Genomic DNA, 57,370 nt, shown 5'->3' on the forward strand with positions numbered 1-57,370 from the left:
CAAATAAAACCCTAAGATTAGAAATACAATACTTACAACACATTTAAGATAGAGCCCAAAGATATGACAGGGTTTCTTGAACTTTTGCTTGAACCAGGGACTCCCAAATAGACACTGTGGGCCAGCAACTCCAATACAGGGGCTATATAAGATGTAGAATAGGTCAGGTGAGTTATTTATTAGGTTTGATAATTACTTTCTTAACTGTTTTATGTGTTACGGAACACAGATGGGACCCAAGCGCAGGACACAGGACAGGGTGGTGTTGGTAAGAAAAAGGTTTATTGTAAGGAAGGAGCGGGTGGTGATCCTGGGACACAAGAAAGGCTGGTTAACAACAGGGAACACGAAGAAAGAGAAAGAAAGTCACTAGAGCGTAACTACCACTGTGGTTGAAACAACAATCTGGCGAAGAATGGTTGAAGAGCCGGGGTAGATAGACTGCAGGCAGATGAGCTGATGAGAGGCAGGTGAGCAGACTGGGAGAGGTGATGAGCCGATGGCAGACAGGTGTGCAGGATGAGCAGAGCCAGGAGCCAGGAGAACGAGGAAGGGAGCCCACGCCCACGCCAATAATACACACACAAACAAGACATAGGGTGCATCCCGAGTCTCTGAAATTGCATCCACGTTTCCCTCACTTGCGTCTTTTCCTTGCGTCTTAGTCCCTCCCACCGAGGATGCACGCGAGGAAACGAGGAAATATGTTTTTAGTGAAATGAGACGTCCTTTCCTCTGAAGCGTCATGTGAAGCGACGTCCGTTTCTGCATGACAAAACTGGTTGTTGAAATAAACGTAATTCAGGTTCTCCATGTTCTTGCATTAACGTTATATATATCAAAAAGCATAAAATAACGGGCACTTACACTTGTGAACTGTTTCTCTGCCATCTCGTTCAAATTTGCCAGATGTAGAGTCATTGACTTCATGGCGTTCAGCTGAAAGTCTTCCGGGAATGCTGCTCTCATGTCTCCCTCCTCGCTCCTCGCTCCTCACTCGGAGGACCAGAACGACTTCCGGTTCAAGCGAGGATCGAGGAGCGAGGAAATATCAAATAAGAGACTTTGGGATGCAGCCATAGACAGAGAGAGAGACAGACAGGGGAGCACTGGGAACACAGGGAAGGGGAAACACAAGGAAACACTATGGAATCTTCTGGGGGTACAGCCACGGCCGTAACATTATGGTTGTTAGTTTGTCTAGTAAAGTATAGACAGTGGTGGAAGAAGTATTCAGATCTTTTACTTAAGTAAAAGTAGAAATACCACAATATAAAAATACTCTGTTACAAGTGAAAGTCCTGCATTCAAAATGTTACTTAAGTAAAAGTACAAAAGTATTAGCATCAAAATGTACTTAAAGCAACAAAAGTACTCATTATGCAGAATAGCCCATTTCAGTACATATTATATTATTGAATTATAATTATTGATGCATTAATGTGTAAGCATCACTTTAATGTTGCAGCTGGAAAAGGTGGGGCTGATTTCCACTATTTTATATACTGCTGGGTAGCTTACAGTAATCTATAATAATACATCACAATTTATTAGTTGATTATATTTTGTATTAATAATCTGAATCTGCAAAGTAACAAGTAACTTAAGTTATCAAATAAAGGTAGTGGAGTAAAAAGTACAATATTTCCCTCTGAAATGTAGTGGAGTAGAAGTATAAAGTAGCATAAAATGGAAATACTCAAGTAAAATACAAGTACTTCAAAATTGTACTTAAGTACAGTATTCGAGTAAATGTACTTAGTTACTTTCCACCTCTGAGTATACATAATGACTAAATTTACACATTAACAAACAAACATTATGTGTTATATGGGGTGATAACGATGGGGAGAGTGAATGCTATAATCAAAATTGGCATTCTCTCAAGAAGGATACCAACTTACAAATAGAAAAAATAGTTAAATTAAACTAATCTTTATTTTGGGATCACTGCCAAGACCCCCGTGATCAGTGGCTCCCACTTAAAAAACACTTTACACAACCTTAAAGGATAAGTTCATTGATTTTGGACCTATATATAATTTGTCTCTTACATACCTGTAGTAGTTGGACCCACAGAGAATATTGTCTCCTGATTTTGATATTTTGATAAAGCCTATTTGGACTCATTGTTAGCAGCAAGAGGCAACGAAGCTCATTGCTTCCAACCGACAACTGACTCTCTGTGGGTCCAAGCCCTACAGTTATGTAAGAGACAAATTATATATAGGTCCAAAATTGCTGAGCTTATCCTTTAAAGCAGTGGTTCTCAACGTGGGGTCCGTGAACCACCAGGGGTCCTTGAGGGGGTTCCAGGGGGTCCCCAGCAAATTGATGAATTGTTAAACTTCAGCATTATTTCATTTACAAGAAGTTAACACAACTAGAGAATGTAGAGGAATGACTATTTTGATCATAGTTTCTCTGTTATCTCTCTACCTACAATACAGACAGTCATGGAATTCTGGACAAAATCATATCAGGTTTAGGTCCAAGAGACAAAATCTCATCAAATGGGGGTCCGTGGCCCTAATGTGGACTAAATTAGGGGTTCTTGATATGGAAAAGATTGAGAATCACTGCTTTAAAGTGCACCATCTGCCCTTTAAAACTATACATTTCTAACTGATATACCTCAGCTGCATAAGCTGAATGCAGCAATTCATTTCACATTGCCTCTTTTCAACATTAAATCCTCCCTTTACCATAGAAGACGGCATCTAACGTAACAACAATAAAGTTACATTCCCAAAGTCACTAACTCCATTAACCTTTGCTTAGTTTAAACTCAAATAATGGCAAATTTGACTGGTTCCACTCTGTGGGGTCCAGGCCTGTTGGCACCACTTCCCCACCTTTAGCCTCAGATCAATCCCAGCACATCCTGCCGGCTGTGTTTGCACAGCTTGCCGCCCAACACTCATACTAATACAATACATTACCTCAAAGCAGAGCAAACTATCACAACCTGTCCATGATGTGGAATGGGTGCAGCCGGGTCGCCCTATAGGTGAACCTGCAAAGGCTTTCATGATGCTCAGGACTGGGTTTGAACTGGTGGCTGACACTGGAGACCTAGTAGTGATTTGATTATTATTTAAATATTAGCATTATAAAGATGCAATTGGATTCGATCAATATGGGTTTTTGAAGGGCGATACGGATATTTTTGGATTGAAGCTGCCAATAGCCAAAATTTTGTGCTGATATCTTTAAATTTGACTATTTTCATGCCCCAAAAATTACAAATATTCAGTGTTTTGCCCAGAATTGTATTCTTCACAGGGTGGAAAAAGCCCCTGAAACAGCATTTAGACCATCATGTGAGTATAAAACTGAAAACCATGCAGTACAAGTGAAATTCTGAAAGGATGATCCACCACAATAGGTAGGGAAACTCCAATATACATTACTTCTTTTACATGAAGAATTATTTGACAAACTCTTAAATGAATAAATGAAATGAGCAACGAAAAGGAAGAAACCTCCATTATATCCGAGCTGGATGAATGACTAATATCTGGTCAATATTGACCAAAACGGATATATTAGTTTAAGTCTACATCAATGTTATAATAAATGTTGCTTTACTACATTGGCAATTTAATCTCAGAAGTTCACAATACATTATAATAACACTATTATGCACATAAGTCATGCAGGCAGGTGTGCCTTTATGCCTGTTAATGTTACAAAGTCACTGATTCTTACCTTTTTTACAGTCTGTTAACAGCATGGACAGGCAGATATGTAAAAAATTAACATTATGACAGACTGAGAAAAACACAAAATATATGCTTAGATTTGGTTCACCAACAATCTAATAATTGATTTGGATATGGATATGAATCTACAAGCGGGGGAATGAGTCAATACCCTAGTAGTGTGTTTTTCCCGCCCAGCCGAGCTCCTTTGTGCACATCTAAATGCGTAATTACATGTTATGAAATTGCAGTTTTACGCTTACAATGTATGTAATCTCAGCCGTGAGTGACACACCATTAACCCCCTAGTCTCTGAGGTCAAGGCCCTGTGCTACATGTTGGAATAATTCAAAAACAAATACGACCAGGTGAGCGAGATAAGCCAGTGCTAACAACTCTGTAACTGTGACAGGCGTTAAAAGTGGGGGAAAAAAAAAAAGCAATTTCATACGCATTCATTTCGGTAATCGCCGTGGTGTTGCGGAATGTTTCCACTAATGCATCACTTGCAGGTAACTGACAAAAATAGATTTTTAATCTCATTATCTCCAAAACAGCTATGCAGGAAGATAGAGAGAGAGAGACAGGAAGATAGAGAGAGAGAGATAGAGCCGAGTGTGTGAGAAAAGCGAGAGTGAGCGTGGATGTGTCCGTGTGTGTGTGTGTGTGTGTGAGAGAGAGAGAGAGAGAAAGAGAGGAGGGGGGGAGGGAGCGCGGCTGTATGGATATGCACCCTCGCTTCCTCCCACCCGCGGGCGCTCTAATTGAGTGGCGGCTTTTGTTACATAAACAAGAGGTACACCTCAAGTTGAGAATTGAATATTCTGGAGAGCGGGCGGCATGCTTGTGCGAGTGAAATATATATTCCGGTGGGTGCACGGCGGTGTCAGAGGGGTGCCGGTGAAGAGGTGGTTATTGGCATGGAGAGCCCCGCTCTCTTCCGCCAGAGAGTCAATTCTCGCCTCGCCTCTCCTTCACCACGATGAACACGACAGCCTCTAAAGCTCTATTTCTGTACGCCCGGATCGGATCACGTTGCTGCTGATTGTTAGCCTCCGCCAAGGAGGTTATGCTTTCGGTGCTTGTTTGTTTGTCTGTTTGTTTGTCTGTTAGCGGGATTACGGAAAAAACTACCGGCCCGATTTTCATGAAACTTCGTAGAAGGGTGTGGCACGGGCCAAGGAAGAACCCGTTCAATTTTGGAGCGGATCCGGATCCGACTCACGAATAGGGCTGGGTATCGTTTAGAAAATGACGATACCAGTACCAATACCAGTACCCTTAAAGTGATACCGATACCAATAGAGTACTTCATTCGCTACCTTTTTTTTTTACTTCACCACCACAGACTGTATGGGTTGTAGCTGCTGCGGTAGTGGGCCAATCACACGTCGCATTAAATCGAAGAACGCTGGCGGTGATTGGCTGCGAGCAAAACCATATTTTTTTCTAGATCTGTGTCCAAAAAGTATCGAATGCAGGTATGGTTTGACTGGAGAAGTTTCGATACTACTTGGTACCGGGTTCTTTCGGTCGATACCTCGATAGGTATCGAGTATGCGGCTAGCGCTGCTCATGCTAATTCTGTGTTCCAGACGTGTCGGAAAAGTCAGAAATTCCGACTTCCTACGAGGAAAAATGGAACGCAACGGAATTCCAAGTAGGAAACTACAACCGAGTTTTCTTAACCCCGAGGTTTCTAAGATGCGGTTATGTGACGTCATGTAAACACGGCAGAATACATCGTAAACGCTACATAGCGAGTTAGCCTCCGTAGCTCCATCTCAGCCTTGTAACAACCTACTGAAATTCATTTTTACAGCTAAAAAAAAGCATTAAATGTCCATCAAATTTCTCTAAACAGCTCATGCAGCATAATTCAAAATGTTTTGTAGTCCAAAAATCTAATTTACCCCATTATCTCCTATAGTGTCCTCACTGACAATGCTCTTGCTTACATGACCAGCTTTACTTAACCTTAAACATATCAAAACACCTGAGTGGTAAATGGTTAAACATATACTTTTGAAATGTAAAGTTGCACTTATATTTGCTAATGTTCTATGCTAACTTGCCGCTAATGTTAGCTACCAAATATCACTGACATTAGCTGTTGCCTGGGGAACTATGGAAGAGTATTAGGGCCATTGTAGGTGATTTTCTTTTCTTTTCTTTTTTACCGCCGCTGGGGGAGGGGGGTAATATCATGAGAAAATAGTCTGAATTTCTGAGATTAAAGTCAGAAATTTGAAAGAAAAAAACACTGGAGGAAAGAAACCCAGGAGAACATGAGGAGAACGTGCAAACTCCACACAGCAAGGACCGGGAATTGAACATTTTGCATTTTAGGCCTTTCTCTTATCCAGAGACACTTGCGATAGTAGAATACATTTCATTTCTTAGATCAACATTACAAGCAATCAAAATGAAAGAGGTCAAAGGTCAAGGTTTTAGCGCCCTTACAATAATACCTGTAACCATACGACGATCGTGGAAAAGAAGTAGAACAACAGCTACGGAGAGAGATAAACAGATCATCTAATTGGAGACATTTGAAAGTAGAACAGGTTTAATTCGATAAGCAGACACACTCCATCGGGCGGGCACTGTGCTCGACGTTTCCTTCTCTCTGCATTGATCAACCCCACGTGAAGAAGAAGAAGAAGAAGAAAAAAAAAGTGTGCTTTTACATCCGTGGAACAGAATAATACCACTTAACAATAACCGCCTCTGCAGATACAGCCGCTATCTGGAAAAAAAAAGCCGGTGAGTGAGAGGGGGGCAAAATGGGCGCCGGAGAGGCTGGCGCGAATCGATAAAAGCCATCAAACGCCTGAGGGGTCCCCCAATTTTCCCCACAAACCACTCCACCCCCTGGGCAGTGGGGGGGGGGGGGACAATGGCGGGGGCATCAATACCTGCAATTGGGTAGAAGGTGGGGGCGGCAGGCGAGCGGGTCACCTCCCCTACCAGACGGCCCAAAAAAACGGGGGGGCCCCCGGCGATCGTTTGCATCAATTCAAGTCCAGTGGGAGACCGGAGGACGGGACGGGGTAAGGGGTGCCATTAGGAGTGTATTGGTATAGAAGGTGGGGCGCCGGGAGGGGGTGGGGGGGGGTGGGGGAGGAAGAAGAAGAAGGGGTGTGGAGGTTTTTAAGCCAGGTAGAGACGGAGACACAGGGGGATATAGGTGTTTTCAATTACCCCCTCGAATTCAGAGCAATTTCCTCCCCTTTCTGACCAGCCCCCCCCCCCCCACCACCACCCGCTGCGAGGCTGATGGGAGCCGCGAACAAAGAGGCGGGGAGAGAGAGATCGCCGATTGTTTGACTGCGGGGTTTGGAGGTGGGGGGGAGGTCGGGTTTTTTTTTTTTTACATCCGTCTGCCGCGTTCAACCTTTCTCTGTCACCTTGTGGCTTTTTTTTTGTAGGAGCTTTTTTGTGTGTGTGTGTGTGTGTGTGTGTGTGTGTGTGTGTGTGTGCTTTTCTATTGGGTAAGAAACTTCAAAAGTGCGCTTCCAACTTCTGCGCAGATGTTGATAAGCGACTTTCCCGAGAGCGAGAGATACTCTTAATGCCGCTTGTAGATAGCAGGCAGACAAGACAGAGCGCATTGTTCCATTCAGCGGAACAAGGCCGTGTTGTTTCTGCTTTTCGCGAAAAAGGGGAGGGGGGGGGGGTTGAATTTCACCTTAGGTTTAAAAAAAAACAACTCCCATGCAACTCTTGCTGTGTTCTTTTTGCGTTCCTCTTATTAGCGGGGTTTTTTTTTTGTGGTTTTTTTGTAATATCTCGGATTGGATCGGTGGTTCTCAACGTGGGGTCCGGGGACCACCTGGGGGTCCTTGAGAGAGTTCCAAGGGGGGGGGTCCGCGAGCAAATACACTTCACCGTTATTTCATTTACAAGAAGTTAACACAATTGGAGCAGTGGTTCTCAAACTTTTTCACGTCAAGGACCCCCTAAACTGACACAAATTAGACCATGGACCCCCATCTGATAAGATTTTTGCTTTTAGATGTTTTATTACAGAAAGTGTATGAAACCCATGACCAAAATAGTCATACATTTTGTCATTGTGTTACTTATGGATGGACTCATAGTGAAAATAAATGATTCCCCTTTTTGCTGGGGACCCCCTGGAACCCCCTCAAGGACCCCTGGGGGTCCCCGGACCCCACTTTGAGAGAATCTAGAAGAACGACTGTTTTGATCATATATTCTCTGTTATCTCTCTAGCTACAATGCAGATAGTCATGGAATTCTGGACAAAATCATATCTAGCAATAAAAAATATTCTCAGATTTGGGTCAGAGAGACAAAATCTTATCAAATGGGGGTCTGTGGCTCTAATGTGGACTAGATTAGGGGTCCTTGATATGAAAATGGTTGAGAATAAATGTATTACATTATAGCAGCTAATTTGTGTATGTGTGTCTTGGCCTTATCAAACCTGACCCAACGTTAAGGCTTTGCTGTTTTGTGTTTAGAAGCAATATTTCTTGCTTTAAAATTAACTCTCGTTTCCATGTAAACGAATCACAATGAGGAAAAAGTAGATATTTTTATGAGGGATTAGGTTTGAAAATGCAACAAATCATCTCCCTTCTTCGGTTTCATAAGGAAACATTTCGCCCTCTAGATCCCAACGCAGGCTTTTTTTGTAGGGAAACGCTCACTGGGACACAGCGGCTCACCGCCTAATCTAGCACCTTCCTCCCCCCCCCCTGCAACCGCCTGCACTTCAAAAACCTCCCCACTGGAGACAGGAAGTTTCCCCCGCTCGCAGATGTTGCCACATGAACATATGAGAGGCCTGATAGGAGCCTCTATCAACCCTGTCACTTCCCCTGTTCCTTGGCTCAGCAATGAGGAAGAACAAGGTAGCCATTTTACACGCACAGACACACTGTGATAGTGCATCTAAAGGGGGCGGTGTGTGTGTGTGTGTGTGTGTGTATGTGTGTGTGTGTGTTGGTAGTGGTGGGGGGATAGGGTCCTTTCTGGATGGTTAGCCTTATCTTCCCTCCCATGCACATTCACAATGTATGCGCCAGATGGCCAGAGAACACACAGAGCCGCTAATGGTGCCACTTGATCATGTCTTCGCTCTGCTATAAATCAGTGTATTAACAACAGGCATAAATGCCATACAGAGAGCGTTTGATTGATCCCCATGTGACGCATAAAGCCATTTCATAAAAGGAGAGGAAACACTTAAAGGACAATGTAGATTTAGCCATGCGTGCCTGAGTGCGACTCAATCTCGCAGTGTGGCGTGCAGCATGGAGAAAACACTTCACTGAGCAGTTATGACGGCAGGCGTTATCCATAATGTAAACGCATTTAGCCGGATCCAATTTGAATGACTCTTTACATATGGATATACATAGATTTTTTTTTCAAATTGCCATTGTAGGTATGACTCAGTGCGAATAGGGCTTTTATTTTGAAGTTCCATTTGAAACAAGTGGTTGGAAGTTTGAATCCAAAGGGAGAGCTCTCGAATGCCGTGAACCTGAGCCTACCATAGCCATCAACCCCCCCCCCATACACACACACACACACACACACACACACACATGCACACACACCCCTCTCAACTGAATGGTACATGACAAGCAGTCTGTCTCTCCAGCAAAGCACCACTGCTCCCTTGTGGCGAAATACGGGCCTGACAGCACTTTAACACTCCATATGTATTGCAAGTAGGGTGACAGGCTCCTTTTGCACGATACAAATGATTTTGAGTGGAAAATCATCATTTAGTATGCAGCTGCTGGCTATGTTCCGCTACAACAGCACTGCCAAATCTGCAGTGTAAGATGAGAAAATATGGTGTGTATGTAGAGTTCGGTTAAATGAAAGAAAAATTGCTTTAAAGGGAAAAGTCACGGATTGATGGTCTGGGTCCATTACTAGAAAAAGGCCTTGTGTGAATGCTGGTGTTGGATCCATTATTGATTGTATCTCTTAATTGTATCTCTGTTTTTTTTTTTGTACTTGTTTATCTCTTGTATTACCCTTTATTCCTTTTATTTTTTATTTTTTAAAAATCGGCACACTCTTTTATGTAAAGTTCGATCTGTTTTTAATCGTATCTCTGTTTGTTTGTGTGTTTTTAGTTGTACCTGTTTACCTCATATATTACCTTTTATTCCTATTTTCTATTATATATATTTTTGAAATTTATTTTGATGTTTCTATCATTCATTGTGGTAGTTTCACGTCACTGCTTTTGGGTTTTATTGTATGTAAAGCACTTTGTAAACATTGCTATACAAATAAAGTTATCATTATTATTATTATTCTTCCTGTACAGCATTGGTAGCAAGAGGAAATGTTCTTGATATCTTTTGGAATAATATGTTTTGTCATATGTTTTGCCACTTAATGACACAATTCTTTTAGGTCTCGGTATGTACCTATGTCACTGCATGTCTGCACCGATACCACCAGGACAAATTCCAAATTGCGGGCCCCCGGTCTCGGCTGATCTGCAGGGACTCAAACCGCACTCCTGCTGTAACGCTAACCTGTTCCTCCTCGGGCCTGCGGGTCCGCCGCGGTCTTTATTTAGCCCTGCTTGTGTTGGAATGGGGATGTGTGTCAGGAGGGCTGATGATTGTGCATATGAGGCGGGAGATGGGTGTCCGTTTCCAACAAGGGCTCTATATTTAGCCTGAGGGGGTGGGGGGGGGAAGCAGGCTGGGGGGGGGGACTGGGTGACCTAGTCCCAGTCCCAACACAGACACACTCCCTTGGACCCCGCCGCTCTTTCACCTGCTAGCTTGTTGTCCTTTTGGCGTGGGCGTGCGTGCGTCTTGGCGCCACGTGTTTTTAAAGAGGAGGTGAGTTGTGAATGCGTTCTTTTCAGATCGGAAAAAAGTGGAATGACGCCGCGGTTTGCATGCATATTTTACCCATTTTATGATTTTTCGCATAACAGTTGTCCCCGAGCCACCGTGAGAGATTGATGTGACTGAGAGATATGGCCGCTTGGCAAGGGGATCGTCATCTGCGAGCTAATGAGAATACAGCTTGGTGATTAGTGAAGTGGGACTTCGAGGGGACCATGTGTCAGTCTGACGTCCCAGAGGCCACGCTCGGCCTGAACCATCCTGACCCACTGGTGAGAGAGGCCCATCTGATGGCCCACGACTACATCGACTACGTGACCACGGGGGGTCCGGACGGCTCCATGGGCCCGCCCCCCACGGCCTGCGCGGCGGCCCTGCGCCACGCCGGCGACGAGCTCCTCCTCCGCTTCCCCATCTTCTTCCGGCGCTGGCCCCGCGTCTTCCAGGACGTGACGGAGAACACGGCCTGCCCCATGCTCCTGTCCATCCTGGACGAGCACTTCGCGCCCGCCGCCCCCGGGGGCCGCCGCAGGGAGCTGGCCTGGAGCGCCGTGCTGTCGGTGTACGTGCTGGCCGGGCAGATGGCCCTGCAGTGCCGCGAGAGGGGCATGGAGGCCGTCCTGCCCCGGCTGAAGGAGTGCGTGGGCGCCTACGTGGAGAGGGTCATCTGCCCCGAGATTCGGGACAAGGGAGGATGGGTAAGTGGTCCGCACCGACAGGCAGGTTGACATCTAGAGTCACAATGAAATGAAGCTAATTCTCCATATCATAACACCTATTTGACAGTAAGTGCCGACAATTTTGTTATTTTCTCGTATTTCTATATCAAAATACCATTCCTTCCTGGAAAATGCCAGGTATTTGAGACAGCGTACAAATTCCAACCAATATAGGCCTAATACCATCACAAATTTACTACTTCTACTCCTCCCATCATATAAAATCTGCAACTACGCAACTTTCAAAGTGACAGATCAACATGACACAATGTTTGTGTCCCACTGGCTGAATTTATTCATTTAGAAGAATCTGGAATTTGTGAAGCTCAAGCATTTCACTTTCCATGTTGGTTCTGGTCCAACCCATTTTGAACAGTCCCTCCTTGCATTATGGCCGGCCCCACCCGGAAATACACTGAATTATGGAAGCAAGACACCATTAAAATGCCATTTCCTTGTGACTTTAATATGCACCCTTTTGGATAGCCGCCCTTATTACAACCATTACCACTGTATATTGTACAGAATGATATAATGTGAAGCTCTATTCTGCTTTTTCTGTTGTTGGCAGAGTGGTTTTGTGTCACGCTTTGGACAGAAGCAAGACTTGGAGGGCCAGGTGAAGAAACTGTGTTATTGGACACTTCTGTTGCTGGCCATAAGCATCCTCACTTACTTCTTATGGAAAAGAATGGCTTAACCAACACTGCCACCTAGTGACCAGAACTGGAAAAACTCCAAGCATGTGCTGGACTCAATATTGAATATCACCAGTGTCTAGAAAGGCACTACAATGTATATGTCAATTCAATACAAACTTGCAAAACACAATACATCATGTATGTATTTTACTGCATACCTCATATTTTGGTGAAAATGTTAAACTTGCAGTGAGCTGAGGTGCGATAAATACTTCAGGTATTGCAATAGTCACATGCTGGACAAGGAAATGTTTGTCAGATGATAGCATTGTTTGTGTAGCAGTATACGGACTTTGGTCTGGTAATTATGAATTGATCTGGTCTGAGCTCCGCATCAGCTGTGCACAAAGCTTACAATGCGGTAATGACTACACTGAGCACAGATTAGCCAGGCTGGTTGTCAGAGGAAAGTAATATTTATTTTCTGATGTATTGATACTTGGTATGACACAAGTCCCAAGCCTTTGACATCTGCCAGCTGTGTTTTATTACCAGTTCAGCTAAAATAATGTATTGACTGGTTCATGAACTACCCTGTACCATAATTAACTCCAGCTTTTAAAACTTTGTAATCTTACAGAATGTACTGCAGTTAAAATCACTAATCTCATTTCAGAGGTATTGCAAGTATTTTAGTTGTTTCAGACAAGCAGCACCTGACTGGAATAAATACTGCCGTTTCCTCACCCTTATGTATGCAAGCAAGCTCTTTCCAATGAAAAGACCAGTAAAGCAAATACTACACCTTATGTACAGTGTAGCATGTTTCTACAAAGAACGATCTCATTCAGAGAAACTTTCTACTCTACAGTTAAATTACTCCAACCAATTAAGATTTGAAAAACACCAACTCATTAAAACCAGGGAGGCAAGACTTAAATGCAAAAGAGGTTTTATTGACATGTAGTTCTGTACAGACAAGAAAAAAAAATACACCAACAACGGCAAAAGCTGACAAACATTGAGGATAATGGAGCATTGGAAAGATCTGACATGTCAGTAAATTATACAGCTTGGTAAAATGTTACATTTAGGCCAGCTCATCGTCGCCCTCCTCCTCAAACTCGCCCTCCTCCTCGGCGGTGGCGTCCTGGTACTGCTGGTACTCGGACACCAGGTCGTTCATGTTGCTCTCGGCCTCGGTGAACTCCATCTCATCCATGCCCTCGCCGGTGTACCAGTGGAGGAAAGCCTTGCGCCTGAACATGGCGGTGAACTGCTCGGAGATGCGCTTGAACAGCTCCTGGATGGCGGTGCTGTTGCCGATGAAGGTGGCGGCCATCTTGAGCCCGCGGGGAGGAATGTCGCAGACGGCGGTCTTCACGTTGTTGGGGATCCACTCGACGAAGTAGCTGCTGTTCTTGTTCTGCACGTTCAGCATCTGCTCGTCCACCTCCTTCATGGACATGCGCCCGCGGAAGATGGCGGCCACGGTCAGGTAGCGGCCGTGGCGCGGGTCGCAGGCGGCCATCATGTTCTTGGCGTCGAACATCTGTTGGGTGAGCTCTGGCACGGTGAGGGATCTGTACTGCTGGCTGCCTCTGCTAGTGAGGGGGGCGAAGCCGGGCATGAAGAAGTGCAGACGGGGGAACGGCACCATGTTGACGGCCAGCTTGCGCAGGTCGGCGTTGAGCTGTCCGGGGAACCTGAGGCAGGTGGTGACGCCGCTCATGGTGGCGGAGACCAAGTGGTTGAGGTCGCCGTACGAGGGGGTTGTGAGTTTGAGCGTGCGGAAGCAGATGTCGTACAGGGCCTCGTTGTCGATGCAGTAGGTCTCGTCTGTGTTTTCTACCAGCTGGTGGACCGACAGCGTGGCGTTGTAGGGCTCGACGACTGTGTCCGATACTTTGGGGGACGGCACCACGCTGAAGGTGTTCATGATGCGGTCGGGGTACTCCTCGCGGATCTTGCTGATGAGCAGGGTGCCCATGCCGGAGCCGGTGCCGCCGCCCAGGGAGTGTGTGAGCTGGAAGCCCTGGAGGCAGTCGCAGCTCTCAGCCTCCTTCCTCACCACGTCCAGGACCGAGTCCACCAGCTCGGCTCCCTCTGTGTAGTGACCCTTAGCCCAGTTGTTACCAGCACCGCTCTGGCCTGTAGGACAAATCAATACATCAGTTTATGGCATTCGGGTGACATTGGCAGTATTGACTGAATTTCTGGATAATCCTGGCACATGGCAACAACCTACCGAAAACAAAGTTGTCTGGCCTGAAGACCTGGCCGAAGGGTCCGGACCTCACAGAGTCCATAGTGCCTGGCTCCAGATCAACCAGCACAGCGCGGGGAACATATTTACCACCTGGAAAAGCAGAGCAATATAGGTGAGGGAAAAAATTAAATCATGCAATCTGAATAATTTATTAAATTGATTCATGGCATATTGAGACTTACCAGAGGCTTCATTGTAGTAGACATTGATCCTGTCCAGCTGCAGGTCACTGTCACCGTGGTATGTGCCAGTTGGGTCAATACCGTGCTCATCACTGATCACCTCCCAAAACTGTCAAAAAAAAAAAAAAAAAAAGGTTAGGCATGCCATCTGCTCTTCTGTAATGAGTAGCAGCTGCAACTGCTTATGACTAAGGCTCTATGAATCAACAAGTATTTTTTTCCCGGCAAGATACTGCCGTTTTATTCGATTATGTTATATAATGCAGTATTTTATTGTTCCAAACGATTAACTTCCCGCCATATAGCACTCGGCGCGCGCGGCCTGACCTCCTATTGGCTGTAGTCCATAGGTTATGAATTTGAAAATTCCCTGTTACGTCACTAACCGAAACACCGCCTACTTCCGGCGAAAAACCGGGCGCGGTTTGAACAGCAGTGAAAAGTAGGCCTCAATAAGCCGGTAACCTTAAAAAAAAAAATAAACCAAATGTTTAAAAACACATCCAGTCGAATCCGTTGCATTAATCGCTTTGCTTATGAAAGAGGGAAATGAAAAGTGGCCATGGGGTTTGTCTGGACCACAGTCGCCGTTACTTCCCTTTTTTTGCGCATTGCAGTGGGCCGAATGAATTATGGCAAACTGGCTTAATCCTGTTCTCAATAAACAGCCATAACGTCCCATCCAACGTTATATGTGCCATCTTCGACTGTAATGTTATGTATCCGTATCCAAATTTCGTTTAATCATTTCAAGAAAGACCCTTTCATTCAACTGTCGAATTAAATCTTAATTGTTTGAAATGACGATTAAAACAATTGTGAACACCCTTTACAACCCCAATAATAATCAGAAGAGTGATTAAATTCATCCTCAATAGCAATTTTGATAAGTAGGGCACATTCACAGTGAAATTCCTAGGGTGTGGTTTGAGGGACACGCACACAAAGCATTGGCTTCTGTAGGAACCACAGCAAAATTACAAATGCTTTCCTACTCAAAGCTAAAGAAAAATACATATATAGAATTACTAACCTTGGCACCAATCTGGTTTCCGCACTGGCCGGCTTGAAGATGCACGATTTCCCTCATTTTGTCTGGAGGTAGGATGATACCTTAACACAATGACTTCGGGTTTATTTTAGAATGCGCGCACAGCTCGAGCGCTCTCCTTTATATCAATCTTGAGCCCGCCCCTTGCACACGACCTCGCACGGCCATTGGCTGACATTCACGAACCTCTTTTACAGACACATTTTTGCTCCAATCGAATTTCAAAGGCTTATCCGCCATTGGCCCGTTTTGGCTGTCAGTCAGCTTTATCTCTAACGTGTGACTTCGCCGTCTAATCTCGAGTCATGTCCTACTTCCCTTATGGCGAAGCAGGAATCCGACAGAGACAACAGGTTTCACACTGATTATTTTACACCAGCATATGATGTCATTCACACGGACAACAAAAACGTATATTCACTGATCAAAGGTAAACACTTTAGTTGTCAAAATGGAGAGCAATCTCACTAGTCGGCTCACTAGTCGTCCACAGTCCACGTGGCTGATTTTCAGGCTACATTGGCCTGGTTAGCAAAGGAAAATGGTCGCAGACAAATAATACAATATAGCGGTTCATGCTATAAAACTGGGCTTTAATCGTGTGGCTACAACAGCAGTGATTTTCCATGTACCATAGAGTCCCATGAGTCTGCAGCTTTGCATTCCAGCTAAACACTGCAGCAGCTCATTTCACTGATTAGTCCCCCCTTCTCTCTGCTTGAAATAGTGAAAATCAGTGAAAAGAGCCGGTGTGTACAGTAGTGCTCGGTTGGAAAGAAAACCTGCAGACTCACAGGCCTTCGATGGCACACGATACCACCGGGTGATACCATCAAAATCCACATTTGCATCTATTCGATTCTAGTCACAGACTCAGCCTTTGTCCTGGTGAAAAATTTGGTTTTATGTAAACTATGTTACATTCTGAGGATTTACATTTTGGCCACTGAGCTGTCTCTCTCTTACCCAGATCGACTAACAATGAGGTCAGCGGTAGAATCCGCTTCGATGCCAGGATCGGTGGTTCTCAAGGTGGGGTCCGGGGACCACCAGCGGGTCCTTGAGGGGGTTCCGCGGGGTCCCCAGCGAATTGATGAATTGTTAAACTTCAGCATTATTTCATTTACAAGAAGTGAACACAATTAGAGAATGCAGAAGACAATCTACAATACAGATAGTCATGGAATTCTGGACAAAATCATATCTAACAATAAAAAATATTCTCAGATTTGGGACTGAGAGACAAAATCTCGTCAAATGGGGGTCCGTGGCTCTAATGTGGACTAAATTAGGGGTCGTTGATATGAAAAAGGTTGAGAATCACTGGCCTAGATCACCTACATTACAAGCAATCGATATCAAGGAGTGAAAGAGTCAAAGCCCCGCAGTGCCCATCTGCCCAGTGGATGCCACACTGACTTGATACGGCTGGATGAGCCGATTCAGAACCGGGGGGGGAGCCGGGCCTGCTTCTCCTCCCGACCCGTCGCACAAGCAACAGTGGGAATGATGTGTCATGAATAGAGCACACAGGATGCGGAATGCGCTGAAACCTTCATACGCCACATAGCTCATAAACCGCTCCATACCAGTCTAAATACTTGTTTTTAACCTGTTGCGTAACCCCATTCCCCCTCAAAGCGTGTTCAGACTCAGGACTAGGTTGTGAATGCTGTTAATTCTGATAATGTATGCATGGATGAAATATATGAGAATGGAGCTTAGGCATGGGACGATATGAAAATTTCATGTCACGATTATCCTGGCCAAAATAATTGCGATTCACGATATTATCCCGATAATCATCAAAATATGCTTAAAACTCTTAAAATGGAACTAAAACATGCTGGAATCACTTTACCTTACATTTTGTTAAGAAACAAATATTTTTATTGCATCATAGGACACATCTTTTAGTGAAAAACAAACAGAGAGATTCAGACTCTCGCCAACACCCAGCAGGTAATCACAATGAGAGAAAAACATCCATTAATAAAAAGAATCTACCTATCAACCTGATATCCAAGCATTCACATGGTGCAATTAGTTATGTGTTGTAAATGCACAGTATTTCAAAATAAATCAGGAAATCAATAGGAGTGTACGTTAGTGAGCTAGACAGGTTTTTCAAGTCACTCGTGAGGATATTCACACTCATGTGAGGATATTCGCGATTATCCCGATAATGGAAATTCACCAAGATAAAATCATCTTGACTGTTTTTATCGCGATAAAAGATAAAATCTTATATCCTCCCATCCCTAACGGAGCTTTGATGTGAGGTTCAAACAGGGGAGGCAATAGGAAATCTACAGAACCTGGCTGGATGTCTGAAAGAAAGACAGAACACAGAGTTGTTGACATGGGGTGTGTGTGTGTGTGTGTGTGTGTGTGTACGGATGATAGGGTGGGCTGCTTTAAAAACAGAGTTGTGGAATGAGGGCAGATGGGCTTATTAATAGTTAATCTGAATGCCGGGCGAGAATGCGGCCGTGACGCCGGTACAGTTGCCGTGGCCGTGCCCCCCCCACCCCCCACCCGAGGAGCGAGGGCCCGAAACACCGATGCCGGCTGGTCGTTGCCATGAGGATTAGGCTTCTCCGGCGGGCAGTCGGGGGACTTCTACGCATTACAACAGGGGCTTTTATACTAGCTGCTGCTCGGCCCCTAGTACAGTATCTATGCATACCTCGCATTTTCATGTAGATTAAGGCCTTCCCTCGGACATAGCGGGGGCCGAGGCTTTCTGGGAGGGAATGAATGGGAATTCGTCAAAACAAAGGCCCCCCCCCCCCCCCCCCCCCCCGCTTATTGCATCTCATTAAATCTAAACAGTAGTGTACGAGTTCATATACTCGCTCGGCCCGGGCCCTTGGGTGTTTTTACAGGAACATGAGCCGTGCCCGTCGTATCTAGGTCACGCTCATATACTGTGTGTGCGGGGTAATCTGGCGACACAAAGGCCTCCCCTGTTCAGCCTCATGATGGAGTTATGTCAGAGAGGATAAGTCAAGATAATAGTAAGTATCACCTAACTAGCGAGCGCTGTAGTGCTGTTCACCTTTTGTACGGCGTTTCAGCGTCCTTGTCGTTTCTTGTGTTCAGGTGGGCTACGGCAGTGGTTCTCAACGTGGGGTCCGGGGACCACCAGGGGGTCCTTGAGGGGGGTTCCAGAGGGTCCCCAGCAAATTGATGAAAAGTTATACTTCACCATTATTTCATTTACAAGAATTAGAGAATGTAGAAGAATGACTGTTTTGATCATAGTTTCACTGTTATCTCTCTACCTACAGTACAGATAGTCATGGAATTCTGGACAAAATCATATCTAACAATACAAATATTCTCAGATTTGGGTTCGAGAGACATAATATCGAATGGGGGTCCGTGGCCCTAATGTGGACTAAATTAGGGGTCCTTGATATGAAAAAGGTTGAGACTCACTGGGCTACGGCATAGCTCAAATGGTAAAAGCACTGCCAGAGTTAAGCAAAATTTGACATGGGACATGGGTAGGCAGACCTATTATGTCCCATTATGTCCTTAGGCTTACAGATGGAGTTGGAGAATGGCCTGAAGTCATAGGAACAGCTAATGCGTGTCCATCAGGGGCAGCAGGGTGGCGAGACCGCCTTTTGAATGGAGGACCGCAGTACAGATGGAAACAGAGGCAAACTCAACTGGTCTTTGGACAGAACAATTAAAAATATACTGTATATCAAAAGGATCCGTTGATATTGTTGAGAGAAGAGCAGAGCTGGAGGCCAAATGAGCCAACTGGGTTGAAGGGAACGTCCATGGTGCTGAAGATAAGACCTGCTCACACCAGCAGGTTACCCATAACCTTTAGGTAATGTTAGCAGTCAGCTACTTCAAACCAACCAGGTCTAATTAACTGGCAGCTTTAACAACCTTAAGCTGGTTAAAACTGCTACTGTTAAGCTTTACACAATTTGACCTAATTGGTCGGATTTTAACTTCAATCCAGTGGCTGGAGCCTTTGATTTGGACCTTTTTGGGTAGTTTGGCCTCTAGCTGTGCTCATTCCCTGACAATATCAAAGGATTATTGGTGTATATCTTCGATTTTATGTCCAAACACTGCCTCTGTTTCCATCTGCTTTGCTGTCTTCCATGTATGACTTCGATCAAATCTGGCTGCCTTTCCCTCTGGAGATAAATAAAGCATTACACGATATATACAGTATATAATCATTATGATCCGAAACCCTCTACCTGCTCACTTGGTATAAGACAATCTGAATAGGAGTATCAGCTGAATAACTAAAGCGTAGTATGTGATATGGAGAGCCTGCTGCAGACTGGGTGTGTCTGTGGCAGACAGCCTCAGGACTTTGTGATTTTCTCTTTCATCTCAGTCAGTTCTGTTCCTTCGCAGTCTGTCGCCTTTGTGCCGTAGCTGCTCAATTATTCATTCGTCCCTTTCTTTGGGGGGATGAAGTCCGTACGCTAAGTGGTTTTTGGGGGTGAAAGGCTGAGCGGGTCAGCCGGAGCTCAACGCACCGGGGAGGAGATTTTGCTGCTCTAGGATTTTTTTTTTTTTTTTTAGGAGCACTTCATGATGAAGCACTTCCATAAAAAAAAATAGGCCACAATGTGCTTACAGTAACATACAGTCTGTGGGTTTCAGTCTGTCTCGCTAGAGCTCTTGTGAAGGAGCATGGCTCGCCTTGACTCAGCATCTTTCAGCACACTGCAGCATTCAGCCGCCCCGCCTCCAGCAGCCAGATCAATATTGCAAAATGGAAGCCGATGCTGCGAGGACATGCAGTCTCATATCAACACGACTCAAATGTTTTCATGTTTCAACAAATGTACATGTAATCTGTTCATACAGTATTTACATTTTTATCATTTTCTGCATCTTAATTCCCCTCATATCCTCTAAAAAAATGTACCATGTTTTTTTTTCATTTTGTGCTTTTTTGTAATTTTTGTAAGAATATTACAAATACTGGATATGATCCAGTCAGTGATAATAATATTACAGTATTTATCAATGCTACACTGGCTGTCTATAAAAAGCCCTCAATCTGAATTGATTCTAATGTGACATTTTAAATTGGATTCGACACAAGTATGCAAGAATATGTTAGAATATTCTTATTATCCTGGGTTTCAGTGGAGAGGTGGATGGTCTAAATGCTGCTTCAGAGGCTTCTCCATCTTAACAAGAATAAAAATCTACTAGAATACTTGGAATTGTTATAATTTTTTGGGGCATAAAAATGTTTTCAATCCAAAAACATTGCCACTGGTATCAGCCTTTGTGTTGGATCTTCATTTTATGTGCCTGCTATAAAGCTGCAGACCGTATTATCTGGATTGCAAACAGACAGAGAAGCCACACCCTGGTTGAATTCACCAGCTGTATCCTCCAATGCAGGATAGATAGCTATATAACAAAGCAAAACAAGACATGATCATATTATGGCATAGTATTCTTTACATGTCAGATGCAGTATTCTCACTGCAGCTTGTACAGAATGACTGCAGGCACGGGATATAACGCATTCTAAATTGAAATGCGGGAAACAATAGAGTATTGATTTTGCCCCCGACGAGGGCAATGGGTTTCCAGTACATGACTCGTCCTGTTCAGTGGATACGCGGGTGAACAGGCTATCGTGGTGGACAGGTGTCGGGACGGGAACAGCTGGGATCATGTACAGTATGCCTGCTGAAGGGACCACTGATTCACCCTCGGATCACGTTACCGCCTCCCCGCAGCAGCAGAATTCAGCCGGCGACACGTTCTGCTGCGAACGGCCGGGGCTTGGCGAACATCGGTTTCAGTCCGTACACACACACACACACACACACACACACTGGATGATGATCAAAGTGTGTCAGAGCATAATGGCGTTAAAGCTGCGTTTGTTTGAATATATAGGTTACACCCAGGGCCTGGTATTGTAGAGGAGGCTGGGAGATACAATGGCTCGGGCGGGGGAGAAGTCCGCTGAATAGAAACCGTGACCCCGACTGATAAGGGTTTTTGGAGGCCGATGATGATATTTTTTGGATTGCCGCTGCAGATAGCAGATTATATTGTGCTGATATTCTTGAAATTTGACCACTTCCGCTCCAAAAAATAGGAGAAAATTTAAAATGTTCAGTCTTTGCACCACAACTGTATTCTTGTCAGGGTGGAGAAGCATGTGAAACAGCATTTAGACCATCATGGGACACTAAAACTCTCCACTGAAACCCAAGATACTACTATCTACTACTAGCTGCTATCTACTACTATCTATCTACTAATCTACTATCTACTATCTACTATCTACTACTGCTACTACTATTACTACTAGGCCTATTATTATTTCAATATTAGCATTACAAAGATGTAGATCGATGTGGGTTTTGGAAGGCCGATACCGATATTTTTTAGATTGAAGCTGCCAATAGCCAAAATTTTGTGCTGATATCTTTAAATTTGACTATTTTCGGGCCCCAAAATTACGAAAATTACAAATATTTGCCACATGGAAAAGCCTCTGAAACAGCATTTAGACCATCATGGGACACTAAAACTCTCCACTGAAACCCAGGATAATGCTACTACCGCTACTACTCCTACTGAATCAGTTCAAGTCAAAGGCTTCCCATAGAGAGCCAGTGTATTGACCAATCAAACCGCATCATCTCCTGTATCAGAGATATCAGAGATGGGACCACAAACTGGCCCCATTACACAGCCTAATAAATCAGTCGCACCCTGCTGCTGAATAATACAGTGGCCAGCAATGCTTCCCCCCCTCCTCCACTGATTTCTCCCTAGTCATTTGCTATAGTGCTAGAGTGCGGTGTGCCTTTAAGAGCGCTGCCTCTCTGTCTCCCTGGCTCGCTCTCCAGAGGGTTGAGTCAGGAAGCCCATTTGATGCTAACGCGGCCAGACAGTCATCGCCAGGCTATGCAGCAGCCACAGAGTTGACCGAGGATGATGGTCCAGGGGGGGGGGAAGTCCGCCATGCAAACCCTCCCTGCCCCGCCCCGCTCTGCTAAAACAGGATATCACATTACAAAAATACACCGGTCTCATAATGTGGGAGCGTTTGCTGCAATAGGCTCAGCTGGGGAGGAGTGGGATAATATGCATCTATGGTGGATCCATACAAAGCTGTGATTTGAATGGGTTTCTATGAGCTTCGGTGTCTATTATCTGTGCGGTTGCTCTTTGCATTTCTCTGCTGAATTTCCATCTGTTCTTAAAGCATGATGTAGCATTTTAACACCAATAAATCAATCATCTTTAGACATTAGTGTAATGTTGGGTCTTTGCAGCGGATAAAATGAATAGGATACAGCGAAGGAAAATGGAATATGAATCAGAATAGAGTGAGTTAGGGGTGTAATAATCGTTTCAACCCCTAGACAAGCAAAATGACAGCAGGAGAGGCAATGAAATGGGGAATGGGGGATGGGAGAAGGAAGGTAGAGGTGGGCGTGGGAGATGGGGGGTGGGGGGTGGGTGGGGGCGGAAGCAGTGGGGTTTATGGGACATGTGGTCTTGAAGCGCAGACGATCCCACTGGCGTGAGACAGAGGCTACCAATCATCTCCGCCGTGATGTCATCGCTTTACGGTCGGCTGCTTATGTCTTATGTCAATATTTGGGCGTATCGATTGAGGATGAACTCAATTTATGACAACAGCGAGGGAGTGTACGCACAAAATCCGGACCAGGTGCTGATACAAAAGGCAAAAACCACAACACAGAGGAAAGATACGAGCACTCTGTGATTTAAACCACAAAGTCAACATCAATCCGTTCTTTCTTATACGTGTGGATTTATGAGATGACTTTCATCTGTGACAGAATGTGAAAAATGGACACTGTGTGCTAGAATGCATTATGAAACCTATGTCCCTGACACCTCACAGCCACTAGGGGGCACTCTGTATCAGCCAAACATGATCTTACTGTAATAAGGCCCAAAAAAAAATGCAAATGGTCTATTCCATGAACTCTAGATACTGTTCTATTTACATATTTACAAATTTAGCATTTAGCTGATGCTCTAATCCACAGTGACTTGCAATTAGTGAGCAGGTAGCCTTATAGTCATACCTAAAGACACAAATCATAAATTGATGGTATACCTCTTAATGATCAAATTGATGTAAGTTGTATGAGAATAGGATCTAGGAATGCTTTTTTGAAACTATAATTGATTTTTGTTGCTATTGGTGGTTGTTTGCCTTATGATGATCACTGACTGGCGGTCATACAGTAGTTTACCCTCCTTGTATTTACTATGACATGACTGGTTATAATGCCAGGACACTGTTACAGGACACATGGCTGTTGCTGGGGATCAAACCTGTGACTTTCCATGCTGCTTCTACCTGGGTAGATGACATAAATGAAACAGAATCTATTCATTCTTATCTGTGTAACTTCCTCATGGCTCACTGGAGCTTTGCATCATTGCTAATACTTCCCTCTGTAGCTGCAGCCATAGTGTATGCCATGCTGCCCCAACACACCTAGACTATAGAGATAGTCTACTGTCTGTAGATTTATTGTTGTTGTATTTATAGTTGTTTGATGTGTTGTCCCTGTACCATATGTGTCAGTATGTACTGTCAAACTCTGTCACTTGTTAATATGATTCAGTCCAAGTGATGAAAGGATGCATACCAATATATCTAGTTATTACAATATATATATATATCTATCCTACTATACAATGTAGTTATTACACATTAAATATTTCCTTTGACAAGTCTATGTATTGCTGGTTTAGTGTGTGTGTGTGTGTGTGTGTTACATTGTTTTCCAGTGTTTTGAATACTGAAATGATGCTATGTAATATGAAGTTCTTTGGCACTCCATGTTCTGCACCAAACTAACCTGTGATCAATTAACTTTTAGAAGAAAAGATCATTTACCTGATAAGTCCGTTATTCAATATCTATAAAGCCTTGAATTAACCACTGTCCTTTAAAAAGTAAAATCATTTGTTTGAATTTTTATTTGATTTGATATGATTTTTGTCATTTAGAGGTTTCCCAAACTCTAAAGTTTGACCACAGAAAACAACAACAATAGCAAACCAGATGCTTTATTGTGTGTGGGTGTGTAACTTGGAGCAGTCTTTGTCCAGCTGCTGCTTGAATACGCACCATGTGAAGAGCAAGCAAGCACCTTCTGTTGTCTTATACTGCCACCTGCTGGCTATTTTTGGAATCACTTTCACATGGGCAGCTACTTTGGCTGCATGCAGTACGTCAGTGATAAAACATGTACAGACTACTTTAGCTCAGTCTGGAGATTCATAGACATTAACAGCACTATCACTGATCTGTGACCTGCTGTCTGCAGTTATTGTAGGTTTCCTTCATGTGTATTTCCTGTGTTATTTTGCTTTTCAATTGCTTTGACTGATGAAATGATGCTATTAAATGTCTATAAAATTTAGCTCTACTGCTTATCACCAGATAATCGTATACTGAACAAAAATGTATATACAATTTATATACAAAAATGCATATCTGTAGCCCTAGTCATGTGAGATCCATAGTTCAGTGCCTAATAAATGTCTTTTTTCAAGATAAAACATTTTAGAGTGGCCTTTTATTGTGACCAGCCCAAGGCACACCTGTGCAATAATCATGCTGTTTAATCAGCATCTTGATATGCCACACCTGTCAGGTGGATGGATTATCTTGGCAAAGGAGAAGTGCTCACTAACACGGATTTAAACAAATTTGTGACCAAAATGTGAAAGAAATAAGCCTTTTGTGTGCACAGAAAAAGTCTTAGATCTTTTATTTCAACTCATGGAAGGGAGCAAAAACAAAAGTGTTGCGTTTACATTTTTGTTCAGTGTAGAATGATACAGATGTTGCATAAGTATGGGAAGAGTCTAAAATCACCAAAATGCCATAACCATTTTAGAAAAACAAAACAAAAAAACCCATTACCTGAAGTTCATCATGAATTAATCATCATTCATATGAATGAGCATATTTTTTTGCACATCCTGTATAATGTATATATTCTTTAATGTCATTTAATATTTCATATTCTCATAATAATACTCATATTCATCTCATTTATTGTATATTGCATACTGATATTTTCGCGTGTAGCTCTGAGTGATGGCTAGGTGGCCTAATAATTTAAATGTGAACATTTAATATTCAACGTTATATCTCATTTCAATGGCCTGTTCACACTAGTCTAAGATGATAAAAGGATGATTAAAACATTCAAGAAATCAAGAGCACCTTTGTAACCAATGAGCATCCCTGACACATTGACACACCACTTTGATACAAAAGCCATGCTGCATGAAGAAACAACAGTAAGACAAGGTATTAACACAGTAGAGGTCATCTAGAGCAACATACAGGTTCTCTCTCGGCTCTTTCCACTCCCTCCACTGGGCTTGATGCTTGCTCCTCCCATCTCTCTGCCAGCTGTAAAATGCACAGCCTTTACACTGGAAAAGTGATGACAATAAGTGATACAAGAAACACTGGAGAGGCATATCAATTTGGCTGCAAATGCTAGCTGGATAGAGGAGCATGCTACTGGTACGCTGGTAGAAAAACTGTTGACATGCCGCTTATTCTTAACGGATTTCTGGGGAATGCAGTCGTCAAAATTCAAGCAGCTATAGAAACGAATGGTGTGACGTTTCAAGTGGGCCACGCCTACAAGGTGCGGTACAAGCGCGAAACCCTATTCACTTTCTATAGGCAAAACAAAGATAGCCTATCGACATTTTCTGTTGCCTTTTCTGTGTTATAGTAATTTATGTGACATGTTACATGGTGTTGTTAATTGCCCTTAACCGTTTCACATCTGTCAAACAACTGCATGCTCATTATAATTTAATCATTTGGAAGTTGCAAAATGCTAACTGCTAATGCCGCTAGCATTTTGCGACTAGCTAGAGTCATGCTAGCATTTTGACACTTCAAGAAAAAAACATTTTAATGATATTGCTGTTGTTTGACACCCATGAAAAGGTAACGACAAATTGTTTATGCCATATACACTTCACATAAATTATTAAAACAAAGCAACCACAGAAAATGTGGATTTATTGTTTGTTCGTATTGAATAGGGTTTTGCACTTGTAGTACTACACTTTGTGGGCGTGGCCTTTTTGCCGCGTCATCGCCATTATCTAACATGCAAAGTTGCCATGCATGTATTCAATATGTTGCTCAGCCAGAGAAATATATATATATATATATATATATACTGTATATCCAGTGGTGGAAGAAGTATTCAGATCTTTGACTTAAGTAAAAGTAGCAATACCACAGTGTAAAAATACTTTGTTACAAGTAAAAGTCCTGCATTCAAAATCTCACTTAAGTCAAAGTACAAAAGTATTAGCATCAAAATGTACTTAAAGTAGCAAAAGTAAAAGTAGTCATTATGCAGAATGGCCCATTTCAGAATCATATATATCATGTTATTGGACTATAATTATTGATGCATTAATGTGTTCATCACTTTAATGTTGCAGCTGGTAAAGTTGGAGCTAATTTTAATTACTTTATATACTGCTGGGTAGCTTAACCTATAAAAATATATCATAATTTATTAGTTGATTTATAATTTGTATTAATAATCTAAATCTGCAAAGTAACTAGTAACTAAAGCTGTCAAATAAATGTAGTGGAGTAAAAAGTACAATATTTCCCTCTGAAATGTAGTGGAGTGGAAGTATAAAGTAGCATGAAATTGAAATAAGTAAAGTACAAGTACCTCTAAATTGTACTTAAGTACAGTACTTGAGTAAATGCACTTAGTTACATTCCACCACTGTGTATATGTATATAAAATTGAGGCAGTGAGTTACCTTTACGGAGGACGTTTTTCTCAAAGTAGCCCGGCATGTTCATGTTGCCAGCGGGCCGGTACTGGCCGACCACAAACACGGTTTGGCCGTCGGTCGCCAGGCCCACGCCCACCTGGGTGCTTTCCTTCCACACCACCTGGGTGAAATGGCCTGGAGGAAGCAACACAGAACACACACGCATCTCTTTATGGTTAGTAACTGTCTCTCTCTCTCTCTCACACACGCACACACACACCTTGGGGAAATACAGTGCTGCCTAGCGTAAGCCTTGTGTCTGATGCACTGTCATCAAGATATATTTGAATGTTTATTTTAACACATCTTGTTTTATCAAATACCATTATATTGTAGGAACTATTACAAAAATCAACTGGATACCATCTAAAACCTTGTTTTTCAGCTGTCTGTCAATTGCAACCTTCTCATTTGCCAAAAATGAGACAATGAGCTTATATAATAAGCTACTTTCATCAGTTTATTTTAATGATCATGAGATAATCACAATAGTAATTTATTCCATATATACTAAACATTTCTGTGAAATAGCTCAGTTTGTTTCTCCATAAAATCACTGTCAATGTTACTCATTGACAAAAACCCTCTCAACAAGAAATAGTTTGTCCCAAAATTATCTATCCTGCACCACAAGATGCACTTTTTATAACACATTTTAAATATTGTAATTTTTTACAAAGTAGTTTCTAGAGGAAATTAACAGTGTAACACCTATACAGTGGTGGAAGAAGTATTCAGATCTTTGATTTAAGTAAAAGTAGCAATACCACAGTGTAAAAATACTTTGTTACAAGTAAAAGTCCTGCATTCAAAATCTTACTTAAGTCAAAGTACAAAAGTATTAGCATCAAAATATACTTAAAGTAGCAAAAGTAAAAGTAGTCATTATGCAGAATGGCCCATTTCAGAATTATATATATCATGTTATTGGACTATAATTATTGATGCATTAATGTGTTCATCACTTTAATGTTGCAGCTGGTAAAGTTGGAGCTAATTTTAATTACTTTATATACTGCTGGGTATCTTAATCTATAAAAATATATCATAATTTATTAGTTGATTTATAATTTGTATTAATAATCTAAATCTGCAAAGTAACTAGTAACTAAAGCTGTCAAATAAATGTAGTGGAGTAGAAAGTACAATATTTCCCTCTGAAATGTAGTGGAGTAGAAGTATAAAGTAGCATGAAATGGTAATACTCAAGTAAAGTATAAGTACCTCTACATTGTACTTAAGTATAGTACTTGAGTAAATGCACTTAGTTACATTCCACCACTGCACCTATATTAATGTTACAAATGTTATTTAACGTCATCTAGTAATTATATATAAAGCTTATGAAATTTTGATTTGAAAAGTACCATGCCATATCTGGTTCCAAAATATGAAAAAAATATAAGCTATGTTATCTGTTGATGTAACCCAGCAAAATGAACAAATTAAATTAAATTAATACATTAATGTATGCTTTTCCTCAAATATCTAAAATCATTATGGCTTGAGTTAAGTCAGTTAAGTGAGTTGTTGGATTAGCCTACCAGTTTTCTGGCCAAATCCAGGGCTGCTCCAGCTGTAGTCCTTGATCTCACTGTACCAGCTCTCTACAGCCTCCTTCCCTATAACATACAGATGCAAGAGAAAACATGCATAATAGCACACTATGAATTTGCTTGAACATTTGAATTTGCAGATCGGACTTTTAGTTCTGCAAACATTTCTCAGAGGAAGAAATAATCTCATTGGTTGAGTTAAACTTCAATGGGCGGAGCCAAAGAACCACCGTTTTTCAGAGCGCAAGTTACTCTGGTCAAAACATAAATAAAAATATAAATGGCAAGGACTTTTTTCATTCATTCATGACCATGGCATTCATGATCTTGGAAGGATAGCCGGTTACCTAGACAGCTATAGACTAGTATGGCTGGTTTGGACTTGGAAGGTCAAGCATTTTTCACAGCACTAGACTTCACACTAATCGAAGGGCTGATAAAAGCGGGGGTGTCTAATGCACCTGTCAGTTTCATGGGTTCGGAGCTCGACGCAAAGTAGAGGTTCTCTCCGTCCTTGGTCTCGCTGTGCTCCATGGAATTGATTGACAGCAGGTGATCGGCCCATTCCTGGGCCGTGGCGGACAGGTCGCTGTTGAGGCACATCGGAGGCGCGCTGTGCTGCTTCCTGTAGGCATTGTGGGTTGCAAGGAACTCCTTCTTAAAGCTTGCATCTGGAGACCAAATAAAAAAAGACACGGAGATGAGTTTTTGGTACTTAAAACGGGACGGTAAAATTCATATTCGACAGGTTGAATCGGCACTGGAATTCCTGCCTTGTGGCAAGGAAGAGCTCCTTGATGAAGTTGTCTTTCAGGTTATGGCAAGTATGTGGAAAAGAATGTATTTACACTGGCATGAATCAAATGAGGCACTAACCTGCCATTGTGTCTGCTGTTTTATGGGCTGAAATGAAAAAGCATGCGGTTAGGCTACATAGAAAACACAACATCACATAAAAACAACCACTCTGCAAATGAATGATTACAAAACCAATTCACAAATCTTCAGTTGTACAAAAAAAAATGGTGAGAAATTAGTCACTTCCAACAATCTAGTGCTTTTCTACATTATGCAATGTAATAATAAATAATAATAAATGCACATATACCCTCCTGTAACAACAGTGATCTGTAGCACTCACCTGGTTCACCGTGTTGTCCCAGGGTCTGGAGGTATGTCTCGGTAAAGTTAAAGCTTTGCCATCTCCGGCCAATATTTATATACAGTAGATGAGCTGGACCTCTCCCTCCTCATCTCAATATGTAGGAGGAGACAGACAGACACCCAGCCGCAGCGTGTAAGCCTGTAATTATCTCACGGTGCCTTTGCATGCCAAATAATGTTGAGAAATGTTGAGTACAGTGCGCTTAATTAGAATAGTCTGGCACAGTGTACAATGTTGGTTAGTAGGCTTCACCTTTATCTATTACTGAACAAAAATTGAAACGCAACACTTTTGTTTTTGCTCCCATTTTTCATGAGTTGAAATAAAAGATCTAAGACTTTTTCTATGCACACAAAAGGCTTATTTCTCTCAAATTTTGGTCACAAATTTGTTTAAATCCATGTTAGTGAGCACTTCTCCTTTGCCAAGATAATCCATCCACCTGACAGGTGTGAAATATTAGGATGCTGATTAACAGTGTGATTATTGCACAGGTGTGCCTTGGGCTGGTCACAATAAAAGGCCACTCTAAAATATGCAGTTTTATCTTGAAAAAAGACATGTATTAGGCACTGAACTATGGATCTCACATGACTAGGGCTACAGATATGCATTTTTTGAAAACCAGTCAGTATCTGGTGTGACCACCATTTGCCTCATGCAGTGCGACACATCTCCTTCACATAGAGTTGATCAGGTTGTTGATTGTGTCCACTCCTCTTCAATGGCTGTGCCAAGTTGCTGGATATTGGCAGGAATTGGAACACGCTGTCGTACACGCCGATCCAGAGCATCCCAAACATGCTCAATGGGTGACATGTCTGGTGAGTATGCAGGCCATGCAAGAACTGGGATGTTTTCAGCTTCCAGGAACCGTGTACAGATCCTTGCAACATGGGGCCGTGCATTATCATGCTGCAACATGAGCTCTGGTGGACATCCCTGCAGTCAAAACTTGCGACATCTGTGGCATTGTGTTGTGTGATAAAACTGCACATTTTAGAGTGGCCTTTTATTGTGAGCAGCCCAAGGCACACCTGTGCAATAATCATGCTGTTTAATCAGCACCTTGATATGCCACACCTGTCAGGTGGATGGATTATCTTGGCAAAGGAGAAGTGCTCACTAACACGGATTTAAACAAATTTGTGACCAAAATTTGAGAGAAATAAGCCTTTTGTGTGCATAGATTTTATTTCAACTCATGAAAAATGGGAGCAAAAACAAAAGTGGTGCGTTTCAATTTTTGTTCAGTATAATATCCCACATCCAGATGAAAAGTGAGTGATACTTGTTGGGGAAAGTGAGTTTTTGTCTTCTTTTTTTGGTTGTTCTGCCCCTCACGTTGTCCTCCTGAACCAGATACAGTAAGATAGATTTTGGCATCAGACCAGATCAGATCAAGTTACAACAAAACATTTTAGTTTTTTTCTCACAAGGATTTATGGCATTGTTTTCTCCAGTGGGTAAACTGGATTTACCTCGCTGGATCTAATATGCAAAACAAGAACCCATTTGATGTATTTTCATATTCATTAGACAAGTTAAGAATTGCAGAAAAAGAGGAAAACAAAGAGTGCAGATGGGGACGCTGCAAAACAGGTTCTGGTTCTGGTAAACACTCTTCGCCTCACCTGCCATCCGACGCAACCATCTGAAGCCACTGGTGGTTTTAACGAGCCCGGGCCTGAATTAAGCACAGAGAAGCGCACATTAGCTAGCCATAAAATGTGGCATTACAGGGACTTGATGCATGGTTGTGTTTACCACAAATCCAGCAAATGTCTTGTTAATCAGAGCGAGAATGTGGCTTGCTTGCCCCATACCTTTGCTATTGACTCCTGTGCTGAGGATTCAAAACAATCTCACTTTTTTCAGCTCACACACATTTGCTTTGTCACCACGTGATGAATTTTCTTTTCAATTTTCAGGCTATTTTACTTGATGAATTACTGTGAAAAAGAGCACACATGCTCTGTATGCTCTGATGAAGGTTTTGTAAACCAACAGCTTGGCCTAATACATGTAAATAGTGTAGATCTAAGTGTGCCGAAGTCCTTCTTCACTGTGAATTCTCATGTAACTGCAAAAAATCTCCTTAACAAGTCTAATATTGAGTCCTAAAATCCAAATTTTCTTAAAATAAGTGAATAAATCTGCCACTGGGATGAAATAGTGTCACTTGTTTCTGATCCAAATCCAACTTGAAACTGCATTTTATCAAACTCCAGAGGCAGATTTTCTCAGTTCTTATAAGAAAATTTGGATTTTAGGACTTAATAATAGACTAAATTACTTGTTAAGATGGAGATGTTTTGCAGTCTAGCAAAGCTGGGCGAGCAGTAGACACTCTATACACTACTAGATTCATTACTGGAAGCAGAAGTGTAAAGTAACAAAGTATAAGTACTCTCGTTACTGTACTTCAGTAGTTTTTTTGAGGATTTGTACTTTTTAAAGTATTTTTATAATGTTATACTTTTACTCTTACTCGAGTAATTTAAATAATAGATATTCTACTTCGCTACTTTTAAATGTACATTCCGTTACTGAGTAAATTCAGATTTTTGTTTTGCACACCGCACTATGAAAACAGCACGGTAGCATCGGGACTGCTCGCTAACAGGTCCAGAATCACTTCCGCATTTAGGGCGCAACTGGCGGCTCGTTAGTGCAGTGGCGTAGACGATCCACAAAATTGTAATGATCCCCATCGTCACATTAGGTCAGAAATCTGTTTCATTTGACACGGCTGATAGCCATAGCAAAATGGATGGATCTGATTCTGATATTGCTGCTGCTAGCAGCTCAGGCTACACCCATCCAGCTAGCTAGCTAGGCTAGATAATTAGCAAGGTGTGTGTTGGGGACTGCCCATTGTTCCGACGGCCCATTATTCCGAAACCCCAATAGTCCGAAAAATGTCCCATTGGAGGCCCTGCCTCCTAATGTTTCACACCCTCTTTCCCCCGGTTGATTGGGAGCATCTGTGTATATAAACATCGAACAAAAAGTTCGGAAATTTGTGTTTGGTAGATTATTTCTCTGTTGTAACAATGCTTCTTGGCAATACATTTTATACCGTTGGAAAGCCTGTTTATTTCCCTTTTAAATGGTGCCCCATTTGTAAGGAACATGCATTTGTGGGATGAGCAGCACAGCTGAGTATGTGGGTTGCGCTCATGAAAAATTTGCCAAATCTTCTCTGCCAATGCCAAACAGCTTATTCTGCTGTTGCTATTGACTCTTGTTTTGAGCTTCCGGTACCCCCAGGTGCTGACAATCAGATACCCTATTGGCACCTGCACTGGAACCTGAACATGTGGAGGAACGTTATGTTCAGCGATGAGTCCAGATTCTGCCTACGGAAGTTGGATCGTAGGGTCAAAGTGCGGAGAAGACGGGGAGAACGCTATGCTGATTGCTGCACCGATAGAGTAACACCTTTTGGTGGAGGCGGTGTGATGGTGTGGGGCGGCATCTCCATCACTGGAAAAACAAGGCTTGTCATCATTGGAGGCGATCTCAATGCAGAGAGATATCGAGATGAGATTCCGCAACCGGTGGCAATCCCATATCTCCACAGTCTGGGACCGAACTCCATCCTCCAAGATGACAACGCTCGCCCCCACAGAGCGGGGTTTATCAGAGACTACCTCCAGAATTTGGGAGTAGAGAGAATGGAATGGCCTGCCAACAGTCCTGACCTCAACCCAATTGAACACTTATGGGATCAGCTTGGGCGTGCTGTTCGTGCTAGAGTGACCGACACAACCACGTCGGCTGACTTGCGACAAATCCTGGTTGAGGAGTGGAATGCCATCCCACAGCAGTGTGTGACCAGGCTGGTGACCAGCATGAGGAGGAGGTGCCAGGCTGTTGTGGCTGTGTATGGTTCTTCCACACGCTACCCAGGCTCCTGACTGTTTGTTAAATGAATAAATTGTAAAATTGCCAATATGTCTTGTTTCTTCCTTGTTACTGATAGACTTCAATCATCCAATCCACCAAACACCACCAAACAAGAGTCAATAGCAACAGCAGAATAAGCTGTTTGGCATTGGCAGAGAAGATTTGGCAAATTTTACATGAGCGCAACCCACATACTCAGCTGTGCTGCTCATCCCACAAATGCATGTTCCTTACAAATGAGGCACCATTTAAAAGGAAAATAAACAGGCTTTCCAACGGTATAAAATGTATTGCCAAGAAGCATTGTTACAACAGAGAAATAATCTACCAAACACAAATTTCCGAACTTTTTGTTCGATGTTTATATGGCTGTCGGAACTGACGTCCGATAACTTACCAACTACATCACTTGGCTGCTCCAAACATCAGACCATGTGCGTCCATGAAGAAAACGTGAGTAGATTGTTCTTCTTAGGGAATTAAGCCTCACTACCATCGTAATATCACTGCTGCATGGAACGCTGCAGAATTCCAACCAGGGAAATAGGATTGTTAGAGTAAATATCCGACCGGGAGGTCCGATAGCCAGCTTCCTCCGTTGCACCCGGGAAGGTCCGATGACGTCATTCTGCATAATAATTAGCCATGTGCTTCTGTTTGTTTGAGAAACGATGGAAGATTCAGTGTGAACAAGGTATGAAACATTAGGAGGCAGGGCCGACTGATTGCAGGCCATGAATCTTTCTAACTGCAGGGAGAGTGTGTATTTTCGGAGCAATGGGCGTTTGTTTTCGGGATAATTAAAATATAAAACATTTTTTAAGTAACGCAAATGTACTTTTACTTGAGTACTTTTAAATAGGCTACTTTTTTACTCTTGAGTAATTTCCTGGACTAGTAATTTTACTTGTACTTGAGTTAATTTTCACTGAAGTAACAATAGGCTACTTGTACTTGAGTAGGATTTGTCAGTACTCTTTCCACCTCTGACTGGAAGAAGCCTGTAGATAAAACAAATATTCATTGGTTTGCAAGAAAAAGGCGGTTATCACAAAAATTAAATACATAGCAATTTGTGTATCAGAAATACACTGCCCGTCAAAAGTTTGGGGACACCACATTTTTCTTTATTTTTAGTATTTTCCACATTTTAGAATAACAAATAACACAAATGGAATTATGCAGCGACCAAAAAAGTGTTAAAGAAATCAAAACTATCTTATTTTAGATTCTTTAAAGTAGCCTCTCTGCCTTGATGGAAAGGCAAAGGCTTTGGAAAGAAATTCATACATTGGATCAACTTCACTATTTATATTTGTCTAAGAAACTAATGTCAAGCATTTAAGCATAAGCCATTTAGATCAAAATGGCTGTAAGAGAATGAAAAACATAGTTCAGTTCAATCAGGTGGGTCCAAACTTTTGACAGGCAGTGTACATTTGTCATCATCTCACGATCCTCCATCATAAAAGACAGCAGTGAGTGTATTAGCAGAACATTGGATAAGCTGTGTTACATAACAAGAGCGATCTGACATTTGGTATCCATGACTTAGTGAATTTGCATAAAGATAGATAGAAACCAGTTTTGACCTGTTTCATGGAAATTGCTCTAAATGTCATAAGTATGTGCTTTGGAAACAAATTCCAATCTCGTGGCAGAAGACTGAGCCTGTTATTATCAGCACATTTTTATGATGAAAAGCTTTGTGGAAAAACAGCTTGAACGCAGCTCTCAGCTCAGTCAAAAGCCTTAAGGGAGATTTAAATTGTCACTTTAAGTATGGAAGGCGATGGTTGTGTCAGTGACATTGCGCAACATTGGTGTCAATTCACAACAACATAATGCCTGTCTACTGTATACCTGTCACTCCTCACACTCACATTCAGTTCTTTAGTCTGTATTTGTGTTTGTGGTTTGTGTGTCTGTGTGTATTTATGTTCGCGTGCCTGTGGGCAGATTAAAAAGTGTTGATTGATGGTTAATCACCAAACTGAAGATAATAAAGGTATAGGGGAGGAGTAGTGTAAATGCCATGGGCTACATTTTTACCAATCTTGGTGCCAAGCCAAGAGGAAATCATATATACAACATACAACTTGTTATAACCTAATAAAATGTAGAAATGTGAATCCTATGTTTCAGTAAGAAACCAACAAGAACTCGCACACCGATAAAACAAAAAGGAGTAAATCCAAAAGATGCAAAAAGAGGAGTGACATTTATTTACATCAGGTGCAAGAGTGACAAAAGTGAAAAAACAAAATTAAACAACAGATAAACATCCAGAAAAGTTCCCATTGATGATGATCTATGACATATTTTCTATTGTGATTTCTCTTTTCCTTTTTTTTAGTGGATGAATTCTTTGCTGTATCATAGGATAATAACAGAATATAATATAACAAATGGGGTTATAGACATGTATATATGTACATACATAACCAAACAATTTCAAAATTAGAACATGTTATGTAGAAATGTATGAATGAAAAATATGAAAAAAATGGATTACAGCATTATAAGGGTAAAATAGCAGCAGTTGTAGCAGTAGAATTTAATGAGGCGAAGAAAAAATGAAAATAATCAAAATACGTACAATATGAAAATATATATGACATATGTGCAGTATGACAAAAAAGAGAAGAGAAGGAAAGAAAGACCATATGGAGTCTTAAAAAGAAAATGAGAGAAGGAAAAGGGGTCTGTTAGTTTCTTGCTAAAGCTAATGCAGGTTGTTCATGCTAATGTGCTATGGTTGCTAGCGCTAATGTCATAAGCTAAAAGGATTTCTTCCTTTTTTATCAGTGTACAAATACATTTCAGCTGCCATATTGCACAAAATGTATGGAGGAAGGAATTTCTTGACATTTACCATCTTAAAGAATAGACACTGTTGCGTAAATCGAATCAAACCTGCGACCGTCTGGTTACAGTAGTGCAGCGTCTCCATCCGCCAGACCACCCACCGTCGTCAAATAAGAACAAATACATACAAATTGTGACTCCACCATAGAGTAAAAAAGTAAAAAGTTATGAAGAAAGAAAGAAAGAAAGACCATATGTAGTCTTTAAAAGAAAATGAGAGAAGGAAAAGGGGGCTATTACTTTCTTGCTAAAGCCAATGCAAGTTGTTCATGCTAATGTGCTATGGTTGCTAGTGCTAATGTCATAAGCTAAAAGGATTTCTTCCTTTTTTTTTTTTATCAGTGTGTGAATACATTTCAGCTGCCATATTGCACAAAGTGTATGGAGGAAGGAATTTCTTCACATTTACCATCTTAAACCCGCAATAAGCGATATCAGACTTTATAACCAATCCTGAAACTAACGTGTGGAGATTTGTGGGTGCATTCCATTTGGCCAAAATGCGTCCTCTCCTCCGTCCTCGCGGCCTCGTCTCCTCGCTGACTCGGCATCCAAAAATGAGCCGCCATCATGAAGGACGTTCCAATTGGTCAAAAAACGCATGAAGGATCCTTCAAGTCTCCTCGCCTCCGTCCTCCAATAAGGCGTGGTCGGAGGATACTCAGGTGTATCCTCGATGCGGAAATAATGAGTGAAGTCAATTAACCATTGGCACGTGCGGATATAAGCCCGCCTCCATACCATCAGAAAACGTGTGGACATTGGCAGAAAAAAAATCCACAGGTGTAAGTAGCCCCAACTTGTTATATATTCTTCAAACAGAAATAGCAGAGGTTTTAAATGTTAGCCGAACATTTGTTAATGAAGAGTTACGTTAAAAATTCATATACTGACAGATCTGTTGTAGTTGTAGGATGTCAAACTTTTCCCAAATAGGCATCAGTAAATGATCTTAAGGCTTGAATGTGATTATAGGGACAGAGGAGTCGCGCCAGCTGATCCTCCAGCGCATAGAGAGGGTGAGCGGGGGGCAAGTAACGTGAATTTTATATGGAGTTATTTTATAGGATTCATCATTAATATGAATGAATCACTCCATGATCTAATAAGCCTGAATGAAATCTGTTCATTAGGACATAGAAATAGCCTATAAATGCACACATGCGACTCTTGCGCGTCTCTTTCTAATAGGACCTCAAGTCAGCAGCACCGGGCACTGGGACTGAGGATGGGGAGCAAACGGCTGCAGCTGGCCCCGGTTCTCCCTCATGCATGAGACTACCGGCGGGAGGCCGTCGGCGCTCCCTCCCGCTTTAACAGACTCATGTGTGGAGGACCAGCAGCCGGAGTCAGCCGCTGTGCGCTCCCCATCCAGCCCCGATCCCAGTCCCCCTGATGAGCAACCGGGGCCATCGGATGCTGCTGCCCGCTCCCATGTGTGACCTCCGCGGCTTCCTCGGTTCCCCCGGCAGCCAAGAGGTGTAGAGGAGAGGGAGCTGCTGGGGTTTCTCCGGGAAGAGACCGAGGACGCACGGGCTGAGCAGCAGATGGACCGATTTTCAACTAGGCTATATTAGAGACAATTTTATTTTATTTTTTTAATATAAAAAAATTAATAAAATGCAAATTACTTTGCCTTTTAGGCGTAGCCTACCATGTTTCCATTCTCACCATATTCATAACCTTGGTCACGGTGCGTAATGACCGTTGCCATGACAGCACATAGGCCTATTTTCATCATAAAGGCCGGTATGTTTGTCTTTTTCTGGAATCACTTCTGTGTCTTCTCTGGATCACCAGTTGGTTTGCTGCGTTTGTTTGATGTGTCTCTCATTCAGTATTCATCATGCTTGTATATTGTGTTTGTGTGTTGCCATGGAATTTCTCTTCGGGAGAATAAATTGTTAATAAATTGTTCATTGTTTTAAATAGCACATTTTGCTCTTACAGCTAGATCTATGGTTATTTGGGAATTTATTTATTTATTTAGGAATAAAAAGAAAGCACTTTGGTTCATTGCCAGTGAGTGTCAAACAGCCCACATGATCGTTGTCTAATCCAAGTCGCATAAAGGATAAAGTTGTATAGCACCTTTCTCATCAGTGCAACAAAGTGCTTCACAAAATTAAAATGTAGCATACAGCAAACAGAATAACAAAAAAACTGAATAAAAACAGAAACAGAAACGTTAGTTCAATATGGCGGAGTGAGGACGTTCCAATTGACAAGCCAGGTTCACTCGCCTCCTTGCATCATCTCCTCGTTTCCTCCGTGACCTTTGACCGAGGAGTCGAGGAAGAGACGCGAGGCGAGGAGACGAGGAGAAATCGTTACCAAATGGAATGCACCCTGAGCCTGTTGGAAAAATGGACACTGTGTGCTAGAATGCATTATGAAACATATGTCCCTGACACCTCACAGCCACTAGGGGGCACTCTGTATCAGCCAAACATGATCTGGTTACTGTAATAAGGCCCAGAAAAAAAATGCAAATGGTCTAGTCCATCAACTCTAGATACTGTTCCATTTACATATACAAATTTAGCATTTAGCTGATGCTCTAATCCAGTGATTCAAGGACCCTAATTTAGTCCACATTAGAGCCACAGACCCCCATTTGATGAGATTTTGTCTCTTTAACCCAAATCTGAGAATATTTTTAATGTCAGATATGATTTTGTCCAGAATTCCATGACTATATATGACTATATATTGTAGGTAGAGAGATAACAGTGAAACTATGTTCAAAATAGCCATTCCTCTACATTCTCCAATTGTGTTAACTTCTTGTAAATTAAATAATGGTAAAATTAAAATTCATTAATTTACTGGGGACCCCCTGGAAGCCCCTCAAGGACCCCTGGTGGTCCCCGGACCCCACGTTGAGAACCACTGCTCTAATCCACAGTGACTTGCAATTAGTGAGCAGGTAGCCTTATAGTCACACCTAAAGACACAAATCATAAATTGATGGTATACCTCATAATGATCAAATTGATGTAAGTTGTATGAGAATAGGATCTAGGAATGCTTTTTTGAAACTATAACTGATTTTTTTTTGTTGCTATTGGTGGTTGTTTGCCTTATGATGATCACTGACTGGCGGTCATACAGTAGTTTACCCTCCTTGTATTTACTATGACATGACTGGTTATAATGCCAGGACACTGTTACAGGACACATGGCTGTTGCTGGGGATCAAACCTGTGACTTTCCATGCTGCTTCTACCTGGGTAGATGACATAAGTGAAACAGAATCTATTCATTCTTATCTGTGTAACTTCCTCATGGCTCACTGGAGCTTTGCATAATTGCTAATACTTCCCTCTGTAGCTGCAGCCATAGTGTATGCCATGCTGCCCCAACACACCTAGACTATAGAGATAGTCTACTGTCTGTAGATTTATTGTTTTGTTCATAGATAGTATACTGTCTGTTGTCCCTGTACCTTATGTGTCAGTATGTACTGTCAAGCTCTGTTGTTATGATTCTGTACCAATGTTAACAAGCCAGATTTCAGTGATTCTGAATCTGAGTTGTAATGTCATTCTATGAAATGTCTCCACATATTAAATCTTATTCAAAAAATGCAGGGTTGGGATTTGGCAACAACGGTCCAAGTGATGAAAGGATGCAGAGAAATATCACTACAGTGCTTACAATATATATATCCTACTATAGTTATGACACATTAAATTTTTCTATGTATTGCTAGTTTCCTGTGTGTGTTGTTACATTGTTTTCCAGTGTTTTGAATACTTAAATGATGCTATGTAATGACTATGAAATTCTTTGCCACTCCATATTCTGCACCAAATTAACCTGCAATCAATTAATCTTTTAGAAGAAAAGATAATTACCTGTTAATCCATCATTCAGTATCAATTAAAGACATGAATTAACCACTGTCCTTTAAAAATTTGATTTATTTTATATCATTTTTGTCATATAGAGGTTTCCCAAGAACTGAAGTTTGACCACAGACAACAATAGCAAACCAGATGCTTTATTATTTGTGGGTGTGTAATGTACCTCCCTGTACAGTACACCATTCTGTTGTCTTATACTGCCACCTGCTGGCTATATTTGGAACCACTTTCATATGGCTGCTTTGGCTGCATGTAGTACATGAGTGATAAAACACTTCATGTCGATGGACAGACAACATTAGCTCAGTCTGGAGATTCACAGACATTAACAACACTATTACTGATCTGTGACCTGCTGTCTGCAGTTATTGTAGGTTTCCTTCATGTGTATTTCCTGTGTTGCTTTGCTTTTCAATTGCTTTGACTGATTAAATGATGCGAATAAATGTCTATAAAATTCAGCTCTACTGTTTATTACCAGATAATCTTAGAATGAAAGAGATGTTGCACAAGTATGTGAAGAGTCTAAAATCACCAAAATGCTATAACCATTTTAGAAAAAAACAAACAAAAAAAAAACCATTACCTGAAGTTAAATTAATCATCATTCATGTAAATTAGCATATTTTTTGCACATCCTGTATAATGTAGGCCTATATATTCTTTATTGTCATTTCATATTTCATATTTCATATTCATCTCATTTATTGTATATTGCATATTGATATTTTCGAGTGTAGCTCTGAGTGATGGCTAGGTGGCCTAATAATTTAAATGTGAACATTTCATATTCAACATTATATCTGATTTCAACGGCCTGTTCACACTAGTCTAAGATGATATAAGGATGATTAAATATTCAAGAAATCAAGAGCACATTTGTAACCAATGAGCATCCTTGACACATTGATGTATAAAATGTATTTTCCTTGTATTTACACAGTAGGGGTGATTGGCAGTAGACCGTGTTGAGGTCTACAACTGTAGGGACTGTCCAGGTCATCTAGAACAATGTACAGGTTCTCTCTCGGCTCTTTCCACTCCCTCCACTGGGCTTGATGCCTGCTCCACCCATCTCTCTGCCAGCTGTAAAATGCACAGCCTTTACACTGGAAAAGTGATGACAATAAGTGATACAATAAACGCTGGTGAGGCATATTTATCTGGCTGTAAATGCTAGCTGGATAGAGGAGCATGCTGCTGGTACGCTGGCAGAAAAACTGTTGACATGCCGCTTAGTCTTAAAGGATTTCTGGGGAATGAAGTCGTCAAAATTCAAGCAGTTAACGTTATAGATAAGAATGGCGTGACGTTTCAAGTGGGCCACGCCTACAAGGTGCGGTACAAGTGCGAAACCCTATTCACTCTGTTGCCTTTTCTGTGTTCTAGTAATTTATGTGAAATGTACATGGTGTCCTTACTTGCCCTTAACCTTTTCACGTCCGTCAAACAACTGCATGCTCATTATAACTGAATCATTTGGAAGTCGCAAAATGCTAACTGCTAATGCTGCTAGCATTTTGCGACTAGCTAACTGCTAATGCCGCTAGCATTTTGCGACTAGCTAGTCATGCTAGCATTTTGACACTTAAAGAAAAAAAATCATTTTAATGATATTGCTGTTGTTTGACACCCATGAAAAGGTAACGACAAATTATTTACAACATATACACTTCACATAAATTATTAAAACAAAGCAACCGCAGAAAATGTCGATTTATTGTTTTGCTCATATTGAATAGTTTTGCACTTGCAGTACTGCACTTTGTGGGCGTGGCCTTTTTGCCGCGTCATCGCCATTATCTGACATGCAAAGTTGCCATGCATGTATTCAATATGTTGCTCAGCCAGAGAAATATATACTGTATATGTATATAAAATTGAGGCAGTGAGTTACCTTTAGGGAGGACGTTTTTCTCAAAGTAGTCCGGCATGTTCATGTTGCCAGCGGGCCGGTACTGGCCGACCACAAACACTCTCTGGCCGTCGGTCGCCAGGCCCACGCCCACCTCGGTGCTGTCCTTCCACACCACCTGGGTGAAATGACCTGGAGGAAGCAACACAGAACACACACGCATCTCTTTATGGTAAGTAACTGTGACTGTCTCTCTCTCACACACACACACCCACAGCCTTGTGTCTGATGCACTGTCATCAAGATATATTTTAATGCTTATTTTAACACAAATTGTTTTATCAAATACCATCATTATATATTGTACTGTTAGCTTACACAAATAAGATGGATTCTCCAGCTGTCTGACTGTCAATTGCAACCTTCTCATTTGCCAAAAATTAGACAATGCGCTTATCAGTTTCTTTTAATGATCATAAGATAATCACGATAGATAGTCATTTATTCCATATATAGCCTACTAAACATTTACTGTGAAATACCTCAGTTTGTTTCTCCATAAAATCACTGTCAGTTAAGTCACTCATGCACTTCTTTAGAACTCATTTTAAATATTGTAATGTTTGTCCTTGCTCTACTTTCTGAATATTTATTACAAAGTCGTTTCTAGAGGAGATTAACAGTGTAACACCTATATTAATGTTACAAGTGTTATTAAATATCATCTAGTAATTAAATCTTATGAAATTTTGATTTGAAAAGTACCATGCCATATCTGGTTCCAAAATATGAAAAAAAAAAAAAGTAAGCTATGTCATCTGTTGATGTAACCCAGCAAAGGTTACATGATGGACAAATTACTACATTAATGTATGCTTTTCCTCAAATATCTGAAATCATTATGGCTTGAGTTAAGTCAGTTAAGTGAGTTGTTGGATTAGCCTACCAGTTTTCTGGCCAAATCCAGGGCTGCTCCAGCTGTAGTCCTTGATCTCACTGTACCAGTTCTCTACAGCCTCCTTCCCTATAACATACAGATGCAAGAGAAAACATGCATAATAGCACACTATGAACTTGCTTGAACATTAGAATTTGCAGATCAGACTTTCAGTTCTGCAAACATTTCTCTGGAGGAAGAAATAATCTCATTGGTTGAGTTAAACTTCAATGGGCGGAGCCAAAGAACCACCGTTTTTCAGAGCGCAAGTTACTCTGGTCGAAATATAAATAAAAATATAAATGACAATGACTTTTTTTCATTAATTAATTAATTAATTAATTCATTCATTCATACTTAATTTCATTCATTCCATTCATTTAGCCATCTACAATGACTCCCCTCTGTGCTGGGAGAGGAGACTCCTCTGAGTGGCAATGCACAATGCACTTTTTTGCACATATTAAATATATATCTTGCATTACAGTTAAAATTCTACTTTTTATTCTATTTATTTTTTATCTAGTATAGTAGTTGTAGTGTAGTGTAATATAGTAGTTGTGTAGTATATAGTAGTTGTAGTGTAGTTTTTATATATAGTATATATTTTATAATTCCGTGACTTTTTACCTACCTCATTGTGTGTGTCTTTCGTCATTTATGTGAATTGCTGCTGCAACACTGTAATTTCCCTCTGGGGATAAATAAAGTACTCTATCTATCTATCTATCTATCTATCTATCTATCTATCTATCTATCTATCTATTCATTCATGACCATGGCATTCATGATCTTGGAAGGATAGCTGGTTACCTAGACAGCTCTAGGCTAGTATGGCTAGTTTGAACAAGCATTTTTCAAGCATTTTTCAGAGCACTAGACTTCACAATATTAGCTTCCTCCTCTCCTACCTCTTCCTTTTTTCACTGGGCTTCAGTCTAACGTTACTTAGCCAGAACAACTGCGGTTCTTTGGCTCCGCCCACTGAAGTTTAACTCAACCAAAGAGATTATTTCCGCCTTCAGATCAGCTCTGCATCCAAGAAACGCTTGTAGAACTAAAACATCAATCTCCTTTGAACTGAGCATGAGGTAAATGAGGGTAGACGCATGCAGACAATGAACAAACATCGTCAATCAAACCAATCAATGATGAACTAAGAATACTAATTGAAGGGCTGATAAAAGCGGGGGTGTCTAATGCACCTGTCAGCGTCATGGGTGCGGAGCTCGACGCAAAGTAGATGTTCTCTCCGTCCTTGGTCTCGCTGTGCGCCATGGAATTGATTGACAGCAGGTGATCGGCCCATTTCTGGGCCGTGGCGGACAGGTCGCTGTTGAGGCTCATCGGAGGGGCGCTGTGCTGCTTCCTGTAGGCATTGTGGGTCTCGAGGAACTCCTGCTGAAAGCTTGCACCTGGAGACCAAATTTAAAAAAAAAAGACAACGGGGTGAGTGTGAATCATCAGATGGTACTTAAAACGGGACGGTAAAATTCATATTGTTTCTTGTCCTTTCTTGCCACAACCTGTCCAACGGCAAACGATGAAGTTGTCTTTCAGGTTATGGCAAGTATGTGCAAAAGAATGTATTTACACTGGCATGAGCCAAATGACACACTAACCTGCCATTGTGTCTGCTGTTCTGTGGGCTGAAATGAAAAAAAGAATGCAGTTAGAAGAAGATTGCAGTCCAGCGTTGGAAACCTCCTCATGATATTTCAACTACTCGCTAGCTTCGGAGCTTTTTTGGACATTTCTTAACTGGAGAGTCAATGATGCACGACCAGACACAATTTTAATGCGGACAAATTTGATAATCTAACTTAAAAGATCTTTTCTGGCTAAAATAAGGATGCTATGTCTGTGTGGGTGTTATTATTATCCTGTTGGTTGGTGGAGGGGAGGGGGGTGGAGAGAGGGGTGGGGGGGGGGGGGTAGGGATAGTTGGGTTAAACAGTCAAAATGTATTCTGCAACCTGTTGTATTGTCTGCAACTTGAAATAAAAAATAAATTATATAAAAAAAAAAAAAAAGAATGCGGTTTGGCTACATAGACAAAAAACACATAAAAACAACCACTCTAAAAATGATTACAAGACCAATTCACAAATCATCAAAAAAAAAAAAATGGTGAGAAATGAGTCACTTCCAACAATCTAGTCCTTATCTACATGCAATAAACGCACATATACCCTCCTGCTACTGTGATCTGCAGCACTCACCTGGTTCAGTGGTTCAGCGTGTTGTCCCAGGGTGTTGGAGGTATGTCCCGGTAAAGTTAAAGCCTCTCTGCCATCTCCGGCCAATATTTATACACAGTACACTGAGCTGGACCTCTCCCTCCTCATCTCAATACGTAGGAGGAGACAGACAGACACCCAGCCCCAGCCTGTAAGCCTGTAATTATCTCACGGTGCCTCTGCATGCCAAAAAATGTTGAGAAATTGTTTACTTACAGTACAGTGCGCCTAATTAGAATAGTCTGGCACAGTGTACAATGTTGGTTAGTAGGCTTCACCTTTATGTAATATCCCACATCCAGATGAAAAGTGATCCATGAGTTTTTGTCTTTTTTTTGGGGTCGTTCTGCCCCTCACATTGTCCTCCTGAACCAGATACAGTAAGATAGATTTTGGCATCAGACCAGATCAGATCAAGTTACAGTACACGCAAACGTTTTTGTTTTTTTACATTTTTGGCATTGTTTTCTAGAGAATAGAGACTAGAGAATATAGGCTCATCACTGTAACCTGTATTCTCTAGTCAACTGGCCATCACTCCATACTAGGGCTGAACGATTTTGAAAAAATATCGAATTGCGATTATTTTGACTGATATTGCAATTGCGATATGATTTGCGATATTAGAGGGAATGATCATTTTTACATCATTATTCTCATTTTCATTGAAAAACATATTAAAATGATTATGGTGTGATCTTTGCGGGGATCTGTAACAAAGATCAGAACAAAGATGTTTTCTTAAGTCTGTAGAATATGATGTGTAGGCCAGGACATCTCTGCAGCATGACAATATTTCATTTAAAATGCTATTTTGACACATTTCGCCTTTAACAAATATTGCGTCTCCTGCAATTTGAAAATTGCAGTAGGCCATATTGCGATTTCGATAAAATTTTGATTAATTGTTCAGCCCTACTCCATACCAGGCGTCAAATCCACTGGTATCAGTTCATTTATAAAACTAGCACTGGCAAAACCCCCCCATACCTCCGCTCACTACTCCATCAGTAACCGCAATTTACGTTCTGGCAAATTCATTACTATGGTCATTCCTAAAGTCCGCACCTCCTTTGGCCGTCACTCATTCCAGTTGGCCGCTCCTAGTGACTGGAATGAGTTGCAAAAGATGCTAAAACTCTACAGATTTACCCTCCTTTAATAACTCATTACAAGCGATAGTTTCTGATGACTGCACCTGCTTTTGAATTTGCTTCTTCTGGTCCATAGTACATAGATTTTTGTTGTTGTATATACTGTATGTATTGTGATGCCTTAAATTTGACTCATGCTGTTATGTACTTATGTGTTAATGTCTTGCACCGACTTGCCTTCTGTTTCTGCCTCTTGGCCAGGTCGTCATTGTAAATGAGAATTGGTTCTCAACTGACTTCTCTGGTTAAATAAAGGTAACCACATGGCTTACCTCGCTTGATCTAATATGCAAAACAAGAACCCAACGTATTTGAATACAAGGGATTAGTTAGACAAGTAAAGAGTTGCAGAAAAAGAGGAAAGACAAGAGAGCAGATGGAGACGCTGCAAAACGGGTTCTGGTTCTGGTAAACACTCTTTGTCCTGCCATCCGACACCATCGGAAGCCACTTGTGGTTTTAACGAGCTCGGGCCTGAATTAAGCACAGAGAAGCGGAAGACTTCAAAAGCAAAGGGCACTCATTAGCTAGCCATAAAATGTGGCATTACAAGGACTTAATGCATGGTTGTGTTTACCACAAATCCAGCAAATGTCTCGTTAATCAGAGCGAGAATGTGGCTCGCTTGCTCCATACCTTTGCTATTGACTCCTGTGCTGAGGATTCAAAACAACCAACGCTGTGGCACAGTGGCTGTCACTGTTTTCAGCTCACACACATTTGCTTTGTCACCACGTGATTAATTTTCTTTTTAATTTTCAGGCTATTTTACTTGATGAATTACTGTGAAAAAGAGCAAACATGCTCTGTATGCTGTGATGAAGGTTTTGTAAACCAACAGCTTGGCCTAATAAATGTAAATAGTGTAGATCTCAGTGTGCCGAAGTCCTTCTTCACTGTGAATTCTCATGTAACACTGCAAAAAATCTCCATTTTAACAAGTCTAATATTGAGTCCTAAAATCAAAATTTTCTTAAAATAAGTGAATAAATCTGCCACTGGGATAAGATAGTGTCACTTGTCTCTGATCCAAATCCAACTTGTTTCAAGAATTTTGTAGAATCAAGTTTCATTTTCTTGATAGAAGTGCAGAGATCTGCCTTTTTCTGACTGACTTACACTGACACTCATTTCTAGAAAATTCCTGAAACAAGTGAAACTGCATTGGAAACAAGTGAAATTATGAAACCCCAGAGGCAGATTTTCTCACTTCTTTAAAGAAAATTTGGATTTTAGGACTCAATAATAGACTAAATGATTTTTTTGCAGTGTAGCAAAGCTGGGCGAGCAGTAGACACTCTACACACTACTAGATTCATTACTGGAAGAAGCCTGTAGAGAAAACAAATATTCATTGGATTGCAAGAAAAAGGCGGTTATCACAAAGATTAAACACATGGCATTTTGTGTATCAGAAATACACTGCCTGTCAAAAGTTTTCTTCATTTTTACTATTTTCCACATTTTAGAATAACAGTAAAGACATCAAAACTATGAAATAACACAAATGGAATTATGCAGCGACCAAAAAATTGTTAAACAAATCAAAACTATCTTATATTTTAGATTCTTTAACGTAGCTGCCCTTTGCCTTGATGGCAAGGCAAAGGCTTTGGAAAGAAATTCATACGATCAACTTCACTATATTTGTCTAAGAAACTCATTTCAAGCATTTAAGCATAAGCCTTTAGATCAAAATGGCTTTAAGAGAATGGAAAACAGTTCAGTTCAATCAGGTGGGTCCAAACTTTTGACAGGCAGTGTACATTTGTCATCATCTCACGATCCTCCATCATAAAAGACAGCAGTGAGTGTATTAGCAGAACATTGGATAAGCTGTGTTACATAACATGAGTGATCTGACATTTGGTATCCATGACTTTGTGAATTTGCATAAAGTGGACCCATAGAAACCAGTTTTGACCTGTTTCAGGGAGGTTGCTCTAAATGTCATAAGTATCATGTGCTTTTGGAGACAAATTCCAATCTCGTGGCAGAAGACTGAGCCTGTTATTATCAGCACATTTTTATGATGAAAAGCTTTGTGGAAAAACAGCTTGAACGCAGCTCTCAGCTCAGTCAAAAGCCTTAAGGGAGATTTAAATTGTCACTTGAAGTATGGAAGGTAATGGTTGCGAATGTGTCAGTGACATTGTGCAACATTGGTGTCAATTCACAGCAACATAATGCCTGTCTACTGTACCTGTCACTCCTCACACCCACACACACACACACACACACACACACACACACACACACACACACACACACATTCAGTTCTTTAGTCTTTATTTGTGTTTGTGGTTTGTGTGTCTGTGTGTATTTATGTTTGCGTGCGTGTGGGCAGATTAAAAAGTGTTGATTGATGGTTAATCACCAAACTGAAGATAATAAAGGTATAGGGGAGGAGTAGTGTAAATGCCATGGGCTACATTTTTACCAATCTTGGTGCCAAGCCAAGAGGAAATCATATATACAACATACAACTTGTTATAACCTAATAAAATGTAGGAATCCTATGTTTCAGTAAGAAACCAACAAGAACTCGCACACCGATAAAACAAAAAGGAGTAAATCCAAAAGATGCAAAAAGAGGAGTGACATTTATTTACATCAGGTGCAAGAGTGACAAAAGTGAAAAAACGAAATTAAACAACAGATAAACATCCAGAAAAGTTCCCATTGATGATGATCTATGACATATTTTCTATTGTGATTTCTTTTTTCTTTTTTTTTAGTGGATGAATTCTTTGCTGTATCATAGGATAATAATATAATATAATATGACATAAAACAAATGGGGTTATAGACATGTACATATGTACATACATAACCAAACAATTTCAACATAAGAACATGTCATGTAGAAATGTATGAATGAAAAATATGAAAAAAAAAAAATGGATTACAGCATTATAAGGGTAAAATAGCAACAGTTGTAGCAGTAGAATTTACTGAGGTGAAGAAAAAATGAAAATAATAAAAATACGTACAATATGAAAACATATATATGACATATGTGCAGTATGACAAGAAAGAGAAGAGAAGGAAAGAAAGACCATATGGAGTCTTAAAAAGAAAATGAGAGAAGGAAAAGGGGTCTGTAGCTAATGCAGGTTGTTCATGCTAATGTGCTATGGTTGCTAGCGCTAATGTCATAAGCTAAAAGGATTTCTTCCTTTTTTATCAGTGTACAAATACATTTCAGCTGCCATATTGCACAAAATGTATGGAGGAAGGGATTTCTTGACATTTACCATCTTAAAGAATAGACACTGTTGCGTAAATCGAATCAAACCTGCGACCGTCTGGTTACAGTAGTACAGCGTATCCATCCGCCAGACCACCCACCGTCGTCAAATAAGAACAAATACATACAAATAGTGACTCCACCATAGAGTAAAAAAGTAAAAAGTTATAAAGAAAGAAAGAAAGAAAGAAAGAAAGAAAGAAAGACCATATGTAGTCTTAAAAAGAAAATGAGAGAAGGAAAAGGGGGCTATTACTTTCTTGCTAAAGCCAATGCAGGTTGTTCATGCTAATGTGCTATGGTTGCTAGTGCTAATGTCATAAGCTAAAAGGATTTCTTCCTTTTTTTTTATCAGTGTGTGAATACATTTCAGCTGCCATATTGCACAAAGTGTATGGAGGAAGGAATTTCTTCACATTTACCATCTTAAACCTGCAATAACGATATCAGACTTTATAACCAATCCTGAAACTAATGTGTGGAGATTTCATTGTGACATAATGATATAAACCAATATCCACACAGCAGCCAGCTGTGTTGCTGTTTTCACCTCTTTTCTAAAGCGTGTTGTCAAATTCTGCACCGGAATGAAGCTCCTCTCGGTCCGTTCAGTAGCTTTTCATTTTTTTAAACCAGCTTGTCTCCTCCCTCACTGTTTAAAAGCGGCACTCTCCCCCTCCCATTCCTTGAAAAAAATTCCCGTAATGGCGGAATCGATGAAGCGAGCGAGTAAACTTGTTAAACTTATAACCTTGCTACTGGTAACTGGCAACAAAATCTCGGAACCCATCGTCTATCGGTCTGATGACGATTAGACTCTGGGGGCGACGGCCAATATTTTGTCGTCAGATCGATAGACGATGGGTTCTGAGATTGCTGGCAACACTTCTCTGTAGGTATGTTTAGCTTAGCTATTAGCATTTATGCACAGTCCTTCACTAGGTTTGTCTTTAGCGGCCTCTGTAGTCCAGCAGCTTTGCTGTGCTTTATTTACAAATGTGTCACCCTCTAGTGGTTGGAAAATCGCTTATTGCAGCTTTAAAGAATAAACACTGTTGCGTAAGTAGAATCAAACCTGTGACCGCCTGGTTACAGCACAGCGTCTCCATCATAGACTGTAAAAAAAGATGGACTTAGTGAGTGTGACGTCACCCACAGGTTTCTGAAGGGCCGTTTTGAAGCCAAAAGATTGGGTTTACGGTCGCTGCCATTTTTACATTTTTTGGAGCCGAAGCAGCCAGAGCGAGCCTGAAGATTGTTCGCAGCGCCGCCTGCTACTGGCCCACAATCGGCGACCTGTCGAACACTGGACAGGCGACTTGTCAATCACTAAGAAAACAACCCCCTTTTATAACTGTTACATCGTTAATGACACAGTTATTTTGAAAATCGCCATATGGACACATATTAGAAGAAGTGAAATGAGCTACTGAGACCATAATCTCCTGTTGAAAAAAATTATTGACTTTATATTTTGAGTGAGAAGTTGGGTTGTGGTCCCATTGACTTGCATGGAGTTGGGCCAGGTTTGGAGGCTTTTTGGAGCCAGCATCTAGCGGACGTTAGAGGAAGTGCAGCTTTCAGCCACTTCCTTATTGGCTTCAAAATTCATCAGTAGTTTTGGCCGCTTGGTCTCCATCCACCAGACCACCCACCGTCGCCGAATAAGAACAAATACATCCAAACAGTGAATCCACCATAGAGTAAACAATGAAAACAATCTCTCCCTACATCCTCATCCTCTGATTCACTCGAAAATTCCCTTTCCAATTAGGTTTCTATGTGCCTTTGTTCAGAGTTTCCCCAACTCTAAACAGTCAGTCTGCAGAGAAAACCGAGCTTCGCCAGCACAGGCATATGTATCCCATTTCTAAGACAGTACATTTGTAATCTGTTTAGCCACAACCCAAAAACAACACAACATTTCTATTCGTGAATCCCTGAGGTAGATGAGTAGGTTTTCCCAAAGAGGTTGAGCAAGAGAGACAGATCTTCTACAAAAAAGTACAAATCATAGTGTGTGACTTTACAGCAAATTGGAGGAGCAGCTTGATTCTGCAAGCTGTGTTTACAGTTTTTGAATATAAAATAATATAGCATTATACTGTGTATATGAAACAGTAGCGTCATAAGACCTGATGAAATGGGACCGACTTGGACAATCCATGCCTGATAATGTTTTTGAATATTTTTATTAATATGTTTTGTGCTGATATTCATCTATATGCAGTATATCTATACATTTTAATTTTTTTGTATAATTTTATGCTAGAAAATTCCCAGAATTCAGAGCTTCCTCCAGATTTTTATTCTTGTCAGGGTGAAAAAGCCTCTAAAACAGATGGGACACTAAAACTCTCCACTGACTAATAAGAATAATAACAAAAGCAACACCACTTGCAATAATAATAATAATAATAATAATAATAATAATAATAATAAAAGCTATATGTATACTTGTGCAGAATTTAATCAAAATGTGTCATTAGAATTAGTTCAGTTTGGGCTTCAAGCACAGACAAATAATTGCTAACTTTTTTCTAATTATCCTGCAACAATTGTCTTAACAAGTGATTTAGTCACACCTGATGTGAATTTCATGCAGGACTAGCTTGTATAGTGAAATCTCTCAGTGACATTGTGACTGCCCAAAAATATTGATTTGGAACTGCTGCAATCAGTTTCCAGTCCTTTTTTCACCACATACCAGTTGTTTGCACAAGATTTCTGCCAGTTTACAGCCTCATAAACCCATGCTGACAGAGGGGTTTTAGAGCATGAAAGAGACATAGCTACATTGGGCCAATACTGCAAAAATGTCCATCTTAACAAGTAATTTAGTCACATATTCAATCTTAAAATTTAAACTTAAAATAAGTGTAAAAGTGGGGTTACACCTTGAATCTAAAGCAGGATCTGTTGTTGAATCTGTTCACCAATGTGTTAAATGTCAGTTTTCAGTCTATTTCCGTGGCCTCATTCAAATGAATGGGAAGTAAAAATCTGAATGCTACAAACTCGTCCAGCTGCATCTGATCTTGGTGATTAGTTTATATTCTGGTTTTCATCGTGGTCAAGAGCCAAATAACCCACATGTTAAAACTAAGTGCAATATTGCTTTAAGAAGACACAATTCCAGATTAAATGCCTTGCTAGGATGGACATTTTTTGCAGTGTAGTGAGTAATCACTTCAGTGTAGTGACTGTGATTCAAAAGTCAGGAAAGGTGCAGACTGACTAGACAGTGTGATTGTCCAGTGTTATCAAAACTCACAGTGTTGCAGGTTCAGATGTGGGTTCTCTTGGGCCACATAGTGCTCTACTAGGGGTTAGAGGCTCAATCCCAAAAGGTCAGAGGTTTGACCCTCATATATGTCCATCACCAACCATGTGCCCTGTTGTGTCAGTGTCACTCATACTGAATTTGGGTTAGGTTATTATTATATTAGCCTTTTATGGTAACACTTTATAATAACCATCATTAATAAATGGTAAATTGATAGTTAATTAAACTTTAGTTAATAGTTATTTTACTGTTAACAAACAATGAAATGATCATTAATAATGTTTACTAATTATTAGTAATGCTATAATTTATGTTATTTTATCATTAGTTTGTGTAATATAAAATCATTTGTTTATAAATGATATATTGTATCATAGCTGATAAGAGACGGTAAAAAGGGTAAAAAGCTATGATACAATATATCATTTATAAACAAATGATGATTGTTTGTTAACAGTAAAATAACTATTAACTAAAGTTTAATTAACTATCAATTTACCATTTATTAATGATGGTTATTATAAAGTGTTACCCCTTTTATTAAAATTCAGATGTGGTCCACTCAGTGTGGTCCACCTGACATGGCGGATATAATGCAGTTTGATGGATTACATATTTATTGTAGAATTGATCAGTACTATACTGGTTGCCTATGGGAAACCCTTAACCTCAGTTGGTTCAAATGAGACATTTTGATTGGATTCTACACAAATATGCATTAATATGATTTATTAGTAATAGTAGTGGTAGTGTTAGTATTAATAGTAGTACTGGTATTGGTAGTAGTATTGGTAGTAGTAGTAGTAGTAATAGTAAGTCAAGCCAATTAGAAGTAAACTGCTGGCACTACAGCCTTTCTTGGGGTGCTGGTCCTAGGGTAAAGTCATAAACATGTGAAAAATGGCCCGCAACTCCCAACAAAATGGTCCAGCACTTGTAGAATTTCAATATCTATTTATTTTGCAGAACAATGCTTACGCGTTTTGACTGTATCTTCCTCAGAGCATGTAACATCCATGTAGCACTGTGTAATTTGTATATTTATATGTATTCCTTGTAATTTTTATATTGTGGTTTTGTGTTGTATTTTTGTAATATCTGTTTGCTGCTCTCTTGGCCAGGGCTCCCTTGCAAAAGAGATGAACATTTCAATGGGACTCACCTGGTTAAATAAAGGAGAAATAAAAATAAATAAAATAAATGTAAGTCAAGTCAAGTTTATTTGTATAGCCCTTACACACACAGTTACAGTCTCATAAAGCTTCACAACACCCACATTATGAAAACAATAAATGACCACAAGCCAATATTAGACCCTCAATGAAAACAAGAAAAAACTCCCATGAAAACTCAGGGAAAGAATTATATAGAGTTCTGTGTCATCTGCATACAATGAAAATGAATGCCAAATTTATGGATGGAAATTGAGAGGTTGCATGTAAATTGGGAAAAGCAATGGGCCTAGAGCTGAGCCCTGTGGTAGATACAAAGTCCACATTACAATACTCTGAGGTCATATTGTTATGGAAGATGAAATGTGTACTTTCTAATAGATAGGACCTAAACTACGGAAGCACCAAATCCTGCAACACCAATGTTTTCAAGACGATCTAAGACTGTGTTATTGACACTGAGGTCGAGTAGGAATAGCACTGAGATTGAATAAGAATCAATAGGAAGCAGGATCATTGACCACTTTTTTATTAGTATCAGTAGTAGTAATAATAGCAGTAGCAGTAGTTCTATCAGCAGCAGCAGCAATAGCAGTAATAGTAGTAGTACTAGTAGCTTCAATGGAGATTTTTAGTGTCACATGGTCTAAATGCTGTTTCAGCACTTTGCACACCCTGAACACCCTGAAATGAGGATGCCTGTTTGGTTTTGGGTTCGGAGGCTGAGCCGGGATAATAGCCTCATTAAAGACTCTGGCATCCAGACTCTTATACAACATAGCTTAGGGCATTGGGGTGTATATGTTGTTGTGAGAGGCCACTTTCCATCTTAAAAAGCACACAGGAGTTCTGTAAGACCTCCAGGTAAACATATTGAGGTCCACACATCATTAGACACATGTTAGGACATATAAGATCATAGTTCATCATTATTTTATCTATAGCGGATTTAGGAAATGCTTTACCCAGCCTAACTCTTGATGAGTAGATGATATATATTTTAATCAACCAATGCATTGCTGCATCAATAATCATACATTATGGCTCCGAAGTCAATCTTAATAGTCACAGTGCATGCATTGGAGCCCATAGCCTGACTGGGCTATAAGCATCTATATAAGCCCTAAATAGCAACGTACACATTAAGCTCAATGAGATTCCTGTTTACCAGCCAGGGGCCCAAATAATGATGCATCCGCTATAGAAAGCCATTCTGGTGAAAATGAGGCCCTATAATATTAAGGCAAGAAGCTGGCATCCATTGATGTGGCATGTTGGAGATGCAATTACCACATATTTGGTTTAACTGCATAGTGGAATTTGACAATTAAACTTTGGGGTGAATGTGAAAAGAAACTCATTAAGCTACAACTGTTTTCTTTCCAAACACTCATGTAAAGCTTATCTGTAGGATATCATTCACTTAAATGTAAGAATAATCCCCATGAGCAAGGCAATACAATGCATCTTAACTCAATTTATTTAACATAATTACCCACCTTTTAGGCTGATATGAATCTTTAGGATATAAAAATCATACTATACAAAATAGCACACATGTAGCACACAATGATTTGTGAATATTGTTGATTGTTTGCCTTACAATGATCACCAACTGGAGGTCATAGTTTTATGGCCACATTTTTATTTACCACTACATCACTAAATTACAATTGCCAGTTTAATGAGCAAATCATAAAAGTAGACATAAACAAAACATACCAACCTCAATGGATTAAACTCACCAGTATAGTACATATTGTTTGCATTTCACCATTTGAGAAAAAGTTCAAATGAGTGGATGAAACTAGGCCAGATTGGTTGCATGTCATCTGCTGTTCATATGAGGAAAATGCCTTTAGCATTTTTGCAGCTCTCGGCATTTCTCCATCTCAAAGTACTTGACATGTCAAAAGCATTCTCAGACTCCAATAAAGAACACCCTGTAATTTACCACATATGTAATTTACCACATATGTAATTTACCACATATGTAATTTAGCAGTTGTTTGGCATGTTCAGGCATTGCTATTACTGTACTATAGTCGTCCTATAGCTTTTCCATAGCATCACCAGGCAGACAGTACATGCTATGGAGTATCGAACACACTGCCAAGCATTAAAAGATCAGCATAGTCTGTTTCTACAGAACACACACACACACACACACACACACACACACACACACACACACACACACACACACACACACACACATATGAAGACAGCAGGAACAAGAATGCATTTGCTTGTTCACATCCAACTTCCACTCTACTGTCAGTGGTCAGTCACTGACAACGACTGACACCCGCTTTACATCGGGAGGGCCAGCGGTAATTACTGCCATTTCCCCATTAACCAACTCCTCATGAACAACTAACTGCATGAACCTAACCAGTAATGTTTTAATAGATAAGGTTATAAACTGCAGCCTACAGTAAAGGTAATTGCAATAAAACATTATAGCAACTCAATTTCATCTTCAGCAGCTAGCAAGTGATTATAGTCATTAAAAGACAAGTGTTTTAGATGGAATTGGAATCGCTGTGATGTTGGATTTAACGCACTTCTTAATAAAATTCTATATAAAATTCCCTATGCAGAAGTCAAGCCTTTTCTCATGGAACTTGACCTGCTTTTCTCCCCATAACCTTTAAAGCAGGGGTCGGCAAGTACGTTTGGCCTCGGGCCAAATTTTTTCCAAGCAACTGAATGGTGGGCCAAAACATAATATCTTGGACAGAACCTTTTTTTCTACCAAACAAAACTTTTTCCTAATCTATACTATTATATATTGTACAAAAGAGTAATTTAA

At 40.8% G+C, this 57,370-nt stretch overlaps 3 protein-coding genes across 15 annotated transcripts; 1 reads left to right on the forward strand and 2 right to left on the reverse strand.

Annotated features, from left to right (window-relative positions):
• The first annotated feature begins 10,657 nt into the window (after nt 1-10,657).
• Nucleotides 10,658-12,628, forward strand: bcl2l16 (BCL2 like 16). Its single transcript, XM_071515642.1, has 2 exons — nt 10,658-11,262; nt 11,855-12,628. Exons 1-2 carry the CDS (start codon nt 10,780-10,782, stop codon nt 11,981-11,983), a joined length of 612 nt encoding a protein of 203 aa, XP_071371743.1. The 5' UTR covers nt 10,658-10,779; the 3' UTR covers nt 11,984-12,628.
• A 231-nt stretch (nt 12,629-12,859) lies between these two features.
• tubb2b (tubulin, beta 2b) lies at nt 12,860-23,016 on the reverse strand. 13 transcript variants are annotated; one of them, XM_071515628.1, is made up of 5 exons: nt 15,409-15,518; nt 14,376-14,484; nt 14,173-14,283; nt 13,996-14,075; nt 12,860-13,137 (listed from the first exon to the last, which is right to left on the reverse strand). In XM_071515628.1, exons 1-5 carry the CDS (start codon nt 15,463-15,465, stop codon nt 13,015-13,017), a joined length of 480 nt encoding a protein of 159 aa, XP_071371729.1. In that variant the 5' UTR covers nt 15,466-15,518; the 3' UTR covers nt 12,860-13,014. The 13 variants fall into 13 exon arrangements, with proteins under 13 accessions (XP_071371729.1, XP_071371727.1, XP_071371724.1 ...); XM_071515626.1 differs by having other exon boundaries at nt 12,860-13,377; nt 13,984-14,075; XM_071515623.1 differs by having other exon boundaries at nt 12,860-13,621; nt 13,964-14,075.
• A 2,202-nt stretch (nt 23,017-25,218) lies between these two features.
• Nucleotides 25,219-45,785, reverse strand: glipr2 (GLI pathogenesis-related 2). Its single transcript, XM_071515632.1, has 11 exons — nt 45,676-45,785; nt 45,076-45,102; nt 44,659-44,868; nt 43,463-43,540; nt 42,549-42,708; nt 29,989-30,050; nt 29,724-29,750; nt 29,309-29,518; nt 28,836-28,913; nt 27,277-27,426; nt 25,219-25,899 (listed from the first exon to the last, which is right to left on the reverse strand). Exons 2-11 carry the CDS (start codon nt 45,080-45,082, stop codon nt 25,895-25,897), a joined length of 987 nt encoding a protein of 328 aa, XP_071371733.1. The 5' UTR covers nt 45,083-45,102; nt 45,676-45,785; the 3' UTR covers nt 25,219-25,894.
• Between the last annotated feature and the right edge of the window lie 11,585 nt (nt 45,786-57,370).

This window comes from Centroberyx affinis, unplaced genomic scaffold (assembly GCF_046629955.1).
Source record: "Centroberyx affinis isolate AG114_WGS23_722 - 3 ecotype Tasmania unplaced genomic scaffold, CSIRO-AGI_Caff_v1 ptg000362l_1, whole genome shotgun sequence".
NCBI lineage: Eukaryota > Metazoa > Chordata > Actinopteri > Beryciformes > Berycidae > Centroberyx > Centroberyx affinis.

Coding starts and splice junctions, on each gene's coding strand:
- bcl2l16 (XM_071515642.1), top strand. CDS start 10,780: ATGTGTCAGTCTGACGTCCCAGAGGCCACGCTCGGCCTGAACCATCCT. Junction 11,263..11,854: donor TTCGGGACAAGGGAGGATGG/GTAAGTGGTCCG, acceptor TGTTGTTGGCAG/AGTGGTTTTGTGTCACGCTT.
- tubb2b (XM_071515618.1), bottom strand. CDS start 15,465: ATGAGGGAAATCGTGCATCTTCAAGCCGGCCAGTGCGGAAACCAGATT. Junction 14,287..14,369: donor CAATGAAGCCTCTGGTAAGT/CTCAATATGCCA, acceptor GCTCTGCTTTTC/CAGGTGGTAAATATGTTCCC. Junction 14,076..14,172: donor GCCAGACAACTTTGTTTTCG/GTAGGTTGTTGC, acceptor TTTGTCCTACAG/GCCAGAGCGGTGCTGGTAAC.
- glipr2 (XM_071515632.1), bottom strand. Junction 43,541..44,658: donor CGCACCCATGACGCTGACAG/GTGCATTAGACA, acceptor TGTATGTTATAG/GGAAGGAGGCTGTAGAGAAC. Junction 30,051..42,548: donor CTCCCTAAAGGTAACTCACT/GCCTCAATTTTA, acceptor TATTGGCCGGAG/ATGGCAAAGCTTTAACTTTA.